Here is a 72,089-nt window from a genome sequence, read left to right as displayed (position 1 = left end):
CTGCACTCTCCTAGCTGTAATCTGTGAGGTTGAACAGATTACGGTTCCTACACCGTTCAGGGCACTCTCTGTGAGGTAACAAAGTTTGCCTCAGTTCACACCGGGTGACTTTAACCCACGTGAGTTCGGCTGTTTGTTACTATACACTGTCCGTTATTGTCTAGCAGCAGTTAACACCTCTGCACGGTGGACCCCGGACTGCGATCGCACCTAGCCTCTACGTTTATTTCATTTGGTGGTTCCATTGCCAGACCTTAACACATGGTGTAGCAAGATGGCATCTGTGCCCTAAATAAAACCCTGGAAGGAATCTCTGGAATGCAGAAGCTAAGACACTGGAGACCATATATGGAAGTGAAGTTGGAATGGACCTATCATAGACTGACACTGGCTGCTCTGAAGATTGCGTGACACCCATTTCCGGTCTGTTGTAGAATTCTTTGTCCTCAAAATAAAGTGCAGTTGTGTGCCATCTCTTGCTGAGAGGAGTGTGTAACTGACTCTGTGTATCCGATACATTCTTTCCTCTAAGCATGCACTCGGCTCATATTAGGTCAGGTACAGGCAATCACTAGAGGTCTCACCTTTAAGAGATCACCCTAAGAGATATACCATCCTGGCGTTTGACCCCTGGACTATGACGTGACTATTTTTTTGTATCACCCCTCTATCTTTCAAATAATAGTGACAAGAGGGATCACTGACCAAAAAATGTGCCCGCTAGGAAACAAGATAAAATGATATAGGAAAAACCTTGAGGCACGTAGTAAATTCTTGCAATTCAATATTTATTGCATCATGGATTATTATACACGCTTGGCATAAGATGTGTTTGCTATAACAAAACAACCGACATTTTGGCCGTAAAAGGTCCTTGTTCACGGCTATCTTATTCAGAAAAGGCAAGAAAGGTGAAGGAACTATGTTGCAGTGCCTCTATCTTTAACATTTCCTCCTGGCTTAAGAACTCGGATATTTTAATTACCCAGCCTCTCAGCTTGTCTGTGAGTAGTGACTAGAGTCACAATACCCATGGAGTTAAAATAGTCACTGCATCTGTAGATAACTTCCCAGAGGAGTGTAATTTAAACATTGGGATCAATTGAGGGGGAAACTGCTGTTCTGGCACTAATTGGCTCCACATGGTGGGCCATTTATATGGATGCACCTAAATAAAATGGGAATGGTTGGTGAACCAGATCGGCGTGCTGAATTTGCAAAACAAAAATTGGAACAGGACCCTCAGTTTACACTGAACATTATGTTCAGTGATGAGGCAAACTTTTTTGGGTAGGCGATTTATATGGAAACACCTAAATAAAATGAGAATGGTGAGAGTTTTCTTGCATAGGGTGTCTTGCGTTCACCAGACATCAACACAATTTCTAACCGCCCCTCATGTGTTAACCTCTGCGACATGTCAATGGCTGTAAACAAAGAGAAACTTGTAAATAACTCATGAAAGAATAAAGTTACGTTAAAACCAAGCACACCTTTGCTTTTCTTGTGAAATTCTCAATAAGTTTGATGTGTCACATGACCCTCTTCCCATTGAAAAAATAAAATTGGATCCAAAATGGCCGACTTCAAAATGGCCGACACGGTCATCACCCATCTTGAAAAGTTTTCCTCCTTCCATATACTAATGTGCCACAAACAGGAAGTTGATATCACCAACCATTCCCATTTTATTTAAGTGTATCCATTTACCGTATATTCTCGTGTATAAGCCGAGTATTTCAGCCCCTTTTTTGGGCTGAAAAAGACCCTCTCGGCTTATACATGAGTCATACACCAGAAAGCCTGCGGGGGGAGGCGGAGCAGGAGACATCATACTCACCCTCCTGGCATCTGCATATCAGGCTCTGCTACATCTCATTTTCGGCATCTGCTTCTCTCTTCCTGTCTTCTTCCTGTGCGGTCACATAGTACCGCTCCTTAAAGTAATGAATATGGATGCATCTCCACTCCCAACATTAACCTTTGTGCAGCATTATATGGGGCATATACAGGTACGGACTGGGGATGAAATTCAGCCATGGCATTTGAAATCACACAGGCCCATGTTGTCCCCGTCCCAAGCACCAGATGGGATAAATTACTAATATTACCCTGCATGGAGGAAAGGAAGATTTACTACAACACCAATGTTTCTAATGGTACCTGTGGCCTGCTGGGGTAAGTGATGGAGTCAGCGACTTTGTGCTCATCACAACTCTTAATAGTGTGGGTGTCTTGAGAACACTGATTCTGTTAACAACGTAGCAGACAAGGCAGCCCACAACCAGAGAGGCCCTTCTGGAATTTGCCAGAATTGCCAGATGGCCAGTCTAGCCCTGGGCATATATTAATATGGTGCACGTTATAGGGCCACCATTAACCTTTGTGCGGCATTATATGGGGCATATATTAATATGGAGCATCTTATAGGGCCACCATTAACCTTTCTGCAGCATTATATAGGGCATATATTAATATGGAGCATCTTATGGGGCCACCATTAACCTTTTGTGCGGCATTATATGGGGCATATATTAATATGGAGCATCTTATGGGGCCACCATTTTACTTTTATTAGTATCTATTTTTATTTTTGAAATTTACCAGTAGCTGCATTTCCACCCTCAGCTTATACTCGAGACAATAAGTTTTCCCAGTTTTTTGTGGCAAACTTAGGGGCCTCGGCTTATACTTGGGTCGGCTTATACTCAAGTATATACAGTAAATGGCCCACCCTGTATATATGGAGTCTGCAAAGTATTCTATGATAATTTGCTCTTCAAGAGTCAAATAGCACTCCGTTCCTCCCAAATCATGCTGTGTGGCTACGCAGAACTGTACAGCCACATATTGGGTATTGACACGTTCAGAATTAATGGTGTGACAAATTTTGTTGCCACTTTTACCTATTTCTCCATGTGAAAATGTAAAATCGGGGGCTAAAACAAAATTTTTGTAGTAAAAAGTGTAATTTTGTCTTCACTGCCAAATAGTATAAAATTCTGTGACACACCGGTGGTCAGGACCAGGGCAAGTTATTTTGGTGCCCTAGGCAGATGAAGCCAATGGCATCCCCCAAAATTCACCAGGAACCTTCAGACCACATGTAAAGGAATAGGTCAGAGACTACGATAACAGCTCCTAAGGCTCCCCCCCCACTTCCTTCGATGAGTCAGGTAACATGCTCCGACAACCACTTCTACTAGAATTGTTATCTGTTTCATCAAAAAATACCAGCAGTTCAAAAAAGTGATGCATCAGTAGATGTATATCTCAATGGATGCTAAACTGACTTCAATATAAAGGGATACGTACAATAGTTTTTATATCCGTCATTCAAGAAATACAGTTTGCAACAAAATTCATGGTGGTTCTGGTGTCATATTCCTTTATGGATAGTGGTTTTGGTGATATATTCATGTACTGATCGTGGTCCTGTTCTTATATTGCTGCACTGATGGTGGTTGTGATGACAACTTCATGTAGTGAAGTGTGTCTATCAGTCAATTCCTCCATCTTCTCCTCTCGCTTCCTCAAGCTCAATGTGGACAAATCTGAACTCATCATCTTTCCTACATCTCACAAATCTTCCATACCTGATCTATCTGTCACGATAAATGACATCACACTTTTGCCTGTCCTGGAAATCCACTGCCTCGGAGTAACCCTTGACTCTGCCTTGTCCTTCAAACCGCACATCCAAGCTCTCGCCACTTCCTGTCACCTCGAGCTGAAAAATATTTCCAGAATCCGTCCTTTCCTCAATCCTCACTCTACCAAAATGTCTGTGTGTAGGGTCGACGGCCGGACTGGGGGGGTGGTCCCTCTCTTACCGCGCAAAGACGTCACAGACATAAAGTGGAGGCAGGTTTCGGGTGCAACAGGTCCCAGTTTATTTCTAGCCGTCTGTCTGACGGCCCCAGCAATACCCCGCAATTCTTCCCCGGCTCTCCGTTTCCAGGCCCCGGTACACACACCGTACTTTTCACTTGAGACGTTGATACACACACCGTCCTTCTTTTTAACTCAGTGACGTTCCCGCCAGCTCGGTCACTATGGCCGCCTTAGGCCTGTACACCAACAGCAATTTTACTGATCAGAGGTCGTCGTCATTTTGGTATGTTTGCCTATGGGGGTTCGTCTGTACTGCGGTACTTCGTGTCAGGACCACCCCCCTGACTTTCTCTTTCCTCAGTCCCCTGGTTGAGCTTTCCTCACAACACCCACTTTGCCACAGGCTCCTCTTCTCTTGAGCTCCTCCCAGGGACTGGAACTTTCTGGAACCCTCCTGTCAAATTTATAACTTTCCCGATTCCCTGTAACTCCTCCCCCATGACCAACGGTTTCTAAAGCCCTAAGCTGCTGTCAAGACCTGAACTTACACTCTCCCCTGCCATCTTGTGGTCAACCCAAGGTACTGCATTCCATCTACACTTTTCTAGCTGTCTCCCTTTTGTCATAACTGACATCCGTCAAAAGTGTGCAACGCGTCCTTCCTTCCTACTAACAAGTCCTTCCGTCAGGTCACCTTCCCTACATGTGCATGCCCTAATCATCTCCTGCCTTGACTACTGCAACATCCTCCTCTGTGGCCTACTTTCTAACACTCTCGCACCCCTCCAGTCCGTAATTAACTCTGCTGCCAGACTAATCAATCTCTTGCATCACTACACTCCTGCTTCCCCTCTTTACAAATCCCTTCACTGGCTCCCAATTTCCCAGCATATCCAGTTTAAACTACTTTACACTGACCTACAAAGCCACCCATAACCTTTCTGCTCGTATATTTCTGAACCAATACCTTCCCTCACATAATCTCCGGTCCTCCCAAGACCTCCTTCTCTCTTCCACGCTTATTCGCTCCTCACCCAATCGCCTCCAAGATTTCTCCCGGATATCCCCCATCCTCTGGAATTCTGTGCCCCAACATGTCTGGTTATCCACAGCAATTTGATCCTTCAGATGGAACCTGAAAACCCAACTCTTCAAATAAGCTTGCAACTTGTAATGACCACACGGCCATCTCAACACCATCAGAGCTACTGCAACCCCCGACCAACTGTCTCCTTCCCCATAATCCTGTAGAATGTAAGGCCGAAAGGGCAGGGTCCTCTCTCCTCTGTACCAGTCTGTCATTAGTTTGTTTACTGTAAGTGATATTTGTATTTTGTGTAACCCCTTCTCATGTACAGCACCATGGAATCAATGGTGCTATAGAAATAAATAATAATTATAATGGTGCTGTATTTGTGCCCTATTAATGGTTCTAGTGATGTACTCACAATGTGATGATGGTTCTGGTGCTGTATTCATCACCAGAACCATCATCACTACATGAACACATACGTACAAGTAAACATCATCAGAGCCATCAACAGCACATAAAAATGGCATGAAAACCATCATCAGTAAATTAATAGATCACTAAAACCACCATCAGTACATGAATATGTAACAAGGCCACCCGGGGAGGTAGTCCCAGCCGAGTCACCTTAAAAAACAGTCAGTGAGGACCCCGGGTACCTTGTACAGAGATAGATCTGATGAACACAATCCACAGGCACAGTTTACAGTCCAACAGGGAACAAACTTTTTAATAATAAAAAAAATGAAAGAAAAGTATAACACAAGTTTCCTGCTCTTTCCCTGATGCTGTCCACAGAAGTACCCACAACAGCCACGGTAGCCGAGATTTAGCAAGTAGTCTTTCATGCTGGAATCTGGACGCTTAAAATCCCTTCAGCGAGCGGCCCTTCCAAAGTCCCGGGGCCCATGTTGCAGTACTTAAGTCCATTATGTGGGGCAGCAGATCCTCTCCCTCCTTGGGAGTTTGGCAATGCCCTGGCTGAAGTTACATCTGCCCTGAGCCAACGTGGTTGGGCTACTGACCAGGAGCAGCAGCTCCCTCCCGCCTTTTCTGCTGCTGGCCCAGCCCATCACCTTAACCCTTAGCTGTCCCTAACTTTATACAGCATGTACATTTTACAGTGCACGGTATAACAATACAAGTCAGGTTCATGTAGTTATATGGCATACATGGTGGAATGCAACAGTAATACATATAGGACACAGCACAGCTTAATAAAACTACATGACATAGGCAGTAAACAGAAAAACACAATAAAACAAACGTATAAAAATACTCTGTTGTAAAAAAGTAACAGTAAACAGCAAGTGCTAGTAAAAAGATGATTACAAAACAGGGTATTTAGTTGATACTGTTTTGCAAAAAATGTATACTAAGCCACTCCACCAACGTCAAGGTATACCCATCTCAGAGCTGTCCAATGTACCAACCAATGTATTTAAAAACCTGATCATGTGTACAGTACCTGTATGAGCAGGATTCAGGCAAGTAAGGTCCGATGTGGACACGCTATGGAAGACGGCTTTTGAGTGCACGGCCCATAAGGAAGGGGTGGAAACCTACCTATCTTGCATGAGCAAGAAACCAATTAGACACAAACACATGGGCCATGCACACAGTGTTCACACCACCAAAAGTCTGAAAACACAAAAACACAGTAAAACAAATGTATAAAAATATCCTGTTGTAAAACAGTAACAGTAAACAGCAAGTGCTAGTAAAAAGATGATTACAAAACAGGGTATGGGGAATGAGCAATGGACATAGGCAGTGCAATATATGACAGACAATTTACAGAAGATCTTAAAGCACATGAGGCATAAAATGTGCAAACAGGGCCGCATGGGCTCAGTGTGGGGGAAGGGGCAACCGAGGTTCTCCACCACCTCCTTACAAATACATCACAAAACCACTGTCAGTAAATAAATACAACACCAGACCACCATCAGTACATGAAAAAGCCACCAGAACCACCATCACTACATGAATACATCACCAGAATCAACATCAGTACATGAATACATCATCAAGCTTGGTACAGGCCAATATATATTTGTATCTCATGAATCTACAACTCCAAGTATGTCCTTAACAATAAGTAGATGCTGGGAGTTGTTGTTATCAGTAGAGTTGAGGGACTTTGGTCGGATTGGGTTTCATGAAACAAAATTTGTTTCAGATGAAACTGGTCCGACTAGGTCAAACAAAGTCGGAGTTTCGTCCGAAACCCAACCCCAATGCAAGTCAATGGGGAATAAAAGTCGGCATTGAGTGGTTGAATGTCATCCGCTCAATGCCGACTTTTATTCCCCATTGACTTCCATTGGGGTCGGGTTTCGGACGAAACTCCGACTTTTTTTGCCCTAGTCGGACCAGTTTCATCTGAAACAAATTTTGTTTCATGAAACCCGATCCGACCAAAGTCGCTCAACTCTAGTTATCAGTCATTATCAGACTGTGGACCATACAAGAACCACAATACTGATGAGACATAGTCAGCATAAATAAGTATACACCTACAACCAGGTACCTTAGAGGTGACATCTTCTCTGATTTAGTCATTTCTTTCTTTTCATCTCCATCAAGTCCAGAAGCCATGGTGACTTCATATCCACAGCTCTTTTCTGCTGACTTTCCTGTTCTCCAGTTTTCTGCAGCACATCCCGACATGCCCTTAAAACGCCCTTTGCATAAAAATATCTGTACCTATAATGACCTATGAGAGAATTCTGATGAACATTATGGGTGCACAAAGTCAATATCATGATAGAGGTATCCCTAATAGCCACCCAGATTTAGGACAAATATGGACAACTGCATATAAAGAGCAACAACAACAGAAAGAAAGCAGTCACAGAGTCCACAAAAAGGTACTGACAACTTTATTAGGACAAATAGCCAAATATACCAAACACACTGGAAAAAGTGGGGCTAAAAGATGGAATCAGATGAATTCCAACAATTAAAATTGCCCAAGGCAGATCCACATACGGGAACACCTACAAGGTATATATATCCCCATATAGTACAAAAAATGAGACAGTATGTGCTTACAGATAACATATGTATATAGGGCTGTATAAGCCACCACCCAGGTCAGGGACGGGTGGGCTGGTCCTGTACGGTGTTCCACTCTGCATAAGGTAATTACCGTTTAGTTATTGTGATACCTGCTCTATGTGCCTTGGTTCTGTGTCTACCCTACTAGGTCATGATAATGGATGATATGATTTGATGATGATAATGTTTACTGACATGGGTGGTGGCTTATACAGCCCTATATTCTTTCTGTTGTTGTACCTATAATGACCTAAATAGGCCTCCTATGGTATGTGATCTCCACACTATCCGCCCTTATGAGCTACACCTGCCACACTGTCCGCGATAAAGAGGTATAACCACCCCACTGTCTGTCATTATCAGCTATAACATCCCCAGTGTCTGCCATTATAAGCTATAACCGCCACACCTTTGGCCCCTATGAACCACGGCCTATACAATGACTGTCCCCTTTCCACTGTTTTCCCTTACACTCTCTATAGCTCCGTACTGTCCCCGTGCCATGCTAACCCCTCTCCATTCTTTGCCCCATTGCACTCTGCCCCTTCTCCATATTCATTCTGTGCCCTTTTTCACGCTATATCCTCATCCTGCCAACTATGTTGTCCTCTCAAAACTGTGCCCCTCCCTCATTCTGTCCTCCTACACAATATGTTAGTCACCACAGCCGCCCATATGTAATGTGTACGACAGCAGTAGTCGTGACCGAACTGCTGTCCGATTGTGCTCTGGCACTTTACAGGAAAGGGGTGTCCTGGCCCCATTGTGCTGTAGGGTGTGGGGTGCATCAAACTCACTTGTAGGCTGCAGGTCTACGCTTCTTCCAGGCTTCATTCCTTAGGAACTACCCCACATAATGCATGGTCCACCATGCAACTGTCAAACTTTTACTAAACAGTCCAGGTTCAACAGGTGTATATAGGTGGGATAGACTTTCTTTCTCCATAGTACTGTGGGGAAGGTGACTTGACGGACAGATGTGACTGATAGAAGGAGGGGACGGATTGTGCACAAGAGACGGAGATTGACAGGATAGAAGGGTGACAGCTAGGAAAGGTAGATAGGAGAGTGCAGTACCAGGAAATGACCATAAGATGGCAGTGGGGAGTAGCTTAGGACTTAACATCAGCTTATGGCTTGAGAAACGCTTAGTCATGGGGGGCGGAGAGATAGGAACCCAGGAGGGGAATTCCCGGTGAGAGAGGGGATAAATAGAACAGGGTAGGGTTCCAGGTAGGCCAGTCCCGGGAGGAGCTCGGTAGAATACGGTGAAGAGAGGAGAGCTCGACCAGGGGACGGACAGCAAAGAGACAGTCAGGGGTGTCCCTGACCCGACGGACCGCAGGACAGACGAGGCCCCGGGGGTACCGATTGGACGACGACCTCAGGCAGGTGAAGCGCTGGAGGTAGATTGGTCTAGGACAGCCCCAGTGCAAGATCCGCGAGGAACGTTACTACGACTGTAGCAAAGGTGCAGGTACTTGGGCCTGGAGACAGACAACTGTAAAGAGGCTGTGGTGCGTGGTTGTGGTCGTCAGGAGGACGACAAATAAATCCGGAACTGTTACTTCTGAAATCTGTCTCCGCCTCGTCCTTGCATCGCCTGGTGTCTGTGTCATCTGGACAGGGTAAGCTGTTGTGAGTTCATTTTCCCCTTCACCATTGAAGTCTGATGAACTCCCTCTTCTGGTGAAGGAAGGTAGTGAGGCTGATTAGAAAATAGGGGGGGAAGCCAGCACTGCTTAAGGTTAGAACGCATAAATTGGAGTGCATATGCACATAATGTCTAGCTGTATTCAAAAATGAGATATTTAGCAAAAAAATTGATCAATTCAATTGAGCCACCCCGCCGCGCCAAGGCAATCTCATATGGGGGGTCCTACTCTATATATTTTTAATAAATGCTGTGCCATTACGGCCTCCTAAATACATTTAGAGCATGACCACATCAAGTGCAATCTGTACCTGAACATTACTGGATCGCTCCCATGAAGCCAGATGGAGCAAGTGCAGATGAAGGCCAACCAGGTCTGAACATAGACATATCAGGAATGGCCTCCACACATTGCCTGACCAGCAAACATAGATGAAGGGCGATGTTGGTCCAGACACAGGTGCACAATTAAATAAAGCTTGGGGCAGGGCGGGGCTGCCGTGTGTGTGCACAGCAGCCTAATCCATCACAATGAACACAGAAAAATTATGGCGGACATAACCAAGCGTGCACGGCAACAGTGGTGGTGAGCCACAAACCAACAACAAGAAAATAGGGGGGGAAGCCAGCACTGCTTAAGGCTAGAACGCATAAATTGGAGTGCATATGCACATAATGTCTAGCTGTATTCAAAAATGAGATATTTAGCAAAAAAATTGATCAATTCAATTGAGCCACCCCGCCGCGCCAAGGCAATCTCATATGGGGGGGTCCTACTCTATATATTTTTAATAAATGCTGTGCCATTACGGCCTCCTAAATACATTTAGAGCATGACCACATCAAGTGCAATCTGTACCTGAACATTACTGGATCGCTCCCATGAAGCCAGATGGAGCAAGTGCAGATGTTCAGACCTGGTTGGCCTTCAATTGAATTGATCAATTTTTTTGCTAAATATCTCATTTTTGAATACAGCTGGATATTATGTGCATATGCACTCCAATTTATGCGTTCTAACCTTAAGCAGTGCTGGCTTCCCCCTCTATTTTCTTGTTGTTGGTTTGTGGCTCACCACCACTGTTGCCGTGAACGCTTGGTTATGTCCGCCATAATTTTTCTGTGTTCATTGTGATGGATTAGGCTGCTGTGCACACACACGGCAGCCCCACCCTGCCCCAAGCTTTATTTAATTGTGCACCTGTGTCTGGACCAACATCGCCCTTCATCTATGTTTGCTGGTCAGGCAATGTGTGGAGGCCATTCCTGATATGTCTGTGTTCAGACCTGGTTGGCCTTCATCTGCACTTGCTTCATCTGGCTTCATGGGAGCGATCCAGCAATGTTCAGGTACAGATTGCACTTGATGTGGTCATGCTCTAAATGTATTTAGGAGGCCGTAATGGCACAGCATTTATTAAAAATATATAGAGTAGGACCCCCCATATGAGATTGCCTTGGCGCGGCGGGGTGGCTCAATTGAATTGATCAATTTTTTTGCTAAATATCTCATTTTTGAATACAGCTAGACATTATGTGCATATGCACTCCAATTTATGCATTCTAACCTTAAGCAGTGCTGGCTTCCCCCTCTATTTTCTTAGTGAGGCTGATTACCAAGCACCTGAGCTGGATGATGATGACTGGGTGACGGGAATTGCTGACTGGATATAAGGCAGCCGACGCCCTTCTGCCTTGCTGGTGACTTCTCTGAGGGATTCTAGGAGACCAGTCTGATTCCTGCTCCTCAAAAGCTAAGTTTTCTGCTCTGCTTTTTGCATTTGTGTTTTGGTTTTGTTTTGCCTTGTTTTTCTGGATTTCTGCCATTCCATGCTGGGGTGAGCTGAATTCCTTTTTGCTCTGTCTTCAGAAAATACCTGAGTACTGATATAGTCTTTTTGAAGCCTAGCGTCTTCAGGGCTTTTTTCCCCATCAGTCTGTTGGCTCTTGTTTTGATAGGGTTTTGGCGGATTGCAGACAGCAGCTTTTCTATCCTGTCCTATTTAGTTAGCTTGGGCCCCATCATTTGCTCAGCCTATCTTTCTATCTGTGTGAGTGTTTTTTCATCTTGCTTCACTGTCATTATATGTTGGGGGATGCCTATTGCTTTGGGGTCTGCTCTGGGGCAGTTTAGATTTCCCTTTCTGTCTTTAGGCTATTTAGTTCTCCGGCTGTGATCGAGGGGTCTAGGGCACCGTAGGAACCCCCCACGGCTACTGCTAGTTGTTGTGGATAGGTTCAGGGGTCTGCAATCCGATAGCTGCCAATTTCTCTGGTTTTCTGGACTTAGCTAGAATTTCTGTTTTTGCCTCCTACGGTGACTCATTCATAACAGAATCACCAGCCATACCGCAGATCCTAGGGTACTCAATAGCAGGAAAGAATTGTAAAAAAAAAAAAAAAGGGTGTATATTTTTTCCTCTATATCTCTGAGACCGTAGGTGGAATTTTTTTTTTTTCTCTCAATGGAGATAAAGCAATTGTCTGATCGTGTGGAGCAGCTCGCTGCGGAAGTGCGGGGAATTTCCGCCTACCTTGCTCATTCACATGCTGCTGAACCAAAGATCCCTACTCCTGATATGTTTTTTGGGGATCGGTCTAAATTTTTGAATTTCAAAAATAATTGTAAATTATTTTTTGCCTTGAAGCCTAACTCATCAGGGAACTCCGCGCAGCAGGTTAAAATTGTCATCTCTTTGCTGGGTGGCGATCCCCAGGATTGGGCATTTTCTTTGAAACCAGATGATCCTATTTTGACTAATGTGAACGCATTTTTTCAAGCCTTGGGGTTGTTGTATGACGAACCTAATGCTATTGATCAGGCTGAAAAGACCCCGTTGGCATTGAGCCAGGGTCAGGATTCTGCAGAGTTGTACTGTCAAAAATTCCAAAAGTGGACGTCCTTACTACTTGGAATGATGGTGCCTTGGCAGCTCTCTTTCGGAAGGGTTTGTCAGAAGCCGTAAAATATACTATGGTGGGATTTCCTGTTCCCTCTGGTCTTGACGATTCTATGTCATTAGCCATTCAGGTTGACCGGCGTTTACGTGAACGCAGGACTGCACGAGAGGTGTTGCCACCTGTTGAACAAGTGTCTGAACCTACGCAATGTGATAGAGTTTTGTCCAGGGAGCAACGTCAGGAGTTCAGAAGGCGTAATAAGCTGTGTTTTTTTTGTGGAGATGCCTTGCATATTATTTCTGTCTGTCCTAAACGAGAGAAACGTTTTGCACACACGTTTTCTGTGGGTGGTGTTCAACCTAAGTTTCTTCTGGCAATTACTCTGATCTGCTCCCTGTCCACATTTTCCGCCAAGGCTTTTGTGGATTCGGGAGCAGCCCTGAACCTAATGGACTTGGATTTTGCTAAACGTTGTGAATTTCTGATGACACCTCTGCGGACGCCTATCCCTTTGAGGGGGATTGATGCTACTCCTTTGGCAAAAAATAAACCTCAGTTTTGGACCCAGGTGGTAATGCAGGTCGCCCCAGACCATCAAGAAAATTGCAGATTTTTGGTGTTGCATAATTTGCATGATACCATTGTTCTGGGGTTTCCCTGGTTGCAAATTCATAATCCAGTTTTGGATTGGAAATCTGTGTCTGTGGTAAGTTGGGGTTGTCGGTGTGCCCTTAGTGAGGCTCCGGTTTTTTCCACCTCTCCTCAGTCGCATGATGTTCCTGACTATTTGGCGGACTTTTATGATGTATTTAGTGAGAATAAGTCTGCGTCTTTGCCTCCTCATAGGAGTTATGACTGTGCAATTGAACTGAGCCCGGGGTGTAAATTTCCCAAGGGTCGGCTCTTCAATTTATCTGTACCCGAGCACGAGGCTATGTGATCCTATATTAAGGAGGCGTTGGAGAAGGGTCATATTAGACCATCCTCTTCACCCTTAGGTGCTGTTTTTTTTTTCGTGGCCAAAAAGGATGGTTCATTAAGGCCTTGTATTGATTATCGTGTCCTCAACAAAATTACTGTTAAATATCAGTATCCGTTACCCCTGATTTCGGATCTATTCTCCAGAGTTAAAGGTACTTGCTGGTTTACCAAGCTTGACCTCAGGGGGGGCGTATAATCTTATCCGCATTAAGCATGGGGATGAATGGAAGACGGCGTTTAATACTCCGGAGGGACATTTTGAGTACCTGGTGATGCCTTTTGGGCTCACTAATGCCCCTTCTGTCTTCCAGTGCTTCATGAACGACATTTTCCGAGACTTTGTGGATAAATTTTTGATTATCTATCTGGATGATATTTTGATCTTCTCCAAGGATTGGGATTCTCATGTGGAACATGCTGGACTGTGTTCTGGATCTTGAGGGAGAATTCCCTGTATGTCAAAGGATCTAAATGCCTTTTTGGGGTACAGAGGATTTCATTTTTGGGATTTATTTTGTCTCCGTCAACTACTGAAATGGACCTGGCCAAGGTACAGGCCATTTATGATTGGGTTCAGCCCACTTCTTTGAAGGCCCTCCAGAAGTTTTTGGGTTTTGCTAATTTTTATCTGAAATTTATAGCAAAATTTTCTAGTATTGCCAAGCCATTGACTGATCTGACTAAGAAGGGTGCTGATGTGTTGAATTGGTCTCCGGAGGCTGTTTCTTCCTTTCAGGAGCTGAAGCGAAGATTCACTTCTGCCCCGGTTTTGCGGCAACCTGATGTCTCACTCCCGTTCCAGGTAGAGGTGGACGCTTCTGAGATTGGTGCAGGAGCTGTTTTGTCCCAAAAGGATCCTGTAACATCTAAAATGAATCCCTGTGCTTTCTTTTCCCGAAAGTTCTCTCCATCTGAACGTAACTATGATGTGGGGAATCGGGAACTGTTAGCCATGAAATGGGCATTTGAGGAGTGGAGACATTGGTTGGAGGGAGCTAAACATCAAGTCGTGGTCCTCACTAACCACAAGAATTTGATTTACCTGGAGTCGGCCAAACGCTTGAACCCTAGACAGGCTAGGTGGGCCTTGTTTTTTACACGTTTTAATTTTGTGGTCTCTTTTCTTCCTGGCACTAAGAATGTCAAGGCCGACGCTCTCTCTAGGAGCTTCTTTGCTGATTCTCCTGTGGTGACCAAGCCTGCTACCATCTTAGGCGAAGGGGTAGTTCTTTCTGCCATCTCGCCCGATTTGAGACGTGCTCTGGAAGAGTTCCAGGAGGACAAACCTGAGCGTTGTCCCAGTGGAAAGTTGTATGTTCCTGACCAGTGGAAGAAGAGAGTGATGTCTGAAGTTCATTGCTCTGCATTGGCTGGTCATCCAGGTATTTTTGGTACTAGAGATCTGGTGAGTCGGTCTTTTTGGTGGCCCGCCTTGTCTCGTGATGTCAGGAATTTTGCGCAGTCCTGTGGGACTTGCTCCCGGTCTAAACCTTGTTCTCGCTCTAGTGGGTTGTTGATGCCTTTGCCGGTCCCCAGGAGGCCATGGACCCATATTTCAATGGATTTCATCTCTGATATGCCTGTCTCTCAGAGAATGACTGTTATTTGGGTGATTTGTGATAGGTTCTCTAAGATGGTTCATCTTGTACCACTCCCTAAGTTGCCATCTTCCTCTGAGTTGGTGCCCCTGTTTTTGCAACAGGTGGTTCGCTTGCACGGGATTCCTGAGAACATTGTATCTGACAGAGGAGTTCAGTTTGTGTCTAGATTTTGGAGGACTTTCTGTTCCAAGCTGGGAATTCAGTTGACCTTCTCCTCTGCTTTTCACCCTCAGACCAATGGGCAGACGGAGAGAACCATCCAGACCTTGGAGTCGTATTTGAGATGTTTTATTTCCGCTGATCAGGATGATTGGGTTTCATTTTTGCCCTTGGCCGAATTTGCTTTAAATAATAGAGCTAGTTCTGCCACTTTGATGTCACCTTTTTTTTGTAACTTTGGGTTTCATCCTCGATTTTCTTCAGGGCAGGTGGAGCCTTCTGCCTGCCCAGGTGTTGACACTGTGATGGAGAGAATGCACCAGATCTGGGACCAAGTGGTGGATAAGTTATCTCTCTCCCAGGAAAAGGTTCAGCGGTTTTCCAACCGACATAGGACCATTGGTCCCCAGTTTAAGGTTGGTGATATGGTTTGGTTATCATCAAAAAATATCGCTATGAAGGTGGCTTCTCCTAAGTTTAAGCCTAGATTTATTGGACCTTACAAGATTTTGGAGATTATTAATCCGGTCACTTTTCATTTGGCTCTTCCTGTCAGATTTAAAATCCATAATGTGTTTCAGAATTCCTTGTTGAAGAAGTTTGTTGAACCAGTAGTTCCTGGGGTGGCACCTCCTGACCCTGTATTGGTTGAAGGTAACATGGAATATGAGGTAGAGAAGGTACTGGATTCCCGTCTGGCTAGACGGAGACTCCAGTAATTGGTTAAGTGGAAGGGTTATGGTCAGGAGGATAATTCCTGGGTCTCTGCCTCTCATATTCATGCCAAAAGATTGGTGCGTGCCTTTCATCGGGCTCACCCTGATCGCCCTGGTGGCATGGATGAGGGTTCGATGACCCCTCCTCAAGGGGGAGGTACTGTTGTGAGTTCATTTTCCCCTTCACCATTGAGGTCTGATGAACTCCCTCTTCTGGTGAAGGAAGGTAGTGAGGCTGATTACCAAGCACCTGAGCTGGATGATGATGACTGGGTGACGGGAATTGCTGACTGGATATAAGGTTGCCGACGCCCTTCTGCCTTGCTGGTGACTTCTCTGAGGGATTCTAGGAGACCAGTCTGATTCCTGCTCCTCAAAAGCTAAGTTTTCTGCTCTGCTTTTTGCATTTGTGTTTTGGTTTTGTTTTGCCTTGTTTTTCTGGATTTCTGCCATTCCCTGCTGGGGTGAGCTGAATTCCTTTTTGCTCTGTCTTCAGAAAATACCTGAGTACTGATATAGTATTTTTGAAGCCTAGCATCTTCAGGGCTTTTTTCCCCATCAGTCTGTTGGCTCTTGTTTTGATAGGGTTTTGGCGGATTGCAGACAGCAGCTTTTCCATCCTGTCCTATTTAGTTAGCTTGGGCCCCATCATTTGCTCAGCCTATCTTTCTATCTGTGTGAGTGTTTTTTCATCTTGCTTCACTGTCATTATATGTTGGGGGCTGCCTATTGCTTTGGGGTCTGCTCTGGGGCAGTTTAGATTTCCCTTTCTGTCTTTAGGCTATTTAGTTCTCCGGCTGTGATCGAGGGGTCTAGGGCACCGTAGGAACCCCCCACGGCTACTGCTAGTTGTTGTGGATAGGTTCAGGGGTCTGCAATCCGATAGCTGCCAACGTCCCTGGTTTTCTGGACTTAGCTAGAATTTCTGTTTTTGCCTCCTACGGTGACTCATTCATAACAGAATCACCAGCCATACCGCAGATCCTAGGGTACTCAATAGCAGGAAAGAATTGTAAAAAAAAAAAAAAAAAGGGTGTATATTTTTTCCTCTATATCTCTGAGACCGTAGGTGGAATTTTTTTTTTTCTCTCAATGGAGATAAAGCAATTGTCTGATCGTGTGGAGCAGCTCGCTGCGGAAGTCCGGGGAATTTCCGCCTACCTTGCTCATTCACATGCTGCTGAACCAAAGATCCCTACTCCTGATATGTTTTTTGGGGATCGGTCTAAATTTTTGAATTTCAAAAATAATTGTAAATTATTTTTTGCCTTGAAGCCTAACTCATCAGGGAACTCCGCGCAGCAGGTTAAAATTGTCATCTCTTTGCTGCGTGGCGATCCCCAGGATTGGGCATTTTCTTTGAAACCAGATGATCCTATTTTGACTAATGTGAACGCATTTTTTCAAGCCTTGGGGTTGTTGTATGACGAACCTAATGCTATTGATCAGGCTGAAAAGACCCCGTTGGCATTGAGCCAGGGTCAGGATTCTGCAGAGTTGTACTGTCAAAAATTCCAAAAGTGGACGGTCCTTACTACTTGGAATGATGGTGCCTTGGCAGCTCTCTTTCGGAAGGGTTTGTCAGAAGCCGTAAAATATACTATGGTGGGATTTCCTGTTCCCTCTGGTCTTGACGATTCTATGTCATTAGCCATTCAGGTTGACCGGCGTTTACGTGAACGCAGGACTGCATGAGAGGTGTTGCCACCTGTTGAACAAGTGTCTGAACCTATGCAATGTGATAGAGTTTTGTCCAGGGAGCAACGTCAGGAGTTCAGAAGGCGTAATAAGCTGTGTTTTTTTTGTGGAGATGCCTTGCATATTATTTCTGTCTGTCCTAAACGAGAGAAACGTTTTGCACACACGTTTTCTGTGGGTGGTGTTCAACCTAAGTTTCTTCTGGCAATTACTCTGATCTGCTCTCTGTCCACATTTTCCGCCAAGGCTTTTGTGGATTCGGGAGCAGCCCTGAACCTAATGGACTTGGATTTTGCTAAACGTTGTGGATTTCTGATGACACCTCTGCGGACGCCTATCCCTTTGAGGGGGATTGATGCTACTCCTTTGGCAAAAAATAAACCTCAGTTTTGGACCCAGGTGGTAATGCAGGTCGCCCCAGACCATCAAGAAAATTGCAGATTTTTGGTGTTGCATAATTTGCATGATATCATTGTTCTGGGGTTTCCCTGGTTGCAAATTCATAATCCAGTTTTGGATTGGAAATCTGTGTCTGTGGTAAGTTGGGGTTGTCGGTGTGCCCTTAGTGAGGCTCTGGTTTTTTCCACCTCTCCTCAGTCGCATGATGTTCCTGACTATTTGGCGGACTTTTATGATGTATTTAGTGAGAATGAGTCTGCGTCTTTGCCTCCTCATAGGAGTTATGACTGTGCAATTGAACTGAGCCCGGGGTGTAAATTTCCCAAGGGTCAGCTCTTCAATTTATCTGTACCCGAGCACGAGGCTATGTGATCCTATATTAAGGAGGCGTTGGAGAAGGGTCATATTAGACCATCCTCTTCACCCTTAGGTGCTGTTTTTTTTTTCGTGGCCAAAAAGGATGGTTCATTAAGGCCTTGTATTGATTATCGTGTCCTCAACAAAATTACTGTTAAATATCAGTATCCGTTACCCCTGATTTCGGATCTATTCTCCAGAGTTAAAGGTACTTGCTGGTTTACCAAGCTTGACCTCAGGGGGGGCGTATAATCTTATCCGCATTAAGCATGGGGATGAATGGAAGACGGCGTTTAATACTCCGGAGGGACATTTTGAGTACCTGGTGATGCCTTTTGGGCTCACTAATGCCCCTTCTGTCTTCCAGTGCTTCATGAACGACATTTTCCGAGACTTTGTGGATAAATTTTTGATTATCTATCTGGATGATATTTTGATCTTCTCCAAGGATTGGGATTCTCATGTGGAACATGCTGGACTGTGTTCTGGATCTTGAGGGAGAATTCCCTGTATGTCAAAGGATCTAAATGCCTTTTTGGGGTACAGAGGATTTCATTTTTGGGATTTATTTTGTCTCCGTCAACTACTGAAATGGACCTGGCCAAGGTACAGGCCATTTATGATTGGGTTCAGCCCACTTCTTTGAAGGCCCTCCAGAAGTTTTTGGGTTTTGCTAATTTTTATCTGAAATTTATAGCAAAATTTTCTAGTATTGCCAAGCCATTGACTGATCTGACTAAGAAGGGTGCTGATGTGTTGAATTGGTCTCCGGAGGCTGTTTCTTCCTTTCAGGAGCTGAAGCGAAGATTCACTTCTGCCCCGGTTTTGCGGCAACCTGATGTCTCACTCCCGTTCCAGGTAGAGGTGGACGCTTCTGAGATTGGTGCAGGAGCTGTTTTGTCCCAAAAGGATCCTGTAACATCTAAAATGAATCCCTGTGCTTTCTTTTCCCGAAAGTTCTCTCCATCTGAACGTAACTATGATGTGGGGAATCGGGAACTGTTAGCCATGAAATGGGCGTTTGAGGAGTGGAGATATTGGTTGGAGGGAGCTAAACATCAAGTCGTGGTCCTCACTAACCACAAGAATTTGATTTACCTGGAGTCGGCCAAACGCTTGAACCCTAGACAGGCTAGGTGGGCCTTGTTTTTTACACTTTTTGATTTTGTGGTCTCTTTTCTTCCTGGCACTAAGTATGTCAAGGCTGACGCTCTCTCTAGGAGCTTCTTTGCTGATTCTCCTGTGGTGACCAAGCCTGCTACCATCTTAGGCGAAGGGGTAGTTCTTTCTGCCATCTCGCCCGATTTGAGACGTGCTCTGGAAGAGTTCCAGGAGGACAAACCTGAGCGTTGTCCCAGTGGAAAGTTGTATGTTCCTGACCAGTGGAAGAAGAGAGTGATGTCTGAAGTTCATTGCTCTGCATTGGCTGGTCATCCAGGTATTTTTGGTACTAGAGATCTGGTGAGTCGGTCTTTTTGGTGGCCCGCCTTGTCTCGTGATGTCAGGAATTTTGCGCAGTCCTGTGGGACTTGCTCCTGGTCTAAACCTTGTTCTCGCTCTAGTGGGTTTTTGATGCCTTTGCCGGTCCCCAGGAGGCCATGGACCCATATTTCAATGGATTTCATCTCTGATATGCCTGTCTCTCAGAGAATGACTGTTATTTGGGTGATTTGTGATTGGTTCTCTAAGATGGTTCATCTTGTACCACTCCCTAAGTTGCCATCTTCCTCTGAGTTGGTGCCCCTGTTTTTGCAACAGGTGGTTCGCTTGCACGGGATTCCTGAGAACATTGTATCTGACAGAGGAGTTCAGTTTGTGTCTAGATTTTGGAGGACTTTCTGTTCCAAGCTGGGAATTCAGTTGACCTTCTCCTCTGCTTTTCACCCTCAGACCAATGGGCAGACGGAGAGAACCATCCAGACCTTGGAGTCGTATTTGAGATGTTTTATTTCCGCTGATCAGGATGATTGGGTTTCATTTTTGCCCTTGGCCGAATTTGCTTTAAATAATAGAGCTAGTTCTGCCACTTTGATGTCACCTTTTTTTTGTAACTTTGGGTTTCATCCTCGATTTTCTTCAGGGCAGGTGGAGCCTTCTGCCTGCCCAGGTGTTGACACTGTGATGGAGAGAATGCACCAGATCTGGGACCAAGTGGTGGATAAGTTATCTCTCTCCCAGGAAAAGGTTCAGCGGTTTTCCAACCGACATAGGACCATTGGTCCCCAGTTTAAGGTTGGTGATATGGTTTGGTTATCATCAAAAAATATCGCTATGAAGGTGGCTTCTCCTAAGTTTAAGCCTAGATTTATTGGACCTTACAAGATTTTGGAGATTATTAATCCGGTCACTTTTCATTTGGCTCTTCCTGTCAGATTTAAAATCCATAATGTGTTTCAGAATTCCTTGTTGAAGAAGTTTGTTGAACCAGTAGTTCCTGGGGTGGCACCTCCTGACCCTGTATTGGTTGAAGGTAACATGGAATATGAGGTAGAGAAGATACTGGATTCCCGTCTGGCTAGACGGAGACTCCAGTAATTGGTTAAGTGGAAGGGTTATGGTCAGGAGGATAATTCCTGGGTCTCTGCCTCTGATATTCATGCCAAAAGATTGGTGCGTGCCTTTCATCGGGCTCACCCTGATCGCCCTGGTGGCATAGATGAGGGTTCGATGACCCCTCCTCAAGGGGGAGGTACTGTTGTGAGTTCATTTTCCCCTTCACCATTGAGGTCTGATGAACTCCCTCTTCTGGTGAAGGAAGGTAGTGAGGCTGATTACCAAGCACCTGAGCTGGATGATGATGACTGGGTGACGGGAATTGCTGACTGGATATAAGGTTGCCGACGCCCTTCTGCCTTGCTCCTGACTTCTCTGAGGGATTCTAGGAGACCAGTCTGATTCCTGCTCCTCAAAAGCTAAGTTTTCTGCTCTGCTTTTTGCATTTGTGTTTTGGTTTTGTTTTGCCTTGTTTTTCTGGATTTCTGCCATTCCCTGCTGGGGTGAGCTGAATTCCTTTTTGCTCTGTCTTCAGAAAATACCTGAGTACTGATATAGTCTTTTTGAAGCCTAGCGTCTTCAGGGCTTTTTTCCCCATCAGTCTGTTGGCTCTTGTTTTGATAGGGTTTTGGCGGATTGCAGACAGCAGCTTTTCTATCCTGTTCTATTTAGTTAGCTTGGGCCCCATCATTTGCTCAGCCTATCTTTCTATCTGTGTGAGTGTTTTTTCATCTTGCTTCACTGTCATTATATGTTGGGGGCTGCCTATTGCTTTGGGGTCTGCTCTGGGGCAGTTTAGATTTCCCTTTCTGTCTTTAGGCTATTTAGTTCTCCGGCTGTGATCGAGGGGTCTAGGGCACCGTAGGAACCCCCCACGGCTACTGCTAGTTGTTGTGGATAGGTTCAGGGGTCTGCAATCCGATAGCTGCCAACTTCTCTGGTTTTCTGGACTTAGCTAGTATTTCTGTTTTTGCCTCCTACGGTGACTCATTCATAACAGTAAGCAGTGGACCTCCCCCCTATCCGGCCCCCTACCATAGTACTACTCATCTTCTGTTCTGCCACCCATTCATTATGAGCTACCCACAAGCCCGTTGAATCCATCAGCCTCAGGGATTCTTTGTCCACTCCGGCAGTGAACCTATAACCGGCCACCTGTCCCCCATGTAACTCCATGTCCACCGACTTCGTGATGTCGGAAGACCAGGCCCGCTCCATGGTACTAGTCTGAGCCCTAGGCTCCATACACTGTTGGAATGTCCATCTGGGATCTCCATTGTGGCCTCCCACTGCCTTGAACATTTGGCCCATGTTACCCCTAGCAGCCATGCTGCCCTTCCATCTAATCTTGATCTCCACTATACATTTCACTAGCTAACACGGAACTTCCTCTAACCAGGAAGTGCCCCCTAATATCAGCACTAGTAGTAGTGCCCACCCACCTTATGTCCTTTTATCCAGCCTCTCGTGTGATGTCCCCACAGACCCTCTTATGTCTCCATACCCAGCTCCTCTTGGAATGTCCCTTTTGGAAGTGCATTGAGCAGCAAGGTGGTGTGCTGGTGAAAGGGGGAAAAAAAACAAAAAAAAAACTCTTTTAAATCTTCTACCTGATCGAGTGTGAACGAGCTGAGTGTGACCAGAGCGTAAGTGCGAACTGTGGTAAGTGTGTGACTTGAGATTCTGTGACTTTGGATTCAGGGAGTTTCCAAGGGAGGTCTTACTGAATTGCTGTTATATTATATTAATACTTTTTTTTTTTTTTTTTTAATTTATTTTTGCTTATCTTATTGTCTGGTGCAATCCCCATTAGGATGTGCTCCACTATTGCCAATGCCATCCAGTGCACGTCTTGCCGCATGTATGAAATCCTTGAACAGCCGGTCGAGGGTGCATACTGCTGTGCGAGATGTGAGCACGTTGTGCATTTGGAAGCCCAGATACTGGATCTAAATGTGCAGCTGGCAACACTGAGATCCATAGACAATATGGAAAGGAGTCTTCTGCTCACTGAGCAGACGCTCAATGGGATAGATGAGGGGGGGATGCTAGGTTGGAGCTGCAGGACAATGAAACAGCTAGCTGGGTGACAGTTAGAAGGCGGGGTAGAGGGAAGAGCACCAGGGAGGCTAGTCCTGATCTGGCACACCCCAATAAGTTTGCTAAGTTGGCAGATGAGGGGAGTGTTAGTGCAGGAGTAGCACTGCTGCAGCAAGGCATGTCCTCTGAAAGCCGGAGGAGTGTCTGCTCCAGTAAGGGGGGAAATAGGAGAGCAGGGCAGGCCAGACAGGTGCTGGTAGTGGGAGACTCAATTATTAGGGGAACAGATAGGGCAATCTGTCACAAAGACAGGGATCGTCGAACCGTGTGCTGCCTACCTGGCGCTCGAGGGTGGTGGTTATTAATGGGTGGTTATTAATGGAGCACACTCAGACTGGGTCACGGTTAGCAGTGGGGTACCACAGGGGTCAGTGTTGGGCTCGCTTCTTTTTAACATATTTATTAATGACCTTGTAGGGGGCATAGAGAGTAGAATTTCAATATTTGCAGATGACACTAAACTCTGCAGGGTAATCAATACAGAGGAGGACAATTTTATATTACAGGAGGATTTATGTAAACTAGAAGCTTGGGCTGATAAATTGCAAATGAGCTTTAATGGGGATAAATATAAGGTCATGCACTTGGGTAGAACGAACAAGATGTATAATTATGTGCTTAATTGTAAAACACTGGGCAAAACAGTCACTGAAACAGACCTGGGTGTATGGGTGGACGACAAACTCACATTTAGCGGCCAGTGTCAGGCAGCTGCTGCAAAGGCAAATAAAATAATGGGATGCATTAAAAGAGGCATAGATGCTCAGGAGGAGAACATAATTTTACCTCTATATAAGTCACTAGTGCGACCACACTTAGAATACTGTGTACAGTTCTGGTCTCCGGTGTATAAGAAAGACATAGCTGAACTGGAGCGGGTGCAGGGAAGAGCGACCAAGGTTATTAGGGAACTAGGGGGTCTGCAATACCAAGACAGGTTATTACATTTGGGGTTATTTAGTTTGGAGATTCGAAGGCTTAGGGGTGATCTTATTACAATGTATAAATATATGCGGGGACAATACCAAGAGCTTTCTAATGATCTTTTTACTCTTAGACCTGTGACGGGGACAAGGGGGCATCCTCTACGTCTGGAGGAAAGAAGGTTTAAGCATAATAACAGACGCGGATTCTTTACTGTTAGAGCAGTGAGACTATGGAACTCTCTGTCAAATGATGTTGTAATGAGTGATTCCCTACTAAAATTTAAGAAGGGACTGGATGCCTTTCTTGAAAAGTATAATATTACAGGGTATATACACTAGTGTCCTTAATATTGCGTTGATCCAGGGAGCTAGTCTGATTGCCGTATGTGGAGTCGGGAAGGAATTTTTTTCCCCAATGTGAAGCTTACTGTTTGCCACATGGGGTTTTTTTGCCTTCCTCTGGATCAACATGTTAGGGCAAGTTAGGATAGGATATGGGTTGAACTAGATGGACTTAAAGTCTCCCTTCAACCTTAATAACTATGTTACTATGTTACTAGGTCCTAGGTATAATAGCTTCCATTCATTAGGAAAAAAATGAAAAAAATATAAGAAAAAGCTAACACTCATGTAATTGCGGCTCCCTGTTCAAAACAACGCCGTCTCCAGATGCAAATACAATTGAGTGTGAGGAATGAGCAATGGACGGGGCGCAAGCGGAGAGAGGGGTGTGCGGTGTCAGTGACTGACACTGCTACCCTGTGTGACTGCCTCCTAGCCGTGACTGTGCTGAATGACTGCGGCTGGAGGAAGGTGATGGGCAGAAGCAGGGAATAAGCAATTTCAGGGTTTTTTTTTCTGAAATGAGCCCCCTTGGGTAGGCAGGAGGTAGCACCCTGTGAAGGTGCCTACCCCTCGTCCCTGCCCTGCCTGTGGTGCCAATATGATCACTGAACCCCTAGATGAATTAATTGAGAGGTGTAGTTTGCAAAGTGAAGTTCTGCTGTTCTGGCACCTCAGGGGCTCTGACAATGTGACATGCCATCCTTAAACCATTCCAGCAAAATCTGGACTACAATATGGTGCTCTTTCACTTCTGAGCTTTGCACTGTGCCTCAAAAGTAGTTTTCAGCCATATATTGGGTATTGGTGTACTCAGGAGAAATTGCGCAATAGATTGTATGCCCTGGTGAAAATGAAAAATATATGGCTGAAGTAACATTTTTGTGGGAAAAAAAAATATTTTTTCATTTTTGCGGCTCAACATTATAAAATTCTGTGAAGCATTTGTAGGTTCAAGTTGCTCACCACTCCGCTAGATAAGTTCCTTGAGGGGTGTAGTTCCCAAAATGCGGGGGGGTTCCACTGCTTAGGCACATCAGGGGCTCTGTAAACACGACATGGCAATATCTATTCCAGAAAATGTTGCCCTCCAAAAGTCAAATAGTGCTTCTTCCCTTTCGAGCTGTGCCGTGCAGTAGTTGTCCACCACATATGTGGTATCGGCGTACTCAGGAGAAATTTCACAACAAATTGTGTGGTTCAATTTCTTCGCTACCCTTGTAAAAATGAAAAATTGAGGATAAATGAATATTTCTGTTGGAAAAGAATATAATGTTATTTTTTTTCCTTCCACATTGCATTAATTCCTGTGAAGCACCTAAAGGGCTAATAAACTTTTTGAACATTGTTTCAAGCACTTTGAAGGGTGTGGTTCTTAAAGGGTGTCACTTTTTAGTTTTTTTTCTGTCAGATAGGCCCCTCAAAATCACTTCAAATGTGATGTGGTCCCTATAAAAATTAGTTTTGTAAATTTTGTTGGAAAAGTATGAAATTGTTGATCAACTTTTAACCCTTCTAACTTCCTAACAACTAAAATTATGTTTAAAAAAATTGTGCTGATCTAAAAGTAGACATATGAGAAATGTTATTTATAAATTATTTTGTACAGGATGACTAACTAGATTAAGGATATAAAAATTAAAATTTGAAAATTGCAAAATTTTAATATTCACCAAAATTCTGATGTTTTCAGAAATAAACACTAAAAAATTTGACCTAAATTTCCTACTAACATAAATTACAATGTGTCATGAAAAAACATTCTTAGGATCACTGGGATCCATTGCAGCATTCCAAAATTATTACCTGATAAAGTGACAGTGGTCAGAATTGTAAAATTTGGCCTGGTCAGGAAAGTGAAAACAGGCTCGGGGGTGAAGGGGTTAGTGTCCCTTATTATGCTCAGGGGTCTGGAATATGTATTAAAAAAATCCTTACCCTCACCTCGCTGCTCATCTCTCCTGTCCCTCCACTCGTTACCGCCACTCGTCCGGTTCTTGTCATATCTTCTGATTTCCCACCACTCGTGGAACTCCCGTGAGCGTCAGGGATCAGAATAGGCAACTTTGACCAGACAGGTGACGGTAAGGAGTGGAGGGTCTGGAGAGGTGAGTGATGAAGTGAGTATAAGGATTCTTTTTTTTTTAACTTTTGATAGCCCTGTACAGTTTAGAAAAATGGTAGCCGGCAGCCACCACATTGTTGAATCCACATGGAAGCAAATTACCGTATATACTCGAATATAAGCTGAGATTTTTGGGCTGAAAGTCCCCCTCTTGGCTTATATTCGAGTTATATACACCAGGGGGTCAGAGGGGGAGGGTGGGTGGGGGTGTCAGGTCATACTTACCCGTCCCGGCGCTGTCTCTTTTAGCCCCCAGGTTCTCCGCGATCTCCCTTCCTTCAGCAGTCACATGGTACCGCTCATTAAACTCATGAATATGTGCATATTCATGAGTTTTAATGAGCGGTACCACGTGACCGCTGAAGGCAGGAAGGGAGATCGCGGAGAAGCTGGGGGCTGAAGAGACAGCCCCAGGACGGGTAAGTATAGCAATACTCACCTGTCCTGCGTCCATGGCTTCTTGCTGCTGTCTGGCACGTCATCTGTCAATGATGTTCAGACAGCAGAGGGCGCGGTGATGTGGTTAGTGCGCGTTGCGCCCCCTGCAGTCTGAACATCACTGACAGATGATGTGCCAGACAGCAGCAGGCAGCCATGGACGCAGGACAGGTGAGTATCTCAGGTGCCAGCAGTGACACCGGCGCCAGGCCCCCAGCGACGGAGAGGTGAGTATGTCATTTTTTTATTTTTAAATGCAGCAGCAGCAACAGCACATGGGGCCATAATCTATGGAGCATCTTATGGGGGCAGCATATAGGGGCATAATCTATGGAGCATCTTATGGGGGCAGCATATGGAGGAATAATCTATGGAGCATCTTATGGGGGCATAATCTATGGAGCATCTTATGGGGGCAGCATATGGGGGCATAATCTATGGAGCATCTTATGGGGCAGCATATGGGGGAATAATCTATGGAGCATCTTATGGGGGCAGCATATAGGGGCATAATCTATGGAGCATCTTATGGGGGCAGCATATGGGGGAATAATCTATGGAGCATCTTATGGGGGCAGCATATGGGGGAATAATCTATGGAGCATCTTATGGGGGCATAATCCATGGAGCATCTTATGGGGGCAACATATGGAGGAATAATCTATGGAGCATCTTATGGGGGGCATAATCTATGGAGCATCTTATGGGGGCAGCATATGGGGGAATAATCTATGGAGCATCTTATGGGGGCAGCATATGGGGGAATAATCTATGGAGCATCTTATGGGGGCATAATCCATGGAGCATCTTATGGGGGCAGCATATGGGGGCATAATCTAGGGAGCATCTTAAGGGGGCAGCATATGGGGGAATAATCTATGGAGCATCTTATGGGGGCAGCATATGGGGGCATAATCTATGGAGCATCTTATGAGGCAGCATATGGGGGAATATTCTATGGAGCATCTTATGGGGGCAGCATATGGGGGAATAATCTATGGAGCATCTTATGGGGGCAGCATATGGGGGAATAATCTATGGAGCATCTTATGGGGGCAGCATATGGAGGAATAATCTATGGAGCATCTTATGGGGGCATAATCTATGGAGCTTCTTATGGGGGCAGCATATGGGGGCATAATCTATGGAGCATCTTATGGGGCAGCATATGGGGCATAATCTATGGAGCATCTTATGGGGGCAGCATATGGGGGCATAATCTATGGAGCATCTTATGGGGCCATAACCTTTATGGAGCAGCATATGGGGCATATTATTCTATGGAGCATCTTATGAGGCTATTATTAACCTTTGTGCAGCATTATATGGGGTGTATTTTGTATGGAGCATCTTATGGGGCTATCATAAACTGTATGGAACATTATGTGGGGCTCCTGATTCAATATGGATATTCAAAAACATTTAACCTATTGATGTCTCAATTAATTTTACTTTTATTGGTATCTATTTTTATTTTTTAAATTCACCAGTAGCTGCTGCATTTTCCACCCTAGGCTTATGGTCGAGTCAATAAGTTTTCCCAGTTTTTGTGGCAAAATTAGGGGTGTCGGCTTATACTCGGGTCGGCTTATACTCGAGTATATACGGTACTAAAAAAATTCCACAATTTTTAAAAATTTGAGTAGAATTCAATTCCAGTCTAATTTATTGACTCATCATTTCTAGTACTTGTCGCTTTACTAAATGGCCCAGTGGGATACAACGATACTCTCTAATTGACCAATATTTCATTGCTTGCCCCCTTTAACGGTTGTGTTTGTGTTGGAGACATACGGTGGGATGTACAATTGTCCCTTGATTTGAGATTCACATGTTGTTACACATAACCAGCATTTACTGATATGTAAACAAAAACCTGCATTTGTTTTACTGGTTTCAAACTTCGATTCCTTTGATTGATCCTCGCTTGTTCAGTGTCTGCACATAGTAATCTCTAGTGTTATGATTTATTGGAGTCTCTTCATTAATCCAATGTAAAAATTCTATATCTCCTGCAATGGATCAAATTGGTCATTAAATCTAAGGAAAAGGTGACGTATTAAATTTAAAAAAGTTCTTTCTTGCAGAAACTGCTCCACTACAGTCCCCTTGGCTGAATAATTAACCAGTCTTTCCCCACAGATCTTGACAAAACCTTGGTAAATTTCCTTATCATTACATTTAGATATAAATTGATTACTGAAACATTTTAATCTGTAATTTTTGAAAACGAAATTATTTTTTTTTTATTGAAACAAAGGAGGATACAAGAGAGTTCATGATGTCCCTAAATTTATAAAAGTTCTTAGATGTTTACAAAGCGCAATTCGCTTGATGTATTTGAGGAACGTTTCATCCCGGAAGCCGTAGATTAAGGGGCTGATGAACCTCGGAAGACACATGAAGAAGAAAAAATTGATCAATGGTAACAAAGAGAAGAATTGTCTCAGGTACGTTTCGGTCAGGTTATAGGAGAAGGATGTTAAAGAAAGCAAGAGCTGAACTGCGTGGAGCATGACCGTTTTACCAGCCTTCGAAGCCATGGATTTTCTGGAGTCTATTTTCTTAGCGACCAACATGATCTTGACGTAGGTGAAGATGATGATCAACCCCACCAAAGAAAAACTCAAGCCTTGGATAACAGACCTCAGGATACTCTGAGCTTCATTCTTCATAAATTCAGATTTTGTGCAGAGACAGTAAAGAGAGAAGTAGTCATTCTCTACGGAGAGGCACAAAATCATGAAATCGGCCACGTTGGGCATTATCCCAATTAGCCAAAGGGCCACAATAGTCAGAATCGTCTTCTGGCGGGTGCACCATTCTGTGTGTCGTAATGGGAAACAGATGGCCACATAACGTTCCAAGGACATTACTGCCAGATTGTATGGGGCAATTTTAAAGGACAAAGAAGTTATGGTCACTGCTATATAGCAAATTGGCACAGGGAAGTAAACTAGATATACCATGCTGAAGAAGAGAAGGAGTCCTATGCTTGTGTAGATGGTGTCACTGATCAACATGTGGGCAAAAAGGATATAACGGGGCTCCTCGTGCATGTGGAAGGTGGTGAAATACACGCTCAGCATGATGACCATGAAGCAAAGGAACAGGATAAAGGACACCAGCAACAAAGTTATTAATGACAAGTAGAGGATGTTAGAGTTAAGCAACGCAATTTTCGATGCCAGAGCAGAAATACTAGAATTTACCATCACGGAGCAGCCCCGAATGTAGGCTAAAAGAGAAAGAAACAGTTATCAGGGAAGTATAATAAACCATGTCCACACTGAATGTTGCTCTGGGATTCTGATGGCCAAAGAAGGACCAGCTCAGGTGAGACACATTCCTCATACAACTTAGATGGTTTAAATCTTTATTATGGTAATCTTTAAGGAAAAGGGAAGAAGGAAACCTGTCCTGATGTTGAAGCCAACCTTTTCTCCTGCAATGGTTATGAAAGTTGTGAAAATGCAGAGCTCTACTGGTGGGGACTGGTGAAGCCAACCATCTCTCCAACTATAGATCAGAAAGTTGTGAAACTTCCAAGTTCTATTGTGCTGTCTGGCATCATGGACCAGTGGCGGGAACTACATTGGGTTTTATCATAATTCTCTATCTTTCCAGAAGATATAAATGACTTTAAGAATATGGACTTCTCCAGAAGCCTGGAAAGACAAATTCATAGAAACGAGTGATACAATCACCAACTTCTGCCCAATTAAACATTTTTCTTGTCCACGTCTCTGCAGGAAATGGTCAGCACCAGCAGGTGGCCTGACCTGTGAGCAAACACAAGTAGGCGGTCATTTATCTCCCCCTGCGTAGAGGAGTCTCATGTGCGCCATTGTTTGGGACTTGCTCTATTTTTGGGCGCAATCTCTCAAATGCCCTTTATTTTAGACCCTATAGTGCAGCGTCGACAGCGGAGTAGGAGTCAATAGGAGAATTGCTGTGGGCAAGTCAACAATGATGTCACTAGACAAGGTCTTCAAATCGAGGAACATTTCACTGGTGATGAAGACACGACTCATACATAGTCTGGTATTTTATTTAGTAACATACGGATGCGAAATCTGGACGATAAAGAAACAAGACAGAAGAAGAATCGAGGCCTTCGAAATGTGGTGCTGGAGAAGGATGTTATCAATACCATGGGTGGCAAGAAGAACAAACTAAACAATTTTGGAACAAATCAAACCAAACATGTAACTCGAATCAAGGATCACAAGCTAGGACTTACGTACTTTGGACACATCATACAAAGAGAGCAATCACTGGAGAAAGACTTCATGGTCAGATAGAACAAGGCAAAGAGGAAATCCAGCAAACCGATGGCTTGATACTATAAAGATAATGGTGAAGAAGACCCAGTTGGACCTATCTAGGCTTGGGTAATATCAATCTTCTACAGATTGTTTATCCATCAAGTTGTCATTTCTTGAGATTCAGCTGAAGGCTGTTAAAGGGAACCTGTCACGTCACTTCAAGCATCTAAACTGTCCCCATAGGGTTGTTAGAATTGTAATGTCTCCAAGCACCAGACAAGCACAGGATTCCAATGACATTGGCGCAACCAAGGAAATCAATTAAAGTGAGTGGATGGCGACACCTGTGACTGAGCAGAAAACTAAGCACACCCCTATTACTAAACGAGCAGGTACCATATAACTGTATAAAGTGCTTTTTGGACATTACTGCACCGTTTTTCATGAAAAAAAAATTAATCACTAACAAAGCAATGCTGTTTAGATGTTTGAAATGACGTGACAGGTTCTGTTTAAATAATAAAGTGCAGGTTGTATCCCCCCAATTATGGAAGGTCACCCCCCATTCCATCATTTCAATGGAGCAGCAATCGAAGGTGGATACTATCACTCCATGCTCCCTTTGGATGACTCTTGAGGCATTTTTACTTGTAAGTCACTAGTTAGTTTAGTTGTTTTTGCACAAACCAGAAAAGAGGAGATGGAAGATACATTGTGAATAGATCCTGAAGCCATGTGTAAGGCTGATTGGACAGCGAGTCCATTGTATCACATCAGTCATTATAAGCACTGTATAGTTATTATGGATCTCTGTCTGTCACCCACCGGTCCTGAGGTCTCACCTGTGCAGGTAACAGCTCTGTGTATCCCGGGTTCTCTCTTGTGTGTGTCACACACTCCACTATTTATACCTGTCTGCTCCCTGTAGGACCGACCACAAGATAATCAGGAGATGATAACATTCTGCTGTAGGATTTTCAAATGGCCACAACTGACATTCTTTGCATTTAGCATTTATTTCCCCAGGGGTCGCAAAGCAGAATGAATGAGAAGAAGTAAAGAATAAGGACAATTCTTGGTTCACTGTATTCTTTATTGCAATTTAAATTAAAAAAAATATATATATATTAGGAAAAATTAATTAAAGAAATAAAACTTAATATGTAAGTTTTTCCCACAATTACAATATTATTTACACCATGCGGTATCTCCATGACAGCTGTTAATATACAGTCAGGGCCATACCTGACGGAGACGCCGGTCCGCTGATTACCCTTTTCTTGCCTTTTTAAGAAAAAATTCACCTTTCAGTAACTTTTTCACAATAAAATACTTCTTCTACATCTGACCTGCTGGATCTACTTTTCAGTTCATTCGAATTCCCTCAATCAGTAGTTGCCAAAGCTCAGGATTTTGCTCCAGTATTTATTCTGTTAACAGCTATGGCGGAGCAGAGAGCCACCCACTCTCTGCGCCTTCATTTGCTTCTTCTGGCCTATGGCCTGCTGGATTCCAGCTCCATACAGGGGAAACTTGGGTGCCGCAGTGCCGTCACTCCTAGTTGATCCATCTCACTGTGAGACAAGATAGAGAAGGAGACAGAGGCTGTGGTGGTTGGGGCACAGGAATTAAGGGAGTGTAAGTTTTTTTTATTTTTCTTAAATTATCGGGCCTGGGAGTAGGATGTGGGGTATATCATACTGTATGAGGGGCTATGAAGGTGATCATTTGTATGGAGGCCTATGGAAGACATTATTCTAAAAGATATATGGATGACATCATACTTTATAGACTGTTATGGATATTAAACTGTATGGGGCTTAGAGAGGACATCATACTGTATGGGGCGCTATGAAGGTGATCAAACTGTATGGAGGCCTAAGGAGGACATTATTCTAAATGATGTATGGATGACATCATACTTTATAGACTGTGGATATTATACTGTGTGGGGCTTAGAGAGGACATTATACTGTATGGAGACTGTGGGTGACATTATACTGTATGGGGACTGTGGGTGACATTATACTGTATGGGGACTGTGGGTGACATTATACTGTATGAAGACTGTGGGTGACATTATACTGTATGGGGACTGTGGGTGACATTATACTGTATGAAGACTGTGGGTGACATTATACTGTATGGGGACTGTGGGTGACATTATACTGTATGAAGACTGTGGGTGACATTATACTGTATGGAGACTGTGGGTGACATTATACTGTATGAAGACTGTGGGTGACATTATACTGTATGGGGACTGTGGGTGACATTATACTGTATGGAGACTGTGGGTGACATTATACTGTATGGGGACTGTGGGTGACATTATACCGTATGGAGACTGTGGGTGACATTATACCGTTTGGGGACTGTGGGTGACATTATACCGTATGGGGACTGTGGGTGACATTATACCGTATGGAGACTGTGGGTGACATTATACCGTATGAAGACTGTGGGTGACATTATACCGTATGGAGACTGTGGGTGACTTTATACTGTATGGAGACTGTGGGTGACTTTATACTGTATGGAGACTGTGGGTGACATTATACTGTATGGGGACTGTGGGTGACATTATACTGTATGGGGACTGTGGGTGACATTATACTGTATGGGGACTGTGGGTGACATTATACTGTATGAAGACTGTGGGTGACATTATACTGTATGGAGACTGTGGGTGACATTATACTGTATGAAGACTGTGGGTGACATTATACTGTATGGGGACTGTGGGTGACATTATACTGTATGGAGACTGTGGGTGACATTATACTGTATGGGGACTGTGGGTGACATTATACCGTATGGAGACTGTGGGTGACATTATACCGTTTGGGGACTGTGGGTGACATTATACCGTATGGGGACTGTGGGTGACATTATACCGTATGGAGACTGTGGGTGACATTATACCGTATGAAGACTGTGGGTGACATTATACTGTATGGAGACTGTGGGTGACTTTATACTGTATGGAGACTGTGGGTGACTTTATACTGTATGGAGACTGTGGGTGACATTATACTGTATGGGGACTGTGGGTGACATTATACTGTATGGGGACTGTGGGTGACATTATACTGTATGGAGACTGTGGGTGACATTATAATGTATGAAGACTGTGGGTGACTTTATACTGTATGGAGACTGTGGGTGACTTTATACTGTATGGAGACTGTGGGTGACATTATACTGTATGGGGACTGTGGGTGACATTATACCGTATGGAGTCTGTGGGTGACATTATACCGTATGGGGACTGTGGGTGACATTATACCGTATGGGGACTGTGGGTGACATTATACCATATGGAGACTGTGGGTGACATTATACTGTATGAAGACTGTGGGTGATATTATACTGTATGGAGACTGTGGGTGACTTTATACTGTATGGAGACTGTGGGTGACATTATACTGTATGGGGACTGTGGGTGACATTATACTGTATGGAGACTGTGGGTGACATTATACTGTATGGGGACTGTGGGTGACATTATACTGTATGGAGACTGTGGGTGACATTATACTGTATAAAGACTGTGGGTGACATTATACTGTATGGGGACTGTGGGTGACATTATACTGTATGGGGACTGTGGGTGACATTATACTGTATGGAGACTGTGGGTGACATTATACTGTATGGGGACTGTGGGTGACATTATACTGTATGGGGACTGTGGGTGACATAGTGTATGGGGACTGTGGGTGACATTATACTGTATGGAGACTGTGGGTGACATTATACTGTATGGGGGTTAGAGAACATATACGGTATGGGGACTGTGATAGAAATCATAATATATGGGGGGCTATGATGTGCATCATACTGTAGAGGGGGCTATGGAGGACATCATATTGTACGGGGGTCTGTGATGGAAATCCTACTGTATAGGGGGCTGTGGAGGACATCATACTATGAATTTTGATGGCCTTCATGGGCTTTATACAGTATATGCAGAGATGTTTGGAAGGGATCAAATAAATATTTTGGGGATTTCCATGGTTATGTCCTGATGATCACATCATCAACAACCAAACCTATTGGTTCAGTTGCTATTAGGCAGTGACAGAGGGAGCATGAGCTGGCAGAGGAGGGTGAGAATTGGGGTGACACAATAGGGAAGGTGGGAGGTGCGAGCATGGAGGCATTTCTACTTTACACACCAAATAACCTTTTGGAGAATTCCAAGTCAAAGGAGACACAGCTGGAGGGAAGTGCTAGAGAACCTCTGGAGAGCACTGGAGCTAGGAAACAAGGGAGGCATAGGCAGGCATCTTGGAAACAGTTGGATTCTTTGATTTCCAAGGTCTAGTGTGAAGTTTCCACAATCAGTGATGGTTTGGGGAGCCATGTCATCTGCTGGTGTAGGTCCACTGTGTTTTATCAAGACCAAAGTCAGTGCAGCCGTCTACCAGGACATTTTAGAGCACTTCATGCTTCCCTCTGCCGGCAAGCTTTTTGGAGAAGGAAATGTCATTCTCCAGCAGGACTTGGCCCCTGTCCACACTGCCAAAAGTACCAATCCACTTTCATGCTTCACAGTAGGAATGGTGTTCTTTTCATCATAGGCCTTGTTGACTTCTCTCCAAATGTAACATTTATGGTTGTGGCCAAAAAGTAAAATTTTGGTCTCATTGCTCCAAATTACCTTGCTACAGAAATTTTGAGGCTTGTCTCTGTGTTGTTTTGTGTATTGTAGGCAAGATACTTTGTGGCATTTGCGCAGTAATGGCTTTCTTCTGGCAACTTGACCATGCAGTTCATTTTTCTTCAAGTGCCTCCTTATTGTGCATTTTGGAACAGCCACACTGCTAGTTTTCAGAGTCCAGTATTTCAGCTGATGTTATTTGTGGGTTTTCTTTGCATCCCGAATAATTTTCCTGACAGTTGTGCGCAAAATTTTTGTTGGTCTCCCTGACCATGGTTTTGTTTTTACAGAGCCCCTGATTTTCCATTTGTTAATCACAGTTAGAACGCTGCTGACTGGCATTGTCAATTCTTTCGATATCTTTTTGTATCCCTTTCCTGTTTTATACAGTTCAACTACCTTTTCCCACAGATCCGTTGAAAATTCTTTTGCTTTCCCCATGACTCACAAGCCAGAAATGACAGTAGCTGGATGAAAGATGCAAGAGTCTGTCTGGATCCCAGAAACTCACTCAGCTTTTATACACACACACTGATTACAAGCAAACAGGTCACAGGTGAAAATGTTACCTTTAGTAGCCATTCAAATCCATTTGTGTCAACTTCTGTGCATGTTATCAGACCAAAATCACCAGGGTATGTAAACTTTTGATCAGGGTCATTTGGATGTTTTGGGTTGTCATTATGATTTAAAAAGATAAAACACATTAGTTTGGCAATAAATGGCTTCACCCAAACACTAACCATGAGTGGAGAAAAAGTTTTGATGTTATCATTCATATTCTCTGAAAAAAGGAAAAGAAAACAAAAATTCTGCTGGGGTATGTAAACTTTTGAGCACAACTGTATATGTTAAGACAAATGTGTGTGTATGTGCTCTGTGTATTCAAATATGTTTGCTATGTGTGTGTGTGTACATATATATGTATGTATGTGCTCTGTATATGTGTGTATGTGCTCAGTGTATACATGCATGCGTGCGTGTAACATACAGTGTGTGTCATATGCTGTATGTATGTACTATCCATATTTATAAATCCCGGGAGCGCAGAAGAGCAAAATGCTGCTGATTGATCGTGTGATTGAGTTGTTTATGCTGGAACAGAAATCCTTGTTCTCAGCAGCACATCGCCCGGTGAAACCTGCAGACCTGCTGCTGATAACATGATCCTGTATGGGGACAGGTTGATCTATTAGTGATTGTTCTGTGCCCATCATTGTTCCTAAGCCTGTAATGAAGTTGGGAAACAAGCGCCGAATGACTTCAATATTGTCGATCACGCTCGTTTTACTCAGTGCATGTAAATACAACCAATTGTGTGATTGGACAGTATGTCAGCATTTGTGGCCCCATTTTAAACTTTTGTGCAGGTCCCAACTTTGTCTAAAACCGGCCCTGTTCATGGGGCATCATGACATTTTGGGACGTGCAAAAAATGCCCATACTTACCAATGCCTGGTCACACTATCAATAAACTGCAGTGCGCAACAATTCCTCATGATAACAGACAAAGGTAACAAAGGTGCAAAGTACTGATGAGCATTCAGTCACACCCCGACCATCATGGGGGGAAGGGTTGGTATTATAGATGCACATGGATAAGACTTGTATAAGGCTCCAGTCACACAGATACTTGTAGTGCACCATTGTAAGGGGGTGGCAGGTCCCCTTAGTTATGCTCTCCTCTCCTTTCATGTAACCCCCTGAGCACTTGATATAAACATGCTCTGATTGTATGTGCTAAATCTGTTATGCAGTACATAATGTTATGTGTTTGCAATGTGTGTACCGCCATATGTTGCACCCGTTTACTGTGTATTGTAATGGTCCCCTTTAAATCATCTATGTGTATTTGCTGCATGTGTATAGTTAGGAGTAGGGAAAGAGTTAATGTTGTGGGTACATTGACCAGGGCAGATGTGTGCTACAGAAGGGGCATTGCCAGACTCCCGGAGGGGAGAGATCTGCTGCCCCGGATCAAGGAACTATATGGACTGAAGGCTTACAACACAGGTCCCCAGGACTTGGGAGGGGCCTTCGCTGAAGGGGTCTCAGGCACCCAGATGCCAGCGATTGTTCTACTGCGAATCTCTGTAACTGTGGACGTTGTGGGTATGGCCGCAGCAAGTGTCAGGAAGAGAGCAGGAAGCCAGTGTTGAAATTGTCTTTTCATCCATCCTTCACCATTGTTCAAATAAAGTTATTTTTCCCTGTTGGAGAACAGCTACATTGACTCTTCATTACCAGGACTGCTGTGACCAGAGGAGGAGAAGGTAACCTGTGGGGAAAAGCTGTGTAGGTCCCGTCTATCTATGTAAAAGGGCCTGGGGGAGATCACTGACGGTTTGCTCAGTGGACTCTGTCTATGTACTGTGCCTTTAAATAACTCACCACAACTAACAGCCCAGTCGCCCTTGTTACACCATGATGATTCACAGCCTATTGATGACACAAATGCTTTTTGAATACAGAATTTAGGGTATTTCACAACAAGAGGAAGCAATAGTCACAAAACCAGAAATATCAACAGTATGGGGAGTTTGTGTAGAAATAGATGAGGGCGGTGCTTGAAATGTGAAGTCAAATGTGTCTGTGTTACAATCACTGTGGATAGAAATCATGGCTGGAAGAAGTCTTCATGGTGGTCTGGGCCAGATGGAAAATAAATGAATAGTGAAAGAAGGAAAGTCACCTGTGAGTCATTAATTGTACAGTAATATTTTATACTGTCTACAGTGCTGGTACCTTTCTATGGTCACTGTATGGTGGTAATATCGGTCTTAGTGACTGTTATACAGTAACAGCATTGTCCTCCATTAGAATTAGGCTCTATCTTCATCATTGTAAGCGTTTCATCCCGTATGAGAATCCCTACCTATGTCTCTGGGTAGAGGACAATGATTAATACTAGCACCAAGTCTAACCCTAACTCTCTTCCCAACCGTAGTCCTAACCCTAGCCCTCTCCCCAACCCTAGTCCTAACCCTAGTCCTCTCCCCAACCCTAGTCCTAACCCTAGTCCACTCCCCAACCCTAGTCCTAATCCTAGTCCCCTCCCCAACCCTAGTCCTAACCCTAGCCCTCTCCCCAACCCTAGTCCTAACCCTAGTCCTCTCCCCAACCCTAGTCCTAACCCTAGTCCACTCCCCAACCCTAGTCCTAATCCTAGTCCCCTCCCCAACCCTAGTCCTAACCCTAGCCCTGTCCTCAACCATAGTCCTAACCCTAGTCCTCTCCTCAACCCTAACCCTAGTCCTGGCACCAAGCACGTTGGAAGTTATCTCCCAGTTCTAGCGATAGACGGGTCTGATCTTACATTTCAAGTCGTACTTTACAAATCTATGATCAGGAGCACAAGGGATGGAAACTCTAAGTGAGCTCCTACCCCGAGAGATGCGAGCCATGTCTCCCCTCCGGTACTCATTAGGATAACAGCCGCTAATGACAATATTTTCTACATTAGTCTCGCACTGATGAGACGCAAATTATCTTCGGTCGCTGAGCAGTAAACAACACATTTCATCAAGATGTAAGAGGTGCGAGCGGCCCGGGCCCAAGAGGGAAAACAACGGCCTCAGAAAAGAAGCTTGTCTCCTTATGGTGAAGTCTCCTGACCCCGGAGAGATCCTATTAAACATCACAAAGGCTTCTACAAGAAACGCACAATTACAGGAGTCAAGTAATGATGGAGATTAGTGGAAGATGAAAGATCAAAATCAACAAAAAGTAACAAAATAAAATAAATGGTGATGAAATGAGTGACGCTCCATGTACATTTACAAACAGGGGCGTTGTATTTCCTTTACATACTTGGGTTACTTTTCCATCATATCTCTATGAAGTTTTGTGTAATGTAAGAAGAATTGTTTTATAATCACCATTTCTGGTTAACAAATACAATAATGTTTAGTTTCTATATAGCTACATATACGGTATTTTTTATAGTTTTCGCATTTCACACCAGGTAGTGCTCTAACTTTATTGTTTGTGTTTTTGCAGCTAAAGGAATATTTTATATGTGTCGCTATATTTGTTTTTATAAAATCGAAGCATAACATTTTTATACTCACATTTATAGTATTTTTTAATGGATTTTGTTTATTATTTTTTACTCATTCATTTTAGTTTTTGGAGGGTTTTTTTGTAACTCTTTTCCCATATCCCCTGTAAGTGATAATTTACCATTTTTTTTCCAAATTCATTTATTATTATTATTATTATTATTATTAACGTCTACCATTACTGGTGTTATTACACTTTTCTTTGCTGACACATTATCCTTTGTGCCACAATATCACGTTGCCAATAGAATAATGAAAGCCTGTTACGTGGACTTTGGAATTTGGAAGTCTCCATCGCCCAATGGAAAACCCCAAACCCAGGGCTATAGAATGAAATCCAAGGGTCCCTAAATATAGGTCTGAAATGGGAACCATGCTATGGGCTCTTGGCTGCCTTTAAACAACTCATTGGATTTACAGGATCACCTTGCAGGGGCTCAATGTGTTGTCAGTAGTGTTGAGCGATACCATCGTGAAATATCGGATTGGATCGGACCGATACCCAAAAAGTATCGGATGTCGCCGATTCCGATACCGGAAACCAATGCAAATCAATGGGACAGAAATATCGGAATTAAAATACACCCTTTCTTTCCTTGTAGGTTAATTCTACATGAAGAAAAACAACAAATAATAATGTAGAATGTATTGGGGGAGGTGGAGGAGACATTAAAGGCATAGAGGTTTAGCCCAATCAAATGGAATAGCAGGAATACATTTTTTTTTAAACCCCTTCACCCCCAAGGGTGGTTTGCACGTTCTTGACCGGGCCAATTTTTACAATTCTGACCACTGTACTTTTATGAGGTAATAACTCAGGAGCTTCCATGGATCCCGGTGATTCTGACATTGTTTTCTCGTGACATATTGTACTTCATGTTAGTGGTAACATTTCATTCATATAACTTGCGTTTAATTGTGAAAAAAATGGAAATTTGGTGAAAATTTTGAAAATTTCGCAATTTTGCAACTTTGAATTTTTATGCCCTAAAATCACAGAGATACGGCACACAAAAAACTTAATAATTTACATTTCCCACATGTTTACTTTACATCAGCACAATTTTGGAACAAAAATTTTTTTTGTTAGGAAGTTATAAGGGTTAAAAATTGACCAGAGATTTCTCATTTTTACAACACCATTTTATTTTTACGGACCACATCACATTTGACGCCACTTTGAGGTGTCTATATGATAGAAAATACCCAAAAGTGACACCATTCTAAAAACTGCACCCCTCAAGGTGCTCAAAACCACATTCAAGAAGTTTATTAACCCTTCAGGTGCTTCACAGGAATTTTTTGAATATTTAAAAAAAAATGAACATTTAACTTTTTTTCACAAAAAAAATAATTCAGGTTCAATTTTTTTTATTTTACCAAGGGTAACAGGAGAAATTGGACTGGAAAAGTTATTGTGCAATTTGTCCTGAGTACGCTGATAACTGATATGTGGGGGGGAACCACTGTTTGGGCGCATGGCAGAGCTCAGAAGGGAAGGAGCGCCGTTTGACTTTTTCAATGCAAAATTGGCTGGAATTCTGATCGGACGCCATGTCACGTTTGGAGAGCCCCTGATGTACCTAAACAGTGGAAAACCCCCACAAGTGACCCCATTTTGGAAACTAGACCCCCCAAGGAACTTATCTAGATATATGGTGAGAACTTTGAGCTCACAAGGGCTTCACAGAAGTTTATAACGTACCACTGTACAATTAAAAAATAATATTTTTTCCACAAAAATGATCTTTTCACCCCCAATTTTTATTTTCCCAAGGGTAACAGGACCCTAAAAGTTATTGTGCAATTTGTCCTGAGTACTCTGATACCCCATATGTGGGGGTAAACCACTATTTGGGCGCATGGCAGAGTTTGGAAGGGAAGCAGCGCCATTTGACTTTTTTGGCTGGAATTGAGATCGGACACCATGTCGCGTTTGGAAAGCCCCTGATATACCAAAACAGTGGAAACCCCCCACAAATGACACCATTTTGGAAACTAGACCCCATAAGGAACTTATCTAGATGTTTGGTGAGAACTTTGAACCCCCAAGAGCTTCACAGAAGTTTATAACGTACAGCCGTACAATTATAAAATCATATTTTTTCCACAAAAATGATCTTTTCACCCTCAATTCTTACTTTCCCAAGGGTAACAAACAGGACCCTAAAAGTTATTGTGCAATTTGACCTGAGTACGCTGATACCCTCACAAGGGCTTCACAGAAGTTTATAACGTACCACTGTACAATTAAAAAATAATATTTTTTCCACAAAAATGATCTTTTCACCCCCAATTTTTATTTTCCCAAGGGTAACAGGACCCTAAAAGTTATTGTGCAATTTGTCCTGAGTACTCTGATACCCCATATGTGGGGGTAAACCACTATTTGGGCGCATGGCAGAGCTCGGAAGGGAAACAGCGCCATTTGACTATTTTGGCTGGAATTGAGATCGGACATCATGTCGCGTTTGGAAAGCCCCGGATGTACCTAAACAGTGGAATCCCCCCACAAGTGACCCCATTTTGGAAACTAGACCCCCCCTAAAGGAACTTATCTAGATGTGTGGTGAGCACTTTGAACTCCCCCAGTGCTTCACAGAAGTTAATAACGCCCGGGCGTGAAAATAAAAAATCGTATTTTTTCCACAAACATGATCATTTAGTCCCCATTTTTTTATTTTCCCAAGGGTACCAGGAGAAAATGGACCCCAAAAATTGTTGTCCAATTTGTCCTGAGTACCCTGATACCAAATATGTGGGAGAAAACTACTGTATGGGCACACGTCGGGGCTCGGAAGGGAAGTAGTGACATTTTGGAATGCAGACTTTGATGGAATGGTCTGCGGGTGTTATGTTGCCTTTGGAGAGCCCCTGATGTACCTAAACAGTGGAAACCCCCCACAAATGACCCCATTTTGGAAACTAGACCCCCTAAGGAACTTATCTATATGTGTGGTGAGCACTTTGAACCCCCAAGGGCTTCACAGAAGTTTATAACGCCTGGGCGTGAAAATAAAAAATCATATTTTTTTCCCACAAAAATGTGTTTTTGCCCCCAATTTGTTATTTTCCTAAGGGCAACAGGAGAAATAGCACCCCAAAAGTTGTTTTGCAATTTGTCCTGAGTAGGCTGATACCCTATATGTGGGGGTAAAACACTGTTTGGGCGCATGGCAGAGCTTGGAAGGGAAGGAGCACCATTTGACTTTTTCAACGCAGAATTGGCTGGAATTGAGATCAGACGCCATGTTGCGTTTGGAGAGCACCTGATGTGCCCAAACAGTGGAAACCCCCCAATTCTAACTCCAACCCTAACCCCAACACACCCCTAACCCTAATCTCAGCCCTAACCCTAGCCCCAACCCTAGCCCTAACCCTAGCCCTAGCCCTAACCCTAGCCCTAGCCCTAGCCCTAACCCTAATGGGAAAATGGAAATAAATACATTTTCTTTTAGTTTTATTATCTTTTCCTAACTAAGGGGGTGATAACGGGGGGTTTGATTTACTATTTATGGGGGTTTTTATTTTTGGCAGCTGTCACACGCTAAAAGACGCTTTTTATTGTAAAAATAGTTTTTGCATCACCACATATTGAGAGCTATAATTTTTCCGTATTTTGACCCACCGAGTCATGTGAGGTCTTATTTTTTGTGGGACGAGTTGATGTTTTTAATGGTATCATGTTCGGGCACGTGACATTTTTTGATCGCGTTTTATTCCGATTTTTGGGACGCAGAATGAACAAAAACCAGCGTTTCATGAATTTTTTTTTGGGGGGTGCGTTTACACCGTTCCGCGTGCGGTGAAATTGATAAAGTGTTTTTATTCTTCGGGTCAGTACGGTTACAGTGATACCTCATTTAGGTTTTTTTATGTTTTGGCGCTTTTATGCAATAAAAACAATTTTATATAAAAAATAATTATTTTTGCATCGCTTTATTCTGCGAGATATAACTTTTTTATTTTTTCTCTGATGATGCTGTGTGGTGGCTCATTTTTTGCGGGACAAGATGATGTTTTCAGCGGTACCACGGATATTTATATGCGTCTTTTTGATTGCGCGTTATTGCACTTTTTGTTCGGCGGTATGATAATAAATCATGTTTCGTTTTTTATTTTTATTTTTTAAGGGGTTTGCTAAAGGGATTAACTAATGGGACAGTTTTATAGGGCAGGTCGTTACGGACGCGGCGATACCAAATATGTGTACTTTTATTGTTTTTTTTATTTACAAAAAATGAATTTATTAGGGAATATTTTTTTTTAACTTATTTAGCGATTTCTGCTTTTTGTTCTTCTGCTTTTTGTTCTTCTGCTTCTTGGTCTTCTGTCTCTTGTTGTTGTGCATCTTGGTGGTTGTCTTCATGTTCTTTGTCCTCTTGGTCATCTTCTTCAGGGTCATCTTTTTGGTCTCCTTCGGGGTGGTCTTCCGAGTCGTCGTCTTCAGGGTCATCGTTTTCGTGGTCGTCAACTTCTTCGGGGTGGTCTTCAGGGTCGTCGTCTTCAGGGTCGTCATCTGGGAGATCCAGAGTGATAACCAAAAACCATTTCCAAAAGCTTGAACTTGGAAATGTAGTAGAAGGTACAAGAAGGCTGAGGAACTGCCGAGAACCAGCTGACGGTACTGGAACCCGGAGAGGCAGCAGAAGGAACAAGAGCCAATGGCACTATCGAGGACCAGCTGACGGTGCTGGAACCTGGTTACTAAGCAGGAGGTACCTGTGCTAGAAAGCACTACCAAGGACCAGCAGACGTTGCTGGAACTCGGATACCGAGAAGGAGGCACCTAAGCCAAAGGCACTGCCGGGAACCAGCTGACGGTACTGGAACCCGGATGGGTAGCAGAAGGTACCCATGAAAAGCAAAGTTGCAAGGCCACGAGCCGGCCACAGTTACCGAAACCCACAGTCCTACAGGGGGTGCTTGTCGTATTGGCACTACGGAACCAGCCTTTGTTGCCAGATCCCGCAGCCCACATAGGAAGCCCATAAACTGCAGGCACCATAGACTCGGCTAACCCGACTGCAACACAACAGGACAACGTATTGGTGGCAAAGTGACATTGACACTACCTGGAAACAGCAGGCGTGCTGGAACCAGGCTGGGCAGGAGGGAGTACCCGTGCCAAAGATATTGCCGAGAACCAGCTGACGGTGCTGGAACCCGGAGGGACAGCAGAAGGAACAAGAGCCAATGGCACTACCGAGGACCAGCTGACGGTGCTGGAACCCAGTTACTAAGCAGGAGGTACCTGTGCTAGAAAACACTATCAAGGACCAGCAGACGTTGCTGGAACTCGGATACCGAGAAGGAGGCACCTAAGCCAAAGGCACTGCCGAGAACCAGATGACGGTACTGGAACCCAGATGGGTAGCAGAAGGTACCCATGAAAAACAAAGTTGCAAGGACGCGAGCCGGCCGCAGTTACCGAAACCCACAGTCCTACAGGGGGTGCTTGTCCTATTGGCACTACGGAACCAGCCTTTGTTGCCAGATCCCGCAGCCCACATAGGAAGCCCATAAACTGCAGGCACCATAGACTCGGCTAACCCGACCGCAACACGACAGGACAACGTATTGGTGGCAAAGTGACATTGACACTACCTGGAAACAGCAGGCGTGCTGGAACCAGGCTGGGCAGGAGGGAGTACCTGTGCCAAAGACAATGCCGGGAAACAGCTAGCGGTGCTGGAACCCAGGGAAAATACTACAAACAGAGTGGAGACAGAGGCCTAATTGGAACAAGTTTAAAATCTGTAGTTGTGTGAGTTGGACAGAGCAGGAGAAATTGCCGGACACACAGCTGGGGTTCAGATGACATTTCTGAACCCCAATAACACTGGAGCATATGTTGACTGTGCAGACGGCACTTCTGAGCAGCAACTGGCGATGTTGGAGCCCAGGGTCAATCAGGGTGAGACTGAGGCCTAATTTCATCAAGTTTAATATCTGTTGTAGACTGCTACTGATTTTAAACGTGCTCCAATTATGCCTCTGGCTCCACTCTGTCTCTAGTATTTACCCTGGCCTCCAACACTGCCAGTTGCTGCTCAGAAGTGCCTTCTGCACAATCAACACTTGTTCCTGTGTTACTGGGGTTCAGTAACATCAGCTGATCCCCTGATGTGTGTCCGGCAATGTCTCCTGCTCTGTCCACATTCCCACTACTAGCAGGAGACATTGCCACACACACAGCAGGGGAGCAGCTGGCGTTACTGAACCCCACTAACACTGGAGCATGTGTTTTTCTCTTTGCAGACGGCACTTCTGAGCAACAACTGGCGGTGTTGGATCCCAGGATCAATCATGGAGCAGGCTGAGGCCTACTTGGAGCAAGTTTAATATCTGATGTAGTTTGAATGTGGAGGGAGCAGGAGATATTGCCGAGCACACAGCAGGGGAGAAGCTGGCATTACTGAACCCCACTAACACTGGAGCATGTGTTTTTCTCTGTGCAGACGGCACTTCCGAGCAGCAACTGGCGGTGTTGGAGCCCAGGATCAATCATGGAGCAGGCTGAGGCCTACTTGGAGCAAGTTTAATATCTGATGTAGTTTGAATGTGGAGGGAGCAGGAGATATTGCCGGACACACAGCAGGAGAGCAGCTGGTGTTACTGAACCCCAATAACACAGGCGCTAGTGTTTTTCTCTGTGCAGATGGCACTTCCGAGCAGCAACTGACGGTGCTGGAGCCCAGGGTCAATCGTGGAGCAGGCTGAGGCCTTCTTGGAGCAAGTTTAATATCTGATGTAGTTTGAAAGTGCAGGGAGCAGGAGATATTGCCGGACACACAGCAGGGGAGCAGCTGGCGTTACTGAACCCCACTAACACAGGAGCTAGTGTTTTCTTTCTGTGCAGATGGCACTTCTGGGCAACAACTGGCGGTGTTGGAGCCCAGGGTCAATCAAGGAGTAGGCTGAGGCCTACTTGGAGCAAGTTTAATATCTGATGTAGTTTAAATGTGGAGGGAGCAGGAGATATTGCCGGACACACAGCAGGGGAGCAGCTGGCGTTACTGAACCCCACTAACACAGGAGCTAGTGTTTTTCGCTGTGCAGATGGCACTTCCGAGCAGTAACTGGCTCTGTTGGAGCTCAGGGTCAAACATGGAGCAGGCTGAGGTCTACTTGGAGCAAGTTTAATATCTGATGTAGTTTGAATGTGGAGGGAGCAGGAGATATTGCCGGACACACAGCAGGGGAGCAGCTGGCGTTACTGAACCCCACTAGCACAGGAGCTAGTGTTTTTCTCTGTGCAGACGGCACTTCCGAGCAGCAATTGGCGGTGTTGGAGCCCAGGGTCAATCATGGAGCAGGCTGAGGCCTACTTGGAGCAAGTTTAATATCTGATGTAGTTTGAATGTGGAGGGAGCAGGAGATATTGCCGGACACACAGCAGGGGAGCAGCTGGCGTTACTGAACCCCACTTACACAGGAGTTAGTGTTTTTTTCTGTGCAGACGGCACTTCGGAGCAACAACTGGCGGTGTTGGAGCCCAGGGTCAATCAAGGAGTAGGCTGAGGCCTAATTGGAGCACGTTTAGTATCTGATGTAGTTTGAATGTGGAGGGAGCAGGAGACATTGCCGTACACACAGCAGGGGAGCAGCTGGCGTTACTGAACCCCACTAACACAGGAGCTAGTGTTTTTTTCTGTGCAGACGGAACTTCTGAGCAGCAACTGGTCGTGTTGGAGGCCAGGGATTACAGTTCAGGTGGTAGAAACATGAACACAACCGGAGACCTGGATACTGTTGCCAACCAATTATTTATTCTGGAAGAGGACTGGCAAATTCCAGCGAGATCCAGGACTTGTTCATTTACAGAAAAGTAAGCCGGTCAACGTTATCGGAGGATAGTCGCGTGCGACGGTCTGTTAGTGGGTCGCCCTCCCAGGGCTGCAGGGTACTCGGTACCGGGCCGGTATCAGTGGGATGTGTCACAGTGGCGGTGACCTGGACCATGGCCCCGGGCGCCCAAGTAATAGAAAGAAGTGAATGGTGAAATGTAGTTAAATGAATAGTTTGTGACGCCACCTGTGGTGCTCGGCAAGGGAGATGTTAAGCCGACGCTGCATGCAGATCCACTGGGACTGATAGGGTGGTGCAGCAATGGTGTTATAGCCCTCCACAGGCAGGGCTGCTGTCCCAGGGCAGTGTAGGTATGGAGACACTTAGATGTTGTAGTGTTTGGCGCAGGGGACGTAGCAGTGCCAGGCGGACGGACACAGGAAGGAATGGAGGACACCAGGGCATGTAGTTCCAAAGCTTTACTCACAGTCTGAAGTGCCCGCTTCTGTGCCGTGTCCTCCGGGTCAGGGACTCAGTCAACCTCCAGGCAAGATGGAATGCTCCCTTCCACACTCCGCCAACTTATGTGCCTTTTCTGAACGTCTCCTCTATAGCGCCTTTAAGTGTGAAGATCTCCTAGTACTGTGTTATACTGGAGTTCCTCCTGACAGATGTTCCCAAGAACTCTACTTGCACGGCAGACAGCTGTAGCCTGCTTCGGGGACTCTCTACTCCTAGTCCCGGCTCTCTATCCATGTTGCTGTTGTGCCCTCAAGTCTTAGATGGGGTAGTGCATTTACAGCCCATTACTCCACCGGTGTCTCCTGCAGAACCATTAGTGTCCATACAACCTCGGGGACCGGGCCCCGGCCTTGCGCTTAGAACTTCTAGGCAGGGTTCTTCCTCTAACCCACGTCCTCTGTGTTTCCTTTTACTCCTACGTTCCGTACTTGTCTTTTCCCTTCTATGGAAGCTCAGGCTTCAGTTCAATGTCCTTCTCCTTCTTTCCTTTCCCGTGCCAGCTGGCTCAGATCACTGAGGCAGCTGCAGCACTCCTTCCTCCATCCCTCTTCCCGGGATCCCCACTCCTCTCCGAGTGGCTTCCTTCCTCACTGACCTCCTGTCAGACTGACCTGTAATCCTAAACCATCCCGCTCATATATATATTCTGAACTCCACCCACCTCCCAGCACGTCTAGTGTTCCAAGCAGGGAACCACCAAAGTTGCTCTGCTTCTCTCTAAGCAAGGAGCCGCAATGTGGTTTTGCTGAACTACTCTATTACGTGGGGTGCGAGTGTTGGAGCGTGGTCAGGAGCCTCCAACTTACCTGGGTGGTGGGGCACCACACCTTGGGAGAAGGTGCAGTACCTCTGTGACGACTGAGCCTCAGGGGCGCCACATAAGTACACCACCTGCGGCACTAAAGACGCGTTCCGATAATACACTAGCAGCAGGGCAAGCCAGCACCTCCAATGCATACTGGCTAAACTCTGGCCATGTATCCAGCTTAGAGACCCAAAACTTGAAGGGGGAAGAGCCGTCTTGGAGCACACTGATAGGGCAAGACATGTAGTCTGTCACTATCTGACGGAAACGTTGCCTCCTGCTGACTGGAGCCGTCTGTGATGGTATAGACATTTGTGGCGGGCACACAAAACTTTTCCACATTTCCACATTTGGGCCATACTGGTCTTGCCTTATGCTAAGGCGCTGCTTCTGCTCCCTCTTTGTGCAGAGCTTCCTCCACTGCCTCGATGCACAGAGCTGCTTTGTAAAGCACTAGCAGCACTGCTCTCCTGTGGAATGGAGAGCATGATGGAATGCACCAGTGTGTCTTGGTACTCCCGCATTTTATGCTCCCGGTTCAACGGTGTTATGAGGCTTTGTAAGTTGTCCCGGTAGCGAGGATCTAGGAGGGTGTACACCCAATAATCAGCCGTATTGAGAATGTGGGCCATGCGGCGGTCGTTTCTCAGGCACTGCAGCATGAAACAACCATGTGCTGCAGACTCCCAACTGCACAAGAAACGTTGTCCCCTGCTTGAGGCGTCATCTCTGCCTGCTCTGCATCACCCCACCCTCGCTGTACATACTAATAGAGCATTGTGTAACTCCCTCCTCTGGAGAGATGTCTTCCTCCTCCATCGACTCCTCCTCATCCTCCTCACAAAGTGTCCCCTGCCTAGGCCTTTGTGAGGAAGCACGTTGCGCAGACTGTCCAGAAGCAGATGGCATTTGTGACTCCTCGTCCTCCACCTCTTCCAAAACCTCCTCCCTTAGTGCTTGCAGTGTTTTTTGAAGCAGGCAGATAAGGGGGACAGTCATGCTGACTAGTGCATCATCTGCACTCGCCATCCGCGTGGAATCATCGAAGGCACGCAAAACGTGGCAGATGTCCTTCATAGAGGCCCACTCAGTGGTGCTGAAGTGTGACCGGCGCACAGTGCAACTTGTTTGCGCCTGATGCAGCTGGTACTCCATTACTGCTGCCTGCTGCTCACACAACCGCTCCAACATATGTAATGTTGAATTCCACCTGGTGGGTAGGTCACATATGATGCGATGTTCCGGAAGTCGGAATCGGCGCTGCAGAGCTGCAATGCGCGATCTTGCCATGCTGGAACGCCGCAAGTGAGCGCACTCTATGCGGACCTTGTGCAGCAGTGCATCAAGATCCGGATAGTCCCTCAGAAAGCTCTGCACGACCAAGTTGAGCACATGTGCCAGACATGGGATGTGAGTGAGGTTGCCTAGGCCCAGAGCTGCCACCAGATTTCGGCCATTGTCACACACTACCAAGCCTGGCTGGAGATTCGCTGGCACAAACCACACGTCGCTCTTCTGCTTGATGGCATTCCAGAGCTCCTGCGCTGTGTGGCTTCGATTCCCCAAAGAAATTAATTTCAGTACGGCCTGTTGACGTTTGGCCACGGCTGTGCTCATATCGGGTAAGCGTTCATGGGTCCATGTGGAGGTAGACCGTGATGGCTCCTGCAGCGCTGATTCTGAGGAACTTGAGTATGAGGAGGAGTCAATGTGTACAGACTGGATTCCTGCAATACTTGGAGTTGGCAGAACACGTACAGCGCCACTCTCAAGATCTGTACCCGGCTCCACAACATTAACCCAATGGGCAGTGAGGGAAAGGTATCGTCCCTGTCCATGGTTACTGGTCCACGCATCGGTGGTCAGGTGGACCTTGCTACTGACGGCGTTTAGTGGCGCATGTTTAATTTTTCCCTCCACATGCTTTTGAAGGGCAGGGAAGGCTTGCCTGCTGAAATAAAAGCGGCTGGGCACGGTGTATTGCGGGACTGCCAATGCCATGAAGTTACGGAAGGTGTCAGTCTCCACCAGCCTGAATGAGAGCATTTCAAGGGCCAGTAGTTTTGCAATGCCAGCATTCAGAGCCTGTGCTCGAGGATGGTTTGCCGAGTATGGCCGCCTTTTCTCTCATGCCTGTGCTACCGATGGCTGTAGAGTGGCCTGGGAGTGTGAGGATGACAGGGAATGTGGTGCTGTGGGTGGAATTACACTGGGTCTCTGGACAACAGTGCCAGAGGTTCTTCCATGGCGATCCTGTGAGGAAGCCGAACCAGCTATGTGTGAGCTGGTGGAAGAGGCTACAACATGAGCTGAAGAGGTGGTAGGTGATCCAGTAGGTTGGCCTACGTCTTCAGTATGTCTGTGTAACTCCACCTCGTGCTTGGTCCGCACATGTTTCCACGTATTTGTGGTATTGAGGTTGCTGACATTTTTCCCTCTTTTGACTTTCTGATTACACAACTTGCATTTGACAAAGCAAATGTCATCTGCAACTGTGTCAAAAAAGGACCAGGCACTGCAAGTCCTGGGAGTGCCCATTTTGGGTTTTGGAAGAGGAATGCTCCTAACGGGTGCCGAAGTGGAGGCTACAGGCAACCAAGTCTGCCCCCTCCCTCTCCCTCCTGTTTTGGCCATTCGGGGAATCTCTTCCTCAGAGCTGCTCCCACCACCTTCCTGTTCCTCACGCCATGATGGGTCAAGGACCTCATCATCTACATTCCCCTCTTCAAACACCAGCTTCTCCTGGGTAGTCTCACCAGCACAGTACGCACCAGAAAGTGGCAACTGAGTCTCATCATCTGATGCGTACTGAGGTGTGCTGACCATAGGCACTGGCCCACCCTCCTCTTCAGATTCAGAGGGACAAAGCTGTTGCGCATCACTGCATACTCCCTCTTCTTCACATTCTAGAATGCTGCTTGGCTGGCCCCCTGTTTCCAAGTCAAGAGATTCAGAGAACAGAAGTAGAGACTGTGATGGCTCCTGTCCAGTGCTCTCTGACTGCCTGGGCAATTTGGCAGGTGGTGAAGAGACAGATGGTTGCTCTTCAGTGCTCTGGCCCTGAGAGGATGTGGAAGTAATTGAAGTTGATGCGTTAGCTGCCATCCATCCGACAACGGCTTCAATTTGTTCGTCCCGCAGCAGTGGGGTATGGGGAGGTCCTACAAAGCTGCACATAAAGGACTGTTGCCTGGTAAAACTGGGGGATGCTGACTCACTGGTGCCCGCAGCAGGCACAGAATCCCCACGTCCTCTCCCTGCTGAAACTCCATGCCCACGCCCACGTTTTTTTTCGTATATGTACCTACCTACCTACTGTCAATGTAATGCCTTTATGCATCTGTATCTGTACTTGTTCCTGCCTTGCTGCTGTAATGCTCTGAATTTCCCCATGGTGGGACGATTAAAGGATTATCTTATCTTATCTTACGTGCCTTACTCCCTGCCTTTTTTATCTTGGTAGAATGATAAAGATAGGCAGAAAAGTACAAAGGGCTTAGTGTGCTTATTCCTGAACAGCTGCTAACAGGTATAAGAAACACTAATTTTATAAAGTCTGTGGACTACACTTTAATATGAGCTAATGTGGCCTACACAACTGTCAAGTGGACTGTTTGGTGAACTTTATGTGTTTTTTTCAAAAAAACAAAAAGGATGTGACCAAAGAGGTGAAAGCGATAGTATCACAAACTTTTTGGAGTTATTACAATGCAATAGATGAGGCTCCAAAAAATAGGCTAATACTAATCTGGCTGCGGCTGCAGGGCACAAGCCAGAAAAAAGGCTCCTCTATCTACTCCTATATAGTGTTTGCAACCAACCACTGTAGATGGATACGGATGGATGCACACTAATATGAGAATTAATGAAAAATGAGCAGCAATAAAACAAAAATAAATATGTATGAGGCAGTGACGCACGCTGAGTGACCTACAACCAGAGGTGGTGCAGGACACACAGACCTTGCAGACAGCTGTGAACACTGCTGCAAGGCAAAAGAAAGCTACAGTGATTGATAATGTAGCCTGGATAAAGCACAATATTATATAGCAAATCGCTATTTCTAACTGTCCCTCAGAGTCTTGAACAGCAGCCTGTCCCTAACTGAATTCACAGCAGAGTGAACCCGAAATGGCGGCGGCGGTGGCTTTTATAGTGCATCATGACATCATTTCAGCAGCCAATCACAGCCATGCCAATAGTTAACATGCCTACATGCCTAACAGGATGTGCCCACACTTCTGAGGATTCCTCATTGGCTGAATCAAATCAAACTGGCTCATAGCATTATGGGAACTTCCGATTCCGGTATTCGATATGCAAAAAGTATCGGAACTCAGTATCGGAACTCCGATACCGAGAATATCGGCCGATACTCGATATTTGCGGTATCGGAATGCTCAACACTAGTTGTCAAAGGTCTCTCACCCAAACTAACCACTCAAGTGCCTCCACAACTAAAGGTACTGTCACACTTAGCGATGTACCAGCCATCCCGACCAGCGATATGACGCGGTCAGGATCGCTGGTGCATCGCTAAGTGGTCGCTAGTGAGCTGCCACACAGGCAGATCTCACCAGCGACATCGCAGGGGTCGGGGGTCGCTTCTTACCTGTCACACTAGGCGATCCTGACGTCCTCCCGCCCGGCTCCACGCTCATCGCCTCAATATATACCATTAATTCTGTCTGGGAGGGATTTATGGACTGTAGATGCATACTATTGTGAACATATCTAGATTTTTTGGCTACTCTATACCTTTTGCTCTTTATGGAGACTCAATAATCTTTTTTGCTGGTTATTCTCACCCCCCTATGCTTGGAGACCAATTAGTCCTGTCTTTTTTATGTAATCATGTTATTTTTAATTGAAACGAAAAAAGTGGTTTGGTACCGTGTTAGCCAGTAGAAAAAAAATATATAAAGTGCTCTCAGTGAGAGAAACAAAATAGGAATCTTGTGGGTATGATACCTTTTAATGGCTAACAAATAATAGTGAATGTTGTTACAAAGCAAGCTTTCGGGACTGCTTATGTCCCTTCATCAGGCTGATATGACAAAATATTTGAAGAAACCTTATTTATATACAGTTTAAAGCACAACATTTCAATAAACAAGCAATGAGCTTGAAGAGAGAATCCTTAATTAGGTAAGATCAGATAGGTAGTATGAAAAGTTCTGAAGATCAAATGTCTACTTGGAGAAGATAGCTCAGATATGGTAATGGGTCATAAAACCTTCTGACAAATTGAGTCCTGTGTGAATAGAATCAAAGATAGTAATGAATTTATGCTCCCACACTCTCCAATGTGTCTGTGATTTAAAATTGCCTTTTAAAATGACAACTTTTATATTGCCTATGTTGTGTCCTGGACCACAGAAATGTTTAGCCACAGGTAAATGGGTTTTTTTGTCTGTAATTGTATGACGATGAGACCTCATCCTTGCTCTCAGTCTCTGTCCTGTTTCTCCAACATACAGGCTTCCCACAGGACATATATTGCATAGAATTAAATACACCACATTGGAAGAGGAACATGTGAAATAAAATAAATAGTAAATCAAACCCCCCATTATCACCCCCTTAGTTAGGGAAAAATAATTAAAAAAAATGTATTTATTTCCATTTTCCCATTAGGGTTAGGGTTAGGGTTAGGGCTAGGGCTAGGGTTAGGGTTAGGGCTAGGGTTAGGGCTAGGGTTAGGGCTCAGATAAGGGTTAGGGGTGTGTTGGGGTTAGGGTTGGAGTTATAATTGGGGGGTTTCCACTGTCTGGACACATCAGGTGCTATCCAAATGCAACATGGCGTCTGATCTCAATTGCAGCCAATTCTGCGTTGAAAAAGTCAAATGGTGCTCCTTCCCTGCCATGCGCCCAAACAGTGTTTTACCCCCACATATGGGGTATCAGCCTACTCAGGACAAATTACAAAACAACTTTTGGGGTCCAATTTCTCCTGTTACCCTTAGGAAAATAAAAAATTGGGGGCAAAAATATCATTTTTGCGGAAAAAAATGATTTTTTTATTTTCACGTCCAGGCGTTATAAACTTCTGTGAAGCACTTGGAGGTTGAAATTGCTCACCACACATCTAGATAAGTTCCATGGGGGGTCTAGTTTCCATAATGGGGTCACTTGTGGGGAGTTTCAATAGTTTAGGTACATCAGGGGCTCTCCAAATGCACATGACACCCGCAGACCATTCCATCAAAGTCTGCATTCCAAAACGTCACTACTTCCCTTCCGAGCCCCGACGTGTGCCCATACAGTAGTTTTCTCCCACATATGAGGTATCAGCGTACTCAGGACAAATTGGACAACAACTTTTGGGGTCCAATTTCTCCTGTTACCCTTGGGAAAATAAAAAAATTGGAGACTAATTGATCATGTTTGTGGAAAAAATACGATTTTTTTATTTTCATGCCGGGCGTTATAAACTTCTGTGAAGCCCTTAGGGGTTCAAAGTGCTCACCACACATCTACATAAGTTCCTTAGGGGGTCTAGTTTACAAAATGGGGTCATTTGTGGGGGGTTTCCACTGTTTAGGTACATTAGGGGCTCTCCAAAGGCAACATGACACCCGCAGACCATTCCATCAAAGTCTGCATTCCAAAACGTCACTACTTCCCTTCCGAGCCCCGACGTGTCCACATACAGTAGTTTTCTCCCACATATGGGGTGTCAGCGTACTCAGGACAAATTGGACAAAAACTTTTGGGGTCCAATTTCTCCTGTTACCCTTGGGAAAATAAAAAAAATGGGGACTAAAAGATGATGTTTGTGGAAAAAATAAGTTTTTTTATTTACACGCCCTGGCGTTATAAACTTCTGTGAAGCACTGGGGGTTCAAAGTGCTCACCACACATCTAGATAAGTTCCTTGGGGGGTCTAGTTTCCAAAATGGTGTCATTTGTGGGGGGTTTCCACTGTTTTGGTACATCAGGGGCTTTCCAAACGCGACATGGTGTCCAATCTCAATTCCAGCCAAAAACGTCAAATGGTGCTGCTTCCCTTCCAAGCTCTGCTATGCGCCCAAATAGTGGTTTACCCCCACATGTGGGGTATCAGCGTACTCAGGATAAATTGCACAATATCTTTTAGGGTCCTGTTACTCATGGAAAAATAAGAATTGAGGGTGAAAAGATCATTTTTTGGAAAAAATATGATTTTTTAATTGTACAGCGGTACGTTATAAACTTCTGTGACACCCTTGTGGGTTCAAAGTTCTCACCACATATCTAGATAAGTTCCTTGGGGGGTCTAATTTCCAAAATGGGTTCACATTGGGGGGTTTCCACTGTTTAGGTATATCAGGGGCTCTCCAAATGCGACATGGCGTCCAATCTGAATTCCAGCCAATTTTGCATTGAAAAAGTCAAACAGCGCTCCTTCCCTACGGAGGTCTGCCATGCGCCGAAACAGTGGTTCCTCCCCACATATCAGGTATCAGCGTACTCAGGACAAATTGCACATTAACTTTTGCAGTCCAATTTCTCCTGCTACCCTTGGTAAAATAAAAAAATTGAACCTGAAGTATTTTTTTTGTGAAAAAAAAAATGTTCATTTTTTTTTTAAATATTCAAAAAATTCCTGTGATGCACCTAAAGGGTTAATAAACTTCTTGAATGTGGTTTTAAGCACCTTAAGGGGTGCAGTTTTTAGAATGGTGTCACTTTTGGGTATTTTCTATCATATAGACCCCTCAAAGTGGCTTCAAATGTGATGTGGTCCCTAAAAATAAAATGGTGTTGCAAAAATGAGAAATCGCTGGTCAATTTTTAACCCTTATAACTTCCTAACAAAAAAAAATTTTGGTTTGATGTAAAGTAAACATGTGGGAAATGTTATTTATTAAGTTTTTTGTGTGCTGTATCTCTGTGATTTAAGGGCATAAAAATTCAAAGTTGGAAAATTGCGAAATTTTCAACATTTTCGCCAAATTTCCGTTTTTTTCACAAATAAACGCAAGTTATTTGAGTGAAATTTTACCACTAATATGAAGCACAATATGTCACGAGAAAACAGTGTCAGAATCACCGGGATCCATGTAAGCGTTTCAGAGTTATGACCTCATAAAGGGACAGTGGTCAGAATTGTAAAAATTAGCCCGAGAGTTAACATGCAAACCACCCTTGGTAGTGAAGGGGTTAATCTTCATGGTACCTTCCGTGATGATTTTTTCTTGAGATAAGGTTGGGGCTAGGGCTAGGGTTGGGGCTAGAGCTAGGGTTGGGGCTAGAGCTAGGGTTGGGGCTAGGGTTAGGGCTAGAGCTAGGGTTAGAGCTAAGGTTAGGGCTAGGGTTACGACTAGAGCTAGGGCTAGATCTAGGATTAGGGCTAGAGCTAGGGTTAGGGCTAGGGTTAGGACTAGAGCTAGGGTTAGGGCTAGGGTTAAAGCTATGCTAAGGACCAGTGTTAAGGCTAGGATTAAAGTTAGGGCTAGGGTTATCGCTAGGGTTAGGACTAGGGCTAGTATTAGGGCTAGGGTAAAAGCAATGGTAAGTACCAGATTAAGGACTAGGGTTACAGCTAAGACTATGGCTAGGTGTAGGACTAGTGTTAATGCTAGGGCTAGAGCTAGGGTTAAGACAAGAAAATAAATAGATAATTCACGGCTGTCAAAACTTGGTGATTGAACAAATTATTACAGTACACTACTCTACTCTAGACTACTGGGGATGAGGACATTAAGTCCTTCACTACACTAGACCAACAGTGATGCTAATATTAAGCCCTTCATTAGTCTAGATCACCAAGGAGTCTGACATTAAGATCTTCACTACTCTAGATCACCAGGGAAGCTCACATTAAGCATTTCATTAGGCTACACCACCATGACTTCCTAACATTACTCTCAACCTCCAGGATTACTGTAATGAAGATCTTCATTACTCTTGACAACATGCTAATGTTAAGCCATTCTCTACTCTAGGCCAACAGGGAACCTGACATTAGGCTCTTTACTACACTAAATAACCAATCATGAGGAGACATTCAATAATTCACTACTGTAGACCACCAGGGATGCTGACGTTAAGCCCTTCATTACCCTAACCCACCAGGGACACTTCCACTAGGGATGCTAACATTAACTCCCCCACTACTGTCAACCACCTGGAATGCTCAGATTAAGTCCTTTACAACTCTTGACCACCAAGGATGCTTGCATGAAGTTCTTCAATAATGTAGAGTACTAGAGATTCTGGCATCAAGCCCTACATAACTCTAGACCACCATGGATCCTAGATCAAACCATTCACTTACTATAGACCCTAAGGGATGCTTACATCAAGCCCTTTGTTACTTTGGACCACCAGGGAGGCTTACCCTAATCACTCTTCTCCCCTTGATCATCAGGAATGATGACATTAAGATCTTCATTACAGTAGACCACATGGGGTGCTGACATTAAAGGGAATCTGTCACCTATTTTTTGCCTATCAGCTGCCGGCACTGCCATCAGGGGCTTATCTACAGCATTCTGTAATGCTGTAGATAAGCCCGTGATGTAACCTGAAAGAGAAGAAAAAAGAGTTATATTATACTCACCGGGGAGGCGGTCCAGTCTTGCTCCGATGGGTGTCGCAGTCCGGCGCCTCCCATCTTTTAACGGTGACGTCATCTTCTTTGCTGCATGTCGTGGCTCCTGCGCAGGCGCCTTGCTGTGCCTTGTTGAGGGCAGAGCAGAATACTGCAATGCGCAGTATAAATGATATAAATTAGGTATCGCTGTAATCGTACTGACCCGAAGAATAAAACTGCTTTATCAAATTTACCACACGAGGAATGCGGAAATTCATGAAATGCTGGTTTTTGTCCATTCTGCCTCACAAAAGTCGGAATAAAAAGTGATCAAAAATGTCATGATCCCTAAAATGGTACCAATAAAAACGTCAACTCGTCCTGCAAAAAATAAGACCTCACATGACTCTGTGGGCCAAAATATGGAAAAATTATAGCTCTCAAAATGAGGTGATGCAAAAGCAATTTTTTGCAATAAAAAGCGTCTTTTAGCGTGCGACAGCTGCCAAACATAAAAACCCGCCATAAATAGTAAATCAAACCCCCCTTTATCACCCCCTTAGTTAGGGAAAAATAATTAAATAAAAAAATGTATTTATTTCCATTTTCCCATTAGGGTTAGGCTTATGGCTAGGGATAGGGCTAAAGCTAGGGTTGGGGCTAAATTTAGGGTTAAGGCTACGGTTGGGATTAGGATTAGGGTTAGGATTAGGGTTAGGTTTGGGATTAGGGTTAGGGGTGTGTTAGGCTGGTTTCACACTTGCGTTTTTTTTCGCGGGATTTTAGCGCTAAAAAACGCATGCGTTTTTTTTCCTATACTTTGCATGGGATGCGCTTATGTGCGCATACACATGCGTTTGTATGCGTTTTTCCGCGCATGCGTTTTTTTGCGGTATGCGCTCGGGCGCACAAAATGCATCCTGTTGCATTTTTTGGGCGTCCGACTTGCCTCAAAAAAACGCATGCGCACGCAATGCGTTTTTTTACAGCAAGACACCCATTATAAGTCTATGGGTGAGCATATGTGCGCATTGGCATGCTTATGTATGCGTTTTTTTGCGCATGCGTTTTTTTTTACCATTAGTTGGACAATGGAATTTAGGGGTTTGGGTTAGAGTTAGGGTTAGTTAAGGGGGTTTAGGGCTAGGGTTAGGGTTAGCTAGGGTTTAGGGTTAGGGTTAGGGTTAGGGTTAGTATGGTTTGGTTAAGGGTTAGGGTCAGGGTTAGGGTTAGGGTTAGTATGGTTTGGTTAAGGGTTAGGGTTAGCTAGGGTTTAGGGTCAGGGTCAGGGTTAGGGTTAGGGTCAGGGTTAGGGTTAGGGTTAGGGTTAGGGTCAGGGTCAGGGTCAGGGTTAGGGTTAGGGTTAGGGTTAGGGTTAGTAAAGTCATGGTTTGGGTTAGTGTGAGGGGCCACCTAATGTTGGAAAAAAACGCAAACGCGGTAAAAACGCACTAAAAACCCATACAAACGCATAAAAACGCTGCTTTTTTATGCATGCTCAAAAAAATGCTTGAAAAAAACGCAGCATTTGTATGCGTTTGTATGCGTTTTTTCAATGCGTTTTTTTGCGGGAAAAAACGCGCTGCAAAAAAAAGCAAGTGTGAAATTAGCCTTAGTGGGTCGCCCTCACACCCAGGGCAGCGGGGTACCCGGTTCCCGAGCCAGCATCTGGGGGAATGTGTCACAGCAGCAGTGACCCGGTCCGTGGCCCTGGGCGCCCAATATCAATGGCGGTGATGTTAATAGTGTAATAGTTTATTTAGATGGTTCGTGACGCCACCCGTGGTATTTGGCAAGTAAGATGTTGAGCCAACGCTGTGTGCAGATCCACTGGGACTGATGGTGTGGTGCAACAAAGATGGTATAGCTCCCCACAGGTGGAGCTGTAGTCCCAGGGCAGAGTAGGTGCAATGGATGAGGAGCGGCGCAGAATGGTATAGATGCTGGTACCCAGATGTAGCGGTGCTGAAGGTGTTAACGGCGAATGAATGGAGGACACCAGGGCTTGCAGTTTCAAAGCTTTACTCACAGTTCGTGGTACCCACTGGTGCCTGCCTCCGTGCCGCATCCTCCGGGGTAGAGACTCAATCAACCTCCCGGGCAAGTCAGGGTTCTCCTCTCCAACACTCCGCCAACATGTACCTTTCCTGAACGACTCCTGTTATGAATGGGTAGCCGAGGAGAAAATAAAAAACAACACAAGCTAAGTCTCAGAAAACCAAAAAGGTTGGTAACTATGCAGACTGCAGATCCCCAATTCTAACCACACAACATGTAGCAGTCGTGGAGCATTCCTACGTTGGTACTAGACGCCTCGACACAACCGGAGAGCTACATAAGTCTAAAGCAGGAAAAGAGGAAAACTAACTGCCCCAGAGCAGACCCCAAAGGAAAGACAGCATGTCTTGATGGTGAAACAAGATGAAAACACACAAAGGCAGGAAAATAGGCTGAGCAAGCGATGGGGCCCGACTAACTAGAAAGGACAGGAAAGGAAAGACACTGTCTGCAGTCTGCCAAAAAACCCTACAAAATGTCCAACACAACTGATAGCAAAATTAACCCTGAAGTCACTAGACTTCTCCCACTATATCAGCACTCTGAAATATTCTGAGACAGAGCAAAAAGAGGCCAATCTAGCAAGGGACAAAAAAAAGGCAATTTGGCAAATAAGAGTGTAAATTCAGCACAGCCCAGCTGTGCTGGCTGACCACAAAAAAAAACTAAAAAGACCAACAAGAGCAAGTGTGAACATTAGCAAAAAAACAAACTTATCTTGAAAGACTGGAACAGAGCTGAGTCCTAGACCTGAGAATCAGACTGAATCACCAGCAACAGGATAGGGCGTCGGCTGTCTTATATCCAGTCTGATACTCCAGAGATCCAATCATTATCTTCCTCACCAGGTGGCAGATCACTACCACTTAAACCAACCTCACTACATCCCGTCACCACCAGAGGGAGAACGGAAGGGGAACTCTCAACTGGTGGAGCAGAAAATGAGCTCATAACAGACTCCTCTATTGCACCTTTTAGTGTGAAGAAATCCAGTACCGTAGTTCTCTGGAATTCCTCCTGTCAGATGTTCCTAGAACCTTACTTGTATGACAGACAGCTGTAGTGCATTTACAGCCAACTACTCCACTGGTGTCTGCTGCAGAACCATAAGTGTTTATACAACCTTGGGGACCGGGCCCCAGCCTTGCGCTGAGAACCTATAGGCTGGGTTCCTCTTCCAACCCACTACTCCTCTCTGTTCTCCTACTCCTTCGTTCCGCGCTGTTCCTTCTCTCTCGTATGAAAGCTTAGGTTGCAGGTCTACGTCTTTCTCCTTCTCTTCTCTATCCCGTGCCAGCTGGCTCAGATCACTGAGGCAGCTGCAGCACTCTTTCTAAACTGAACTCAAACTGAACTCAAAACTAACTTCAGAACTGAACTCCTCTCGCCTGACCTCCTGTCAGACTGACCTACAATTCTCAACTTTCCCTCTCTTTTATACTAACTCCACCCACCTCCCAGCACATCTCGTGTTATGAAGCAGGGTTCCACAAAGGGTGCTCTGCTACCCCCAGCCTGAAGCTGCTAGGCGGACCTACTGAACTATCCTGTGTGTGGGATGTATGTGTTGGAGTGTGGCAGGGAGTTCCCAACTTACCTAGGCGGTGGGGCACCACACCTTAGGAGAAGGTGTAGTACCTCTGTGGTGACTGAGCCTCAGGGGCACCACATTAGGGTTAGGGTTGAAATTAGGGTCAGGGATGTGTTGGGTTTGTGGTTGGAGTTAGAATTGGGGTTTTCCACTGTTTGGGCACATCAGGGGCTCTCCAAATGCAACACGGCATCTGATCTCAATTCCAGCCAATTTTGCATTGAAAAGACAAACGGCACTCCTTCCCTTCTGAGCTTTGCCATGCGCCTAAACAGTGCTTTACCCCCACATATAGGGTATCAGCGTACTCAGGACAAATTGCACAACAACTTATGTGGTCCAATTTCACCTGTTACCCTTGGTAAAATAAAACAAATAGGATCTGAAATAAATTTCTTGTGAAAAAAAGTTAAATGTTTATTTTTTTTAAACATACCAAAAATTCCTGTGAAGCACCTGAAGGGTTAATAAACTTCTTGAATGTGGCTTTGAGCACCTTGAGGGGTGCAGTTTTTAGAATAGTGTCACTTTTGGATATTTTCTATCATATAGACACCTAAAAGTGACTTCAAGTGTGATGTGGTCCCTAAAAAAAAATGGTGTTGTAAAAATGAGAAATCGCCGGTCAACTTTTAATCCTTAGAACTTCCTAACAAAGAAAAAAATTTGGGTTCCAAAATTGTGCTGATGTAAAGTAGACATATGGGAAATGTTATTTATTAACTATTTTGTGTGACATATTTCTCTGTTTTAAAGGCATGAAAAGATGGAAAATTGCGAAATTTTCAAAATTTTCACCAAATTTCCATTTTTTTCACAAATAGTCATACATCAGAGCATGGAGTCACACAAAATAGTTAATAAATAACATTTTCCACATGTCTATTTTACATATATATGAATTTTGACCAGCGATTTCTCATTTTTACAACAAAATTTACAAAACCATTTTTTGTTGGGACTACATTACACTTGAAGTTACTTTGAGGGGAAGAAAACACCCCTGAGGAAGCCCACGCAAAACGCGCTTTGGGGCTGCGTGGTCTCTTTGCACATAAAGGACTTATATGGGCAAGATTGACTCTGATGGCACTATGACACTTTATTGATCTATAGTTACTTTTGGTGTCCCAATACAAGAGTTTCATTAGTGGCAGCTTCTATTATATGATATTTATTCACTTGATGGTCTTTTTTGTGTTGTTGTCACTTTATAATGGAACTTGAATAATGTAATACTTATGGGTGTCCATTAGGGGTTTTAATTTCTCGGTCCATAAATGATTTGTATGTGCTTTTGACTTTGTACTGACTTTAACTTTTATATATATTTTTTATAGAATCATAGAATCGTAGAGTTGGAAGGGACCTCCTGGGCCATCTGGTCCAACCCCATGCTCAAAGCAGGATTCGCTAAATCATCCCAGTCAGATGTCTGTCCGGCCTCTGTTTGAAGACTTCCATTGAAGGAGAACTCACCACTTCTCGTGGCAGCCTGTTCCACTCATTGATCACCCTAACTGTCAAAAAGTTTTTTCTAATATCTAATCTGTGTCTCCTCCCATTCAGTTTCATCCCATTGCTTCTAGTCTTTCCTTGTGCAAATGAGAATAAAGTTGATCCTTCTACAATGTGACAGCCCTTTAGATATTTGTAGACAGCTATTAAGTCTCCTCTCAGTCTTCTCTTTTGCAAACTAAACATTCCCAAATCCTGCAACATTTCCTCATAAGACAGGGTTTGCAGACTGGTCACCATTCTGGTCGCTCTTTTCTGAACTTGCTCCAGTTTGTTGATGTCTTTTTTAAAATGTTGTGCCCAAAACTGGACACAATATTCCAGATGAGGTCTGACCAAAGAGGAGTAGAGGGCAATAATGACTTCACGTGATCTAGACTGTATCCTTCTGTTAATACATCCTAGAATTGCATTTGCCTTTTTTGCTGCTGCATCACACTGTTGACTCATATTCAGTCTGTGATCTATTAGTATACTCAAGTCTTTTTCACATGTGCTGTCACTTAGCCCTATTCCTCCCATTCTATATATGCTTTTTTCATTTTTATTGCCCAGATGTAGTACTTTGCATTTCTCCCTGTTAAAAATCATTCTGTTAGTTGCTGCCCACTTCTCCAGTTTATTTAAATCTTTTTGAATCCTCTCTCTCTTCTCTAGTATTAGCTATCCCTCCTAGCTTTGTGTCATCAGCAAATTTAATCAGTTTACCCTCAATTCCTTCATCTAAATCGTTGATAAAGATGTTGAACAATACAGGGCCCAGGACAGAGCCCTGTGGTACCCCACTTGAGACATTCTTCCAACTGGATGTGCAGCCATTTACGACCACTCTTTGGGTCCGATCACTAAGCCAGTTATGAATCCACCTAATAGTTGCCTTGTCCATTCCATACTTAGTCATTTTTTCAATAAGGATTGTATGAGAGACTTTGTCAAATGCTTTGCTGAAGTCAAGATATACTATATCTACAGCATTTCCTTGATCCACCCAATCAGTGATACCGTCATAGAAGGAAATTAAGTTAGTCTGACATGACTTATTAGTTACAAACCCATGCTGACTCTGTTTAATCACTTCATTCTTATCCAGGTATTGACATACATGTTGTTTAATAATTTGTTCAAAGATCTTTCCTGGTATAGAAGTCAGACTCACCGGCCTATAGTTGCCTGGGTCCACCTTCTTCCCCTTTTTGAAGATAGGAACAACATTTGCTCTTCTCCAGTCTTCTGGCACCTCTCCTGTTCTCCAAGAATTTTCAAAGATTATGGAGAGGGGTTCAAAAATTTCTTCTGCTATCTCCTTCAGTACTCCGGGGTGTAATTCATCTGGACCTGGAGACTTGAATTAATTTAGGTTAGCTAAGTGTTTCCTCACTATCTTTCTGTTTATAGATATCCTGGATTCTTCTATTCCCTTAATAGGACAGTGAATAACAGTTGATGTTACATTTCCTTTCTGAGAGAAAACAGATGCAAAATAGGAATTTAAAAGTTCAGCCTTCTCAACATCCTGTCTTACCATTTCATCATTTTCATCCTGTAAAAATCCTATAGCATCTTTGACTTTTCTTTCACTTTTGACATATCCCCAAAATCCTTTATTATTGCTTTTGACATCTCTTGCAAGCCTCAATTCATTTTCAGCTTTAGATAATCTGATTTGTGCCCTGCAGGTTCTGCAGACAGCATTATATTCTTCTTTAGATATGCCTCCCTGTTTCCATTTTATAAACATTTTTTTCTTCCTTTTTAGCATGTGCTTAAGTTCTGTGTTCATCCATCCTGGTTTCCTTAAATGCTTCCTATTCTTCCCTCTTTTCGGAATTGTTAACAACTGTGCTTTGAGAATTTCATTTTGCAAGATTTCCCATCCTTCCTGGACATTTTTGTCTTTAAGGATATCCAGCCATTGGATCCCTCCAATTCTCTTTCTGAATCCCTTAAAATCTGCCTTTCTGAAATCTAACCTTGACGTCTGAGTCTTCACAGGTCTTCCGCCTCTAGATATCCAAAATTCTAAAATAGCATGGTCGCTACCTCCTAGGGTCCCAGCCACTTTTACCTCCTCAACCATTTCCTCCCTGTTTATAAGGATTAGATCGAAGGTAGCAGTTCCCCTTGTTTTCTCCCTTACCTTTTGGAAGATAAAGTTGTCAGCAAGAGAGGATAAGAATTTCCTTGACCTGTTAGTTTTGCCTGAGAGATTCCCAACAAATGTCTGGATAGTTGAAATCTCCCATGACAACTATGTCATATTTTTTGGAGAACTTGGCCATTTGATGCATAAAGAGTTCATCCATATCTTCAGCTTGCACAGGCGGCCTGTAGTAAATGCCTACAATGGTGTCCTTTCCATTGTTCTGTCCTTGTATTCTTACCCAAACAGTTTCCACAGAACTCCCAGTCTCTGAAGCTTCAATCTCTGTGCAGATATACGCGTTTCTAACATACAATGCGAAACCTCCTCCTCGTTTATCAAGTCTGTGTCTTGCAAATAAGTTGTATCCTTCTAGTCTTGTATTCCAATCATGTGTATTGTCCCACCAAGTTTCTGTGATTCCAATGACATCATATTTCTTTTCCTGTGTTAGTAGTTCCAATTCTCCTTGTTTGTTGCCCATGCTTTGTGCATTAGTATAGAAACATTTTAGTTTGTGATTGGTTTCTCTTTCTCCAATATTTTTATTAATTAGATTCTTTCGTCTTTGTTCTTCCTTTCCACTTCTAATAGCAGAGTTCTCAATAGCATTTGTCAGGTGTATGGCTTTTTCTGGTCTTTTGCTTCCCTTCCCATGTTGTTCTAGTTTAAAGCTCTCCTTACAAGTGTAGCAAGGCGACTTCCAAATACATGCTTTCCTGTCTTCGTAAGGTGCACCCCATCTCTAGCAAGTAGTCCATCGTATAAGTAGTTCACTCCGTGATCCAGAAATCCAAATCGTTGCTGACGGCACCAACGACGTAGCCAGTTGTTCACCTGCAGAATCTTATAAATCTTATGTATTTAATTATTCTGTGATATTTCTTGAATAAAATTATTTTTGATATTTTAAATGGGTTTTTGTACTCCCAGCTTTCTGTGTGGAGGCCACATTTCCTTATCTAAATCATTTGTGCTAATACTGTGGTGCAGGCAGGAGGCCACATTTCCTAATCTAAATCATTTGTGCTATTACTGTGGTGCAGGCAGGAGGCCACATTTCCTAATCTAAATCATTTGTGCTAATACTGTGGTGCAGGCAGGAGGCCACATTTCCTAATCTAAATCATTTGTGCTAATACTGTGGTGCAGGCAGGAGGCCACATTTCCTAATCTAAATCATTTGTGCTAATACTGTGGTGCAGGCAGGAGGCCACATTTCCTAATCTAAATCATTTGTGCTAATACTGTGGTGCAGGCAGGAGGCCACATTTCCTAATTTAAATTGTTTGTATTAATACTGTGGTGCAGGCAGGAGGCCACATTTCCTAATTTAAATTGTTTGTATTAATACTGTGAGGCAGAAATTGGGCAATGTTTTAGAATCTAAATCCTTTCTGCTAATAGTGTGGTCCAGACACGCAATCTCTGATTGTTAATATAGTGACAGGTGACTGGCAGGTCTGGGCCTATGGTTGTGAAACAGCTGGTTAAAAGAGAGGAAGGGTAAAAACAACAAGAGTGGCAAAAAGTTAGGTCGTGGTGGAAGGGGGAATAGGCTTGGTGTTCGATGTTTACGTGGGTAATGTGGTAATGCTACTGAAAGCTCTACTAAACAAACACAGTCTTTTCCTATCCAAAGACATCTGACATCTGTCACAGAATGGGCTACTCGACTCCCTTTCTTTGGCAGCTGCACAGCAGTACATCTTGTAGATAAGGCTCAGAAGGAGCATGTGCTACAGTTGATGTCAAGTGCTGCATCAAGTGGCCTCTCCGCCTCTTCCTCCACCGTAACATCACACACAGTACAATCCTCAGAGGTGGCAACCCAATCACCCTTGTTTCCCAACACATCACAACTTTCCAACAGCCCAACTGACTGTGGGGAACCACAGATGGGCCATTCTGCAGAGCTGTTCACACATTCTATTCCATGGAAATCAGAGGTCTGCTCCAAAGATTCACAGAATCAAGAGGAGGTAAACATCTGCACCGATACCCCAAATTTTTTCCTGTTGGATCTGGGGCCAGATGAAGTTAGATCCATTCCCTTATCACCAGACATTAAACCTCGGGACTGGATCCTGATGAAATTTAAATACCAGAGGTGCATGCAGACTGTATTGTGCTGTCAGGGCAGGAAGAGGAGGAGGGTGACTCTCAGGGTGAGGAGTGGGATAACAGAGAGGATGACAATGTTGTAGATCCCACTTGGTGTGGACTTAGAGGCATACAGTTGAGTAGCTCAGCAGAGAAGGTGAAGAAGGAGGAAGATAAGGCTACGTTGCAGCACATTGCAGACATCTCCCGTTCCTTGAAAAAATCTGTCTGCAAGGGTGCATTTCACCCCTGACACCTTGACAAGCAAACATGGCCAAGGGTGTTACATCTTTGCTGACTGGGCTATGGGTGACTCTTGGCTGTGGGTGCAAGCAGGCATGGGGCTGCTCCACAACTCTTTAATCCCCAAGGCTTGCAGGCAAACCACAGTATCTAACACTTCCTCCACTGCTCCTGCCTCCTCTATCTACTCTAGGGCATCCACCTGCGCCCTAAATCTCTCCCTTAATGACGCACAAGTTCACAAGTTCCAACAGTGCAGCGAGAATCCCCCACCTCTGCACTGCACAGCCAGTGCTCACTGCAAACATGCAGTGTTTAAATTAATATACCTGGGAGATCGCAGTCAATCTGCTTAAGAGTTGTGGACAGCTATCCAGGCCGAGTTTGAACCTGAAGCCAGGGAAGGTTGTGTGCGATAATAGAAACAAAAAAACAGCAATAATTCCAGCGGATGCTTCCTATTTGACCATAAAATCCATTTTATTTTTATCTTTTAAAATAGTTCCATGTGGCAGAAACCCAAATATATACAGGGGGTCAGAAGAAAAAAAGGGGCACACTGCTGCTTTATGCGTGCAGACTACGCGTTTCGACCTTACTAGGTCTTCTTCTAGGTCTTAAGTGTGAGCAGTGTTCAAGATAGTAATATACCCTGCTTCCAGGAACTTGATCCAATTACAAAATTTGGTTTAATTAAAATAGGGTGTATACCCTTACACAGGGATAAAACTTTGTTAAATACAAAATATACTACATATTTAAAGCATATCGCTACAAAGTGCCCTTATTTTTCTCTAATACATTATTATTCACATCTTATATTTATTCTTAGATATCACAAAATTTACCATATGAACAAAAAAAAAAAAAAAATATTTAAAAAAAAAAAAAAAATTAAATAAATAAAAAAATAAATAAAAAAAAATTTTTTTTTTTTAAAAAAAAAAAGGAAATTCAAGTGTTTTTATATATATGTATATTTACCACTGGAAAACCTGCCATTTAGAATTGACTGATTAAGTCCAACCTATTATTCAGTCCATTAGGTATACGGCTTTCCAGTGTAAAAATCCAATAACTTTCACGATTTAATAAAGTCCTTCTATTATTACCTCCCCGTAAGGATTTCTTTACTTTCTCTAAACCATAGAAGGACAAATCATTCAAATTTCCTTTATGTTCATACCAGAAATGTCTAGAAACTGCAGAGCCTCCTATCATATTCTCTTTTACTGCATCAGATAAATGCCTACGGATTCTTTTTTTCAAAGAGCCCGTAGTACATCCAATATATTGTAATTTACAACTATTACATACAACAGAATAAACTACATTAGTAGTATTGCAATTGATAAAACTATTAATATTATATTCTTTACCATTTTTTACTGAAACTATTTTTTCTGTTTTATTTACAAATCTGCAACATTTACATTTTTTAGCTCCACATTTATAAAAGCCCTTTAAATCAAGCCAAGTATGAGATTTTTGTTGGTCAACAATGTTATATTCACTAGGTGACAGAATAGACTTAATCGAACGCGCTTTTTTAGCGACAAATCTGATTTTATTTCTTTCTAAAATTTTATCCAAATCTTTGTCTTGTTTTAGGATAGGTAGATATTTCTTTATTATTTTAATTATATCTGTGTATTGTGGTGTATATTCAGTACTAAAAGTAATATTTTGTTCACTATTTCTATTAGAACATTTTTTATTCTTATTTTTACTTTTATTTTGCAATAATTTTTTCCTATCCACATTATCCACTATTGATATTGCTCTTGTTAAACTCCAATCTGGATAATGTCTATCATATAATCTCTGACATGTTTTAACTTTTTCACTTTCATAAATCTGCTTATTTGAGCTATTTCTATGTATTCTAATTAGTTCTCCCACTGGTATATTTTTGATAGTGTGTGCTGCATGACATGAATCAGCATGTAAAATTGTATTTGATGCTGTCTGTTTCCTAAATGGAGCAATATCTACTTTCTTAGTTTCTGCATTTCCTGAAAGAGTGATATCCAAAAAATCTATTTTATGACTATCATAAATACAAGTAAATTTTAGATTAAATTCATTACAGTTAATATATTCGTTGAAAACATCTAATGATTTTTTATCCCCATTCCATACAAATAACAGATCATCTATATAACGCCCCATCCAAATGATGCGATTCTTAAAAGGATTTTGCTCATTATATAGGTGTTTTTCTTCCCATCTTCCCATGTCTAAATTAGCCAGGGATGGTGAGAACTTCGCACCCATACTAACTCCTTTTGTTTGGAGAAAATATCTGTCACAAAATCTGAAATAATTATGTTCCAATAAAAATTTAACTGCATCCAACAAAAAATCTTTTATCTCTTTTCTATAATTACTATAGATTTCCAAATAGTAATGTAAACTTGCCATTGCTACATTAAATGGTATCGAAGGGTATAAACCGATGACATCACAGGTGACCCAAGAATAAGTAGGTTGCCATTCAAATGATTCCATCATACCTACAACTGCTTTAGTATCCCGCATAAAGCTGGGAATATTTTTTACCAAAGGTTGCAAATAAAAATCCACCCAATCACCCAATCTTTCCCCCAAACTTCCTATACCTGCCACTATGGGCCTTAGTGGTGGGGGAAAAATGTTTTTGTGAACTTTCAGGAGTGATTGATATATAGGTATTATAGGAAACTCAATATACATATATTCTTTTAATTTATTACTAATGGCACCAGTGTATACACCTTCGTCTAGTAATTTTTTTATTAACAAATTAAATTTATTCGTTGGATCTTGTTTTAATTCAATAAAGGAATCCTCATTCTGTAATACCATTAAATTCAGTTTTTCATATAAACCTGCATTAATCAGGACTATCCCTCCTCCCTTGTCTGCTTTTCTTATTAATAAATCTTGATTTTTTTCTAACTCCTCCAAACCTATCCTTTCTTTATAAGTCAAATTATCTCTTTTCTTGGTTTTTCCAATACCATTATTTAAATTGATCAACTCTTTCTCTATCAGTTCTTGAAAAATATCCAAAATAGGCGGCCGGGATTTCAGAGGGTAAAAGGAGGGATTAGATATAGGAAAGTCCTGATTCAGTGTGATTTCTTCTAAATTCCCACTTTTTTTCATCGCATTCATATTCATTAAGGCGATCTGTTCATCAAATAAAAGCAAATTATCTACTTCTATATCCTCATCAATGGAGATATTCTGTTCTACCATCTCCTGTTCTTTGAAATGGCATTTCAAGGTAAGGGATCTTGCTAAACGATTAACATCCAGTATTGTTCTGAAGACATTAAACTGATTAGTAGGAGCAAAACTGAGACCTTTGGAAAGCACTGAGATTTGGGCCTCTGTTAGCAAATAACTGGATAAATTCCAGATTGGTTTCATTGTTTCATACAATTTTTTTTCCGTGTGTTGTAGCCCTTTCTTGCAGTGCTTCCTCCCTCCCCGCTTCCTCCGTTTTTTGGAAATGCCGCCTTAGAAGAATTTTCCAGCATAGTCCTTCTTTCTTCTCCGGATTCATCAGAGGATTCCATGTTTTCCTCTGAGGAGTACACAGTGGTTTCCAATGTGGTATTTAACTCTCGAAAGGTAACTCTTGGTTCCTTCAATATGGTTTTTTTCTTTCCTTTTAAATTTTTATAACTACCATATGATGATCGCATTACCCGTTACCTCTCCATTCACTCCCTTCTAGACCCTTCACAGTCCGGCTTCCGCCCCCTACATTCGACTGAAACTGCACTCATCAAAGTGACCAATGACCTTCTGACAGCAAAACGTAACGGTGACCACTCTCTGCTCATTCTTCTTGACCTATCTGCAGCTTTCGATACTGTTGACCACCATCTCCTACTCTCTAGGCTCCAGTTACTAGGCATTAAGGACACTGCACTCTCCTGGTTCTCTTCCTATCTCTCTGACCGCTCCTTCAGTGTTTTGTTCTCTGGCTCC

General features: G+C 43.8%; 1 protein-coding gene across 1 annotated transcript; it reads right to left on the bottom strand.

Annotated features, from left to right (window-relative positions):
- Positions 1–29,093: 29,093 nt before the first annotated feature.
- On the bottom strand, positions 29,094–71,348 carry LOC141051467 (uncharacterized). The gene is made up of 4 exons (XM_073548391.1): positions 70,950–71,348; positions 30,529–30,599; positions 30,412–30,485; positions 29,094–30,055 (listed from the first exon to the last, which is right to left on the bottom strand). The coding sequence occupies exons 1-4, from the start codon at positions 71,346–71,348 to the stop codon at positions 29,094–29,096; spliced, it is 1,506 nt and encodes a 501-aa protein (XP_073404492.1).
- Positions 71,349–72,089: the final 741 nt, after the last annotated feature.

Source organism: Dendrobates tinctorius, unplaced genomic scaffold (assembly GCF_039654945.1).
Source record: "Dendrobates tinctorius isolate UK_male_01 unplaced genomic scaffold, ASM3965494v1 ptg000157l, whole genome shotgun sequence".
NCBI classification, from domain to species: Eukaryota; Metazoa; Chordata; class Amphibia; order Anura; family Dendrobatidae; genus Dendrobates; species Dendrobates tinctorius.
This window is presented reverse-complemented; position numbering and strand designations above follow the sequence as displayed.

Bases quoted from the DNA above. Each gene is read 5' to 3' on its own strand.
- LOC141051467 (XM_073548391.1), bottom strand. From the start codon at position 71,348: ATGGTAGAACAGAATATCTCCATTGATGAGGATATAGAAGTAGATAAT. The intron at 30,600-70,949 runs GTATTACAGAAT...GTTTGCTCACAG, and splicing joins ATGAAAAACTGAATTTAATG to GTCAGGCCACCTGCTGGTGC. The intron at 30,056-30,411 runs GTAGTTCCCGCC...TTTCTCTTTTAG, and splicing joins GAATTATGATAAAACCCAAT to CCTACATTCGGGGCTGCTCC.